This window comes from Crassostrea angulata, chromosome 8 (genome assembly GCF_025612915.1).
Source record: "Crassostrea angulata isolate pt1a10 chromosome 8, ASM2561291v2, whole genome shotgun sequence".
In the NCBI taxonomy this organism is placed as follows: Eukaryota; Metazoa; Mollusca; class Bivalvia; order Ostreida; family Ostreidae; genus Magallana; species Magallana angulata.
This window is the reverse complement of record NC_069118.1, coordinates 45,706,889-45,769,268: the sequence shown is the minus strand read 5'-3', so window position 1 is coordinate 45,769,268 and position 62,380 is coordinate 45,706,889. Positions and strand designations below refer to the sequence as shown.

General features: G+C 32.0%; 3 protein-coding genes and 1 non-coding gene across 5 annotated transcripts; 2 read left to right on the top strand and 2 right to left on the bottom strand.

The window, feature by feature from the left end:
- Positions 1-2,670: 2,670 nt before the first annotated feature.
- On the top strand, positions 2,671-18,301 carry LOC128161448 (G-protein coupled receptor daf-37-like). Its single transcript, XM_052824730.1, has 2 exons — positions 2,671-2,751; positions 16,769-18,301. The coding sequence occupies exon 2, from the start codon at positions 16,821-16,823 to the stop codon at positions 17,931-17,933; it is 1,113 nt and encodes a 370-aa protein (XP_052680690.1). The 5' UTR covers positions 2,671-2,751; positions 16,769-16,820; the 3' UTR covers positions 17,934-18,301.
- A 17,799-nt stretch (positions 18,302-36,100) lies between these two features.
- On the bottom strand, positions 36,101-38,449 carry LOC128159634 (uncharacterized). 2 transcript variants are annotated; one of them, XM_052822783.1, is made up of 2 exons: positions 38,111-38,449; positions 36,101-37,366 (listed from the first exon to the last, which is right to left on the bottom strand). In XM_052822783.1, exon 2 carries the CDS (start codon positions 37,363-37,365, stop codon positions 36,313-36,315), a length of 1,053 nt encoding a protein of 350 aa, XP_052678743.1. In that variant the 5' UTR covers position 37,366; positions 38,111-38,449; the 3' UTR covers positions 36,101-36,312. The 2 variants fall into 2 exon arrangements, with proteins under 2 accessions (XP_052678743.1, XP_052678742.1); XM_052822782.1 differs by having other exon boundaries at positions 36,101-37,453; positions 38,111-38,440.
- Positions 38,450-53,264: 14,815 nt separating this feature from the next.
- Trnae-uuc (transfer RNA glutamic acid (anticodon UUC)) lies at positions 53,265-53,336 on the bottom strand. Its single transcript has one exon. It is a non-coding gene; the product is annotated as a tRNA-Glu (tRNA).
- Positions 53,337-56,835: 3,499 nt separating this feature from the next.
- LOC128159715 (small conductance calcium-activated potassium channel protein 2-like) lies at positions 56,836-59,012 on the top strand. The gene has a single exon (XM_052822900.1). The coding sequence runs from the start codon at positions 56,836-56,838 to the stop codon at positions 58,105-58,107; it is 1,272 nt and encodes a 423-aa protein (XP_052678860.1). The 3' UTR covers positions 58,108-59,012.
- Positions 59,013-62,380: the final 3,368 nt, after the last annotated feature.

Below are 62,380 nucleotides of genomic sequence, written 5' to 3'. Positions count from 1 at the left end.
AACAACTTTTTTTCTTATTTATACTTATTGTGAACCTCTATTGGATTACTTATTCTTATCTTCATATAAATCAGGATTTATCTAAAAGCGTGTGCAAGAAAAAAATTAAACACTCGCTGTGGCATTTAACTCGACATTTAGATATGTTCCGGTTGTTCTATCCATTAACAACCTATGTTACATGTAACTCATTATATCCATGTGAGCTTCAAATGAAAGATACCACATATTTTGAGACATATGTTTCATATTTGGATATTTTATTAGGAAAAGGCGTTACTGGTGGTAATTAAATAACAAAAGTATATGATAAAAGTTATGATTTTAAATTTTCAGTAGTCATTTTCTTACTAACAAAGCAATATACAATCACCTGTGTATTGGGTATTTGTCTCTCAGCTTAATCGTTATGCAAGAACATGCTTTCGTAAAAACGATTTTTTAAACGAAGCAAGCTACTGAAAACAAGTTGTTGGAACAGGAATATTAAGAATATTAATTAAAATCATCTTTACGCAAGTTTTATGTAAGGACGATGTTTCTTTCGGTGGCAGTAATTTTGACGTAGTAGAATGTATTGGGTTAAGTCCTCATCCATTGTAATTGTACCTACAAAATAGCTCTATCAGACTTACATCTTCTTGGTCTACAGAAAAAATCAAATATATTGTGGTTTCATCAATTTTCGTTGAATACCAATTTCCGTGGATTTCGTTTTGATAAGTTTATCCACGAAATCAGATGTTAATTGAAGTGTAATTTGTATAACCATTTTGCATTCATTTGATAGGATCATTGGCCACGAATTTACGTATCCTTGAAACTGTGATTTTTACTTTTTTTTTAAGAAAATAGATGCCCTTGAATATGAATGAAACTACAGTATAGAGGATTTATTTGCTGTGTGATTTTATATTTGCTTTGTCCAACGAGTTAAAATGCTGTATATATTTGCGAGATTTGCTGAACGAATGTAACCATTTTAACGAGTTGGATAAATCAAATTATAAAATCACACAATTATAGATGTTTTATTTATCTCATTCGATTTCATTTATATTATAAAGCTTTTGAGACAGGCCCTTAAATGAAACAAATTGAATTTTTAGCATAATCGATTATACAACGTTGTGCTGTGCAGTATTCGTGACCTTGCGCCATTTTGGAGGAAATATAGCTGTTTAAATGTAAAGTTTCACTGAAATAGCACATTAACTTATTTTTCAATTATCGAAATACTTTATCTCAGAGTATAAACTCTTAATTTAATGGAAATACTGAAGACTGGAATAGCCAAGTGTGTTGACATCTTAAAGTTGCGATACTCGTTAGTTTGAATGGACGCGAATGAGGAAGAATTGTTGATGTTTTATAAAACACTAACGATTCGAAGTTTAAAATATTGAGTGAGGATGCTTACTGCTTACTTGATAGCTAACGTGTTTAATTTTCAGTTTTATAAACTTCACAGTTATGTTATTTTATTCATATTTGTAATTAACACCTTCGACAAAATCCTTTTCAATTCAATTTTTGGTGGTAGAAATAGTACAAATGGAATACACAGGAACATCCTAGAAATAAATCACTGAAGCGAGCGCCTGTATCAAAAATAGTTCGGAACGGAAGTATTTGATGAAGCATCACCCGTTTGATAAAGCTAATATTTATCACACGGGTTGTATACACCACACGTATAAGATAAATTGTAATTTAAAAAAAGAAAAACTAAAAAAAAAAACACTAACAAATACAACGAATCAAGAAAATACACACGTACATTTAAAAGAATGATAATCAATCCAAGTTTTAATATGAGGCAACCACGACTGACAATTCGTTGAATTTGGGACATTTTACAAGATTTTTTTAGATTACAAGATGCAATATAACTATTTCTCAAGCAATTTCATACCTGGAATCTTTGTCTTATAGTTGTAAATAAAGTTGTAATTTATTGTTACCAAATGATGCAAACGCTTATTTCCATAGGTTTATCATGGTAATTTACTGTCCCCTTCACTAGGTCAAAGCAATCTTCAGTTTTGGGTATTAGATTTTTTCCTCAAAAATTAGAGAATAGATGCTTATCAAAACTGCTGCTTCATTCATTTTGATACGGATTGATGCGCTGATCAGTTGATAGTAATGACATAAATTCAAATCTGTTTTTTGTACCATATAGATTGCAAATTTTAAACGTTTGATTCAGTTAATGCATTAACAGTGCCGAATGCTTCAGGAAAAGTTCGAGAGATACGCAAAATATTTTGTCGAGATTACACTAAAAATGATTTTGTTTTTATTATGACATTCAGAAGAAAAGAATTGTAAGCATGCGTATACAGTTATTTCAAGTAATGTGAAAGAGATACATGTAGCAAGTACGACAAATGCGCCTTTGAATTGACCTGTTCTTGTATCATAGTAAAATTTAAAACATTATTACATTGTAGCTCAGCCTTCAAAACTTCTCATGATGATTAAAAACTGTAATTTAGTTAAGCCAGCCGTCTGCTACATGTAATTAACTATGAAATTAATGGTCTGTAACATGATAGGTTAAGCGCGGAAATCATCGTAACGGATCCAGCAAGCTCGTATATCGATTGAGGAAATATCTCTCTGCTGAGTGGATAAAAGTAATACTAACGCTACTGTTTTTGTCACAGCGCAAACGCTCGACGCTTAAAGGTGCAAAAGTATAAATAGTGAACTGTTTGTTAAGTATCGGAGTACTATACCGAGATAGTAAGTATTTTGCTTATCTTAACGCATGCACTGTTCAAACTTTCAATTTCATGTGTATATTATTCTATACATTTTACATGTATGTATGGTATCATATTGCTTTTTTAAAACGAAATTATGGTAGCGAATATTGTTTTGTTTTTTAATTGTAAGATACGAAAGATAATTTTCATGGGACAAATTCATGACGGATATAAGAAATATACAATGCTAATCTGGTGAATAACTTTTCTGGTATTATAATATTTTTGAAGAATTCTTTTAAAAATTGTGTTGATGATTTGTTAATATTGTTAATTACCACAAATATTATTATCATTTTTAAACGAAATGGTTTCCTTGGTTTGTATACTATACAATGAGTCATGTACGTGTCAAATAAAAAAAGGAAGCAATACATGATAGATGGTTGGGAATAAACATATATTGATAAACCATTTGTCTTGAGGCACTCTAAGTTAAAGTTCACTTATTAGGTCTATGCTATGAAAATTACAACGTTATAGGCCAATACAAGTTCATTCGTGAAAATATTTAGATCGGAGGTAAAAAAAAAAATAACACAAGGAATAACAAACTAAATAATTTCATATTTACAGAGGACTGTCAAATTAAAATAATATGACTTAAAAATCAGATACAAAGATTTTACAGTTATTCTTTATATTTCTTTCTTTAAAAAATCGATATTTTACATTAATAAAAACACTGTACTTACGCAATTCAATGAATATGTATATGAAATATGCCCAGTATATGCTTCCTTTTCTTCTCTTGTCAACTGGTACATTGTATGTGATATGAAGTACTTTAAACATTTATCCCGTATGACCATCAAAACATGTTGATTGCATTTTACGATAGTTGTTTCTATATGAATTCTCTTTTACAGGGTTTGTCTAACACTATAAGGAAATAACATAATTCAAAATTCTTTATACAGCTCTTACGCCAACTGGTTTTTTTTTTTAGCTTAATCATTTCATACATATTGTTCCGCTCAAATGACTGCAAATTTCTACCTAGTTGCTCGTAATATATTACTGATGCGTGCAGGAGTCTTTTTTAAAATGGAAAGTGTTAATGCCTACTCACTGGACGAATCGTTGTGTAATTAACATAAGACTGACTATAAGAACCAGTTTAATAGAATAAACATAAACCCGATTGTCCCAGCTAGCAGTCCCTCAACCGTTGTTCTTTCTTGTTTTCTTTGAAGCATGTGATTAAAACGTGTTTTATGTCAGATATGTTTAGGAGCAGACCCATTGTTTTTTGGGTTTTTTTTTTTGCTATCGACTCGAAACTTTGTCCAGAGTGAATAAATCTCCGAATTGTGTAATTGTTTACGTATTGACCGTCCCAACGTACTAAACGCCAACAAATATATTCAATTAATCAAAAAACGAGGAACATGCGAAATTTCTTGCATAATCCAACACTAAGCTGTAGATTATTGATATATGTGAAAATAAAACTAAGGAAGGACAATTTATTTATTTTGAATTCATTTAAGTATATATTTTGTCCAGATAAAGATTACATGTTGAAAACAATGCTACAATTGAATTTTGATAGGTGCGAAAATTAATATTTTGAAATTGCATCTCGATATATTTTGTCTCATTTCATTTAACTATTTACGAGTTCGATTTGAGTTTGATTCACGGATCAAAATTAGTTCGTTACCTGCAGCTGTCGTCATTTTATAGTTTTATTTTCCTAGAGTGTTATAAGTTCTCGACAAGTAGGACGTTCTTATGAGTAGCTACATGTGTTAAAACAATTTGTGATAGAAATTAATTAGCTTAATCACTCAGGGGCCAAAATTGTGTAAAATGCTATCAAACAAAGGAACTAACACTCTTCTGCTGAAAATTGAATGTTAGATCTATATTAATGTATATAAGCAGTGACAAAATAAAAGGTTAATCAAAATTTGACATTTATTGTACTTTAGATATGGGTCTCTTCCACATATTAAGGATTGATAAAGCTGTAAAAGATACGCCTTTTTTCCTTTCATTGTTTTTTTATTTATAACACCTACTAACGCTACACACCTTCTTCATCAGGCTAAAGACATTTTCATACTATATGTACCTGTCAATCAAGTAATTTAATCTTCCGAACATTTGACTTAAGAAGAAATATTTGTGAAAAAAATCTTGTTTGATGAATCGTCACATAAGCTCAAAATATGTGTTAGATTGTGTGGTAAAAGCATCAGCTTTAAAAAAAGATTATTTTTTTGGACTTATTATCGCCTATTTGGTATGTGTAGAATAAGGTGTCAAAAAAACAAAAAAAAATCCAATCAGATTTAAAAATACAATATGAAATCGTATGTCTTAGAGGAGCATTACCTTTCAAAACTAAATTCTTGTAGAGAAATACTTTAAATTCATCCTTTGGAAAACATTAATCCTGTAGAAAATTTTTTAAATCCTTTGAGAATTCTAAAATATCCTGTAGAAATATTATTTCTCCTGAATATTTTTTTCATATTCCGATGGAATATCAATATTTGAGGTAAATAACCCACCTCTCAGGTAAGATAAATCAAACACAAAGGTGGTAATATTCATTCCAGTTTATTGATTGTCATTTTGGTATGTATAGATTTTTACAAAATCGAGAACAGTATTTATTACTTATAGAGGTCACATTTGTACATACGATAGTTCCTGTAAGCTCTCAGAGGAATTCCTTTACATATACAGGCATCTGACTGCAATCGTTGAAAGGACTTGATGTCGATTCTAGACTATTTTAATCTCCTTAACATAAGACAGGGTAAATTATTTGGATTTTTAAACAAAATAAATATACATCATTATATCTAAAAAAGAAAAAAAAAAGGTAGATTGATTTGTAATATATTAATTATTAGGCCGTTTTACACGTAATTTGAGCAAAGGGTTAGCAGGAAAATTAATTCCTATTATTTTGTTTTGTTAAGTTTGATGTAATTTGTCTCAATCGAAATATTCAGCAAATAATATGATTGCAGCATATCTTAGTCGCATCGTCAACTGATATAAGAATAAAAACAAATGGTTTAACAAGAGATAAATTCGTAATTTAAAATCGTTTTAAAAAGAACATAAAAGTGAGTCTCATACAGTGTAAGTGATTCTCTTTTGAAAACAAGTCCTTATCATCAGGCTTTCCTAAATAAGTGATAAGCAAAGCACATTTTGATAATCTACTTGATAAAACCAATTTATATGGTTAGTCATTGATTGAGATTCCAATCTGCAAATGTTAATTTACGACACAATTCAACGATCATAAAGTAAAAACAAATGACATTTGAATAAATGCATTTGATAATACATGTACCAGTTATTTGGATTAACCATGGATAAAGATCTCCATATCTGCAAATATAGATTTACAGCATAGTTTTTGCTTTTTATTATATTATAAATATTGATCTATTCACCATTAAGAGAAATGCCTAAGGCTTTTTTACAAATCAAATTATGGTACATATTCGACATTTATCAGATATCGGGTGTAGAGAACTGTTCTATAAATTGCTTTCACTTTCGTATTCATCCATTTTTTAAATATTGGGATGACAGTGCAGGATTTCCTAAGAATAACCAATCGATTTTTATGATTCAAAAATTTCGATAAATCTCTTTATCGTCAAACAATTATCAGATTAAACCCAAATGTAGGTTAATGCTTCATCCATTATTTTTTTTAATTCCTGCCAATTAAAGATAGGAAATGTGCGTGATCGGGATATAGGCTGTTCCCGAAGACAGTTATTGTGTACCTTCTAAACGCTTGAATAGCAGGTTTATATTTAAAGCTTTATCCAATCTATACTGCATGGCTAATAGTTTGTGATTTTGGTATATCAAAAGTCTGCTTTCCTAAGCGCTTCCGCCTCGTCCTTCGGCCTCGTTTTATCGCGGATGAAGCATTGCTGTTTCAGTGTGAATAAGACTTCGATTGACTGAGTTTTCATAATCGTGTGTCATAATTTTACTGTAGTGTTGTCAGACCTTGATGCAAGGCTTGCTAAAAGATTGTGATGAAAAATACATTGACTCCGCCAGTCCTCTTATTGCATAAATAGCTGAAATAAACTGGGAACACTGTGTCGAATAAGAATATGTATGCCTTGGCTCTTTTGCACCAATTCGTTGTGGTGTTTTTAACAAAATCATGTATAATTGTAATATTGAAGACTACTGGCTATGTCATGTGTTTATCCATCTGAGGAAGTTGAATTCTTATATAAATTATCATTTAAATGATATTTTTTACACTCGTAAAAATAAAACTTTTCAGAATAAAAATCCTTTTCTATATGTTCATAAATTCAAATAAGATTTGATTAAAATCCTATTAAACTTTTCAACCTGGTAAGGAAAAAAAGAGAAAAAATATCTGTCCGAACTCAATACCTGCGGGAATCAATATTATTCTAATGATGTAAATTTTTTAATTTCTTGATGTTCGGTAGGGACCATTATATTTTTCTCCCCTATATTTTTTAATGCTTGGGATTTAAAATATTTAGGTCAATAAATAGATAGTTTAAGAGAACATGGTCACGATTCTTGGCAAGTTTTACTTTCCTGTTTTTCATTTCTAATGATCAAGTGAAATTTGGGTGGCCGTCGATGAGTTTTAAGCGAGATACAGGGCTCACATTTCTTCGTCATGTAAACAAGGCTCGTGCCCTGGTTTTTTTTTTTTTTTTTTTTTTTTTTTTTACATAGGTTCAATATACCAGTAAAAATCCTTTTCAAGATGATTTGTCAAAAATCGCATTCATTTTAAGCATAAATAAACAGTTCCTAACGATTAACACATTCATTTCAGGTCTAAAACTGAAATTTTCACTTCAACATTTAAAATGTAATCAAAAGCTTTGTTTACATAGCGAGGAATTGTAAGTTCTGTAACTCGCTTATAACTCAACAAATGTCACTCAAATTTTGATTGCCTACTAAAAATGCGTTAAAATCGAAAAAAATAATAATTGTTGACCAAAATCGTGACCATGCCCCTTTAAAGCTGACTGAACGGTCTGCCAAGACGACTAAATGAAGAACTAGGCCATACCTTACCATTTAGTTGACTGAATTGCATGGCTTTATCATGTGTAGCTCACTTGTAAGGTGAGGTTTACCTAATCACTTCTTAGTCATTAGTCTGTATTCTGACCCAGCTTTTTTAAACTGTAAAGACGGGTACAATTTTACAACATTAAGATTCCACTGCCACACAGGTATTTATATATCACTCTCTTTATGTGTGTAATTCTTTTTTTATTTTCTTATTTTTTTCTTTTTTGTATTTTATTTTTTTTTCATTTTGTTTGTTTTTGTAAAACGAATAATTAGTAATGAAACAAGATAGGGAAAGTGTTGGAACTCATTACTTCGAAGACAAAGTCAAATATTTACATCGTTGCAACAACCTGTGCAGTGAAAGTATTTCAAAGTGATTATATGTGACAAGTATGTAAATAAGCAAATTATTTTACTAAGGTGCTAAAATTTCCAATTAAGAGTCAAACTATCATAAGTTACTTAATAAAAACTGTCTCTGGTTATTAACTTTTGTATATAAGTAATAAAATCTGCAGTCATAATCTTTAAAGATAATATGCAGATTTCGGCATTAATACTTTTAAAAGGAAGTGTTCAAGTAGGATGGGCATATTTTCAAATGGTTTGTTATACGTGAATTAATACATGTATCTTATGTTATAATAAACAGTCTAAAACAGGCATTACGTTTATTTTATTCAAAGCATCCCCTGGATTTATTACCTTTGGTAACAGATTCAAATTTACGCGCGGTTACTGTGATTAAGTATGAAAACAGCAGTCTGGGGAAAAATATTGCGAGTAAATATTGATTGGTATTAAAACAAGATATATAGCCTTGAACTATACATGCCCCTGGAGGCAGATTGGTCGATATTTTCATAAATTTACAAGTCACCATTATGTGCGAAGCTTTTCAGATTATATGTACATTAATTTGTACTGTTTAATCCTTTTCAGAAATATAATTATCATGACATAAATACGTCTTAAAAAGAACTATTTACGGCATGCGTGCACGAGACACCGCACTAATCTTCGATTTTATTCTATTTGCAATTTTATGGTTATTTTAATGTCACTCGGGGGTTTCTGGTGCTATTTTTGCCCACACTTGTTGCTGCTGTGTTTGTAAATAGACTATTAAAATGATGCGTTAAATAAGGACATGTACTCTCATAAATACTAAAATTACAACCACCCTGTTCTGTATAAAAATAAAAGAAATGTTGCAATGTAATACTATACAGGAATGAAACTGAATCTTGCATAATGATACTTTAGAGCCACGAAAGGCACTTCTAAAAGTTAAAAATATATTTAATGGGTTATTTTTTTTTTTACGTCTAAGCCTTGTTAGTTGTAAGCATTGTCAGACATCGTTGCAAATGTGCATATACTTACGTATGTCAAAACAACTCGAACAGCTGTCGTTTTACACAATCTTTTAGATTTGTGGGTTTATATTTTAGTAAATTGTTTACAACTATTGTTTACGGTTATCTGTCATATCTTACATGTAGTTATAAGAAATTGATAAAGTCTCAAGCTATTTTGAATGAAGAGATAACATTATTTCTCGAATCTTTATAAAATAGTGACTGTGGTGTGAGACCATTATAAGATAAAACTACATTATCCACCCACGTGCCACAGGTCAGCATGTCTGGATGTAGTTTCGGTGTTGACTTTGTCTCTATCAGTATTTGAAATACGACCATTGTGCAATAGTTTGGATGATATTGAAACGTCTAATTTTTATATAAAATTGATAAAATGTAAATTAACGACGAAATTTTCCTCACAGGAATAACCAGGTTCATTCTTTTTTTTTCATTAATCAACGAATTATCTGGGGATTTTGTACAGTTATTGTAAAGAAAATTGAGATCATTTTTTTTAACAAATCAAGACGTTAGACAGTTTAAAGCCAGTTAAAACTGGTAAGAACAAGCCAGGATGGCATGACCTTAAAAGAGAACATAGTTAACCTTTGCAGTTTATACTAAATGAACTTACCTTTAAAATATATTTAAGTGTGCAGTATGTGAAAATTACTTTTGTGCATGTGTATTATTTGTGTTCAAATATAAAGGTATCATCAATGAGAGTTTCCTTTTTTTTAATGATCTCCGGACGACAAAACTTTCATTTTTTTTTCAAATTCCAAGGTTTAAATTAATAGAAGGAAAACTTAGCAAACATTCATTTGATAGTTAAAATAAGCCTCTGTTACAATGTTTATTTGATAGCCAATCTTTGATAACAAAGAATAAGATGTAATGACACTCCAGCGGAACCTTTTATAGGATTAAAAAAATATATAATAATTGTAGATTTTATCATTGCCTGTGCCTTAATAAAACTGTCACATTCCAATTAGTGTCGGCAGTTCAGATCGTGTTATTATTGTAATGATAGACGCATTATCGGTGATATTTAAGACGACGTAACAACAGTTTTGGTTCCTGATTGTTACACAGTGGGTTTTTTTCACGTTACTTTTTCTTTAATAACCACTGGTTAAAAACCCGTTGAAAATGAAGCTTTTACGTAGTGACATTTTTGTGTTTGCAAATAATTTGCTGGTGAAGGGGAGGGGGTGGGGGTCTAAAGCTTTTTTCACATTATCAGACATTACAAATAAAAAAAAAAAGGGAAACCAAAAAATCTAACATATGTGATCCTATACTATGTCAAAGTCCAATTAACTCTTTAAAATAAAAGAATAGATGTTGCTTCACATTTATAAACATTAAAAATATCATTGATGCCTTTTGTAAGAATACTAATTTCAAAATTGATTAAAAATGTATATGTGTTTCCATTGAACCTAAATAACATAAACAACTAAGTTATTACGGTGTCGGTGGCTGGGTGGTCGTGGTTTCTATCTCCCGTATAAGAAAAAAATATGTTGGAAAAGCTTATATATTTAAAGCTAGAATAGATCTGATGTGCAATCTGTTGACGATCTATTTGCTTTATAAATGGTGCAATGACACTTTGTAATACAATCAAAGAAAAAGCGTGACAGGGAATCAAGGAAGAAACATGCATTCCTTTTTAAGGAAAGATTGGCATGTTATACATGTATCATTGGCTACTAATGTAATGCGTTAGCATAAAGTTAAATGCAATAAACATAATAAATAAGATAAATCACACCGTTTTGCTGATTTACAAAATAACAAGGAATGAAAAAGCTTACTTTAGTAGGCAAATTGTTATTTCCGATTAATATGCAAATTCTTATGCGTTGGTAAAGAAAAGCGTGATCTGAATCATTATGTATGTAACTGAATGTTTTACTCTTAAGGCAAACGCATTCTAATAACGTTTTAGGTAATCTACATGTAATTAAAGACTTACTTGAGGCTGTCATTTCATCGTAAATAACTTAGTGCAAGGAGGTAGTGCGTGTGCAATTAGTAAAATTTGCTTGATGCCTCAAATGGACACAACTGTGATCGGCCGAAGCGTACACAAAATACAAAATATCAATATTGTCCTTCAGTTGTATATCGTTGACTCCCCGTTAATTTTGAACAAATGAAAGCTAAAGGTCATTTTAGTCAAGGATATACAGAGGGTAAAATGTATTTTAATCAGACTCAGTCGAAACTGTATAAGGCGCCTAATTTTTGTCAGGGATAAGCTCAAGGTCAATAGCAAGCTAACTGTCCCTAAAGACAGAAACCCTTTCCCGAAGTGAAGCCATAAAATATCAGCTGCTGTGATAGAGAACTTGCTAGTGTTTATGTTTGGTTACTCCGAAGTATAATAAACCTTTGGGCGGCAGGGGGTTGTCGTCTGGTCAACAGGTTTACATTGATCTATCGTAGTTAAAATTCTACTTCGCAATCTCGATTTTAACTAACACCAAACAAACAAAAAATACCCAAAAAAGAAAAAAAAAATTGCAAAATGCGCATGGGATATCGAATGATAATATGGATATTTACCATAATATGAAAGCGCACAAAATTGTTTATTGTTTGGAAAGAAGAGATTGATTTCATTTTAGATTGCATGGGACACTGAAATGTGAGCTTAAAAAAATGAAAAGCCAAAGTTTAAATATTCAATGAATGCAACGACACTTAAAAATCATAAGGACATCACAGAAAACTTCATGATTTACTACGCCAGGGCGAAAGTGCTGTAGAGAAAATAGGTTTTTTTTAAATGAAACATACACGATTTTTAAAAAATTAAGATTCATTTTTAGATTACAAATTCACAATGTTTCCTTTTTTTCGACCGTAGGCTACATTCATTGCCAAGATTCCGCAAACTGATTTATTTTTAAAGATTAATAAGGTTTTTGGTTTATCTTTTACATCGTTCAAAACACGTCTTTGTTGCATTACCAAACCAAAATGAGGCCTTAATTGTTAATGTATTCTAGTTTTCAGTGAATGATATCCTAAATGTGTATTTTAAATGCCAATTCAGCTTTCCAGATAACTAAACTTTAAATTTGTTCATAGTGAGTACAATGATACTATATTCTCTTAAAGATATTTTTTTTAAAAAATTGTCTGACTAGGTGTGATTTATGGAGGTATAGATATACCACCACTTTCTAGATGATTGTGTCGAATAGTCAGATACTTATGTCAACGTTGACTTATTTTTTTTACAAAAATAATAACACATCGAATTTTGAACTTGTCATGTTATTAATTTAGTAATAGTATTGAGTATATTTGGATATAAGAAAAAATTTTGAACACAATTGCCCAATCGATTGAATTGTGCCCTGGAAAACATGTGATAGTTATATAGTATTGACAAAGCGGATTTTTATTGAATTTAGTTTTATAAAAGAAAACACGGCATTTCTGAAATAAAGTATCATCAGTAATCATTGTATGAAAAATGTTGATTCAATCTTAATGCATCCCTTTTATATAAGTTAATCATTATTGATCAATACATGAGCAAAGTTGAATACGTTTTCGCCTTGGGATCAATATTAGAAATCAAATTTTATCTGTGCAAAATAAAATCTCTTGATTGACTGCATTGTTGTGCAGTTCACTTTCAAAACAAGACAGGTGCGGGTCACATGGCTCACCAGTGTAAGTGAAACATTGATACCAGCAAGAATAGAAACGAGGCACTCCTCGCAAAGTTATTTTTAAATCTCGTTTTATGTTTTTAACAGTTGCAAACTATATGAAACTGTAAATAAAAGTTCGTCGTTTTGAACTTTTTATGCACGTGTTCTTGAAATTTGATAGAAATGGTGAAACTGCCAAATTGAGAGTTTTCCACTTTAAATCGTAATGGAAACACATTAACTTGTCCTCATATTGATGTACGTTGTCTTTCTTAAGTAAAATATTGCTGCTCCCAGACAAGAAAAAAAGTTTCATTAGATCACCCCGGTTTGGAATAGTTGAGTCTCGCCGATAAATAAAATCTTAGACCTACATGTATACTCTAAATCTATGGTCTGATTCCTATGATATATTCCATCGTTCAGTCTTTTCAAAGAAAACAATATTGTCTTTATTAGTTGTAAGGAGGTCAATCCTCACTGTGTCGTGATTAGAGTGTTTTACCTTGAATCAGTGACTGTCACGTTTATAGTTTCTCTTAACTGTATTTATATCAGATTGTTGCGGTCCTTCTCAGGTCAGATATGTTTCAGCTGAATTTTAAACCTATATCGGATCGTGGTAAGCTTTTCTGTTGCTTTGAATTTGGTTTTTTAACAGCGTTCATTCGATTAATAAATCACTGGCATCTTTGTTTAATTACCGTTCCAGATTGTAGTCAGTTTGTTATCTACATGTATTTTTCTATGTGCCCTTGCATACATCACTGTACATGTACGTATTATAGAGTCTATTTAGTTATTTGAATTTGCGGCTAGTTAACGGTATGGAGTCAAGAATGATCATTTCGGTTTTTTTTTTTTTTTTTTTTTTTTGTTTTTTTTTTTTTTTTTAATTCGTTTTTTGTATTTTTTTTTAACTGCTGTTGACTTTATATCAAACTATAGTCCGTTTGATGCAATAACTCACAATTGTTCACAGTAATTTAGTTGTTACATTTCGATGTTACATTTCAATGTTACATTTCGTTGTTACATTTCGATGTTACATTTTGTTGTCAATTTCGTTGTAACATTTCAATGTTACATTTCGGTCGATTATGTCTCTCCATTTACTGCCAAACAAATGTATACATGTTTATTTTTGCCCCGTGTAATGTACGCCCTTCTACACTGCAAACAGTTTTGCTCCATCTAGAAAACGCCCAGACGCAGTTGTATTTTAAAAGATATTATTTGTGATATTGGGATTTGTCCAGTCATAAATTCGCCCGCTGACATCGAGGGCATGATAAAAGATGCGAATATTTCTCTGTATACAGTATTGTATTTTCATCGATATCTTTAATGTTGCCTCGCCGATATCCCTGATTTACTATGCTTTTGGTTCTTATTCCAGCTCTAGTAACTGTATGAAAATAATGTTATCAATCCCAACAATTTTGTCGCTACCCTTTGGTGTTGTTTTCACTGTTTCCTCTCTCCCACCTTCTGTTTATATACTACGTATATGTCAGTTTCTTATCATTATTATTATAACCATTTAAAAGTGCAATGATTCCTCTTATTCATGCAATCGTTGTTTATTAAATAGTGATTGTCCAGGAAGTGTCAGTTTTTTGTATTACTCTTTTTAATTTTTGTATTGATGTAACTATCTGAAGTATACATGTAACTGTGCAAGTTTGGAAAGGAGTATCTGAAAAAGTCTTGGAATTTCAGAGTTCAGTACTCATGCAACTTGTATCTGATTCATGCAATGTATCAAATGGTCAATTGTTCCAATTTGCAAAAAAAAAAAAAAAAAAAAAAAAAGTGAATGCATTAAAGACCTCGTAACCTGATTGTTGTGTAATAAATCGCCCTCATTGAATCTTCTTTGGGGGGAATTGTCTAGCCAGTCTTGGGTCCTGCTGTTGATTTGATTTGTGTGTCTGACTATCTTTAGGATAATTGCTCCGTAGCATACATAGTAAAAATTATGGATTTGTCAAAGAATGCAATTTGTAAACATTCAGTTTTCTTGTTTTGTTTCTTTTTTTATCTTACACGATGTCCATGTTCATAAAAGCTTCGTAAATCAGTGTGTTCATTAGCGACGTCAATAATGAATAGTTTTTCTCTCGTTTCACATCCGAAAGACGACATGGAGAAATAAGTTGAAAAATATGATACTTTTTATTGCCGATTTCGTATTCATGTCTCTTTTTTGCCTTTTTGATGTGCTATATTATTCCAAAAGGAAATGGATTCAATAGCTGCTAAATGTATACGAATATAAACACTGTTAGTCAATAAAAGCTTTTATAAACTGCGATGTTATTTATTAAACAAATCGAAACTGTATCAAGCCAGATCATATTCTGTTTAATTTGGAAGCTACTGTCAAGTTTTTTCATTTTTTTCTTTTTCTTTTTTTTCTTTTATCATATGCATTAATTCAAAAAAAGAATACAAAAATCTTATAGCGGGTGAAAACTACTTGTCAGTTAAATGAAGTGGAAATTAAAAGTATCAATCATTTTTCTAGCAAATCAAACAGTACGTTACGAATAGAAATATAATAACTTTAATCAATTTCTTTTTCTGAAAAAAAAACTAGTTGCTTGTCTATTGCTCTCAGTCTAAAATAAACTCGAATAATCGACTTCTTGTTGTCCTTCGAATCACTTTTTTTCGAACAGGACCAAGTACATATCTGCAGCTAAGAAGTTGAAAATTCGTCAATACGTATGTTTAAATTTGCATTATATCATTTAAACGATTAATCTAGAATAAAAATTATATACATTTTGATAAAACACGTCTAGATATTTTTCACTCGATTGTGATGTCATGCAGTGGAGAAAGAAATGATTAAAAGTGTTGAAAAAGAAATAAGCGAAATGCATGTAATTAATCAAATAAAAGAGAAATCCATATTAATATAATAATTCATATATAAAGGACTCATATGCTGTAATTTGTATCCATTGAGTTTTTAAAACATTCAATTTGTTATTTCTGTAGGGCCTAATTAAGATCTCTCAGAAGAAAACATCCAATTAATGTTCATTTTTGGGAGTTGATTTTAATCAACTCTCCTATGCAGTTACTCTGGCAAACCGAAAAAGAAACAGTGTTTGGACCTAAGCACAAATCACCACCGCTGACAAGACTTAGTTCTTGAAAATAATAGAAAAATTAGATGTAATGTATGCTTAAGCATTTTTTTAATGGAAACTTATCTATAAACACTTTGAAAATAGTCAGACTTTATATAATACAACCAAGTTAGATATTTTTGTAGTCTCATGTATTCCTTCGCCAGAGTTAAATATAGTCTCGTTCAACCAAACGCTCGGCTGTCTCCGTAAATCTCCGAGCAGAGAGGCTCCTTGCTTGTTGGAGATTAACAGAGATACAGCCGAACGTTTGGTTGAACGAGACTAGAGTTCGATATCAACAGTGCTTGGATCCATACAATTTTTAGAATTGTTTCGATTACTAAATATACATAGTTTAAAATCCATTTTTAAATATTACACAACATAATTCATACGGGGTTTCTCGAAATTCTTGTCAGAAAAGTCTAAAAATCCAAATCATAAAAAAGCGCGTAATTCAGATATAGATTAGAAACTAATTGCCATGCAAGATAATAAATGATAATCGATTAAATCAACTCCCGTCAGTACTTCAGTACTTTGATTTTATAAAGCCTCTAATTACCTTGAAGGCGTAAATGACTATGTGAGACAATAGTTTATTCCTTTATTCAATCTATTTCTTTCCTCATTTAATGACCAGGATCGTTATTCCTGAATGTTTGATAAAAAAAAAATGGTACTCAAAGTATATTATTTCTTATTCTTTTTTATTTTCGTAGATAAACCGCTGACGTAAAGGGTAATTAATTTGTCGATACATCTGGCAGGAAAATGACCAGCTTTGCTGCATTTCCTGACACAGATGAGGGAGCAAATAGCCACAACATATCAATCCAGTCTGTAAACTTCAGTGAAATGAACTCTTCAATCTTTCCAGACGATACATCAAGAGAACCTTTTTACGAGTTTGTCCATGCACTTTATCTATTTGTGATCCCTCTGATATCTATTCTTGGAATCATCGGCAACGTATTATCCATCAAGGTTTTCCTGTGCTCCACATTCAACAAACAGCCCTCTAGTATCTATCTCGCGGCGCTGTCTGTCTCTGACACGTGGTTTCTGGTTGCTTTGTTGATGGGCTGGCTTGGAAGCTTTGACGGCACCATCCAACAAACCGGGGCCTCGTGCATGGTCTCCATTTATGTGACGTACGTGACGGGCTTCCTGTCCGTGTGGTACGTGGTGCTCATCGTTATTGACCGTTACATTGTCGTCTGTCACCCGCTGCGGGGCCCGCGTCTCTGCTCCCGGAAACGAGTTGCAATCGCCTCGAGTATAATTACGAGCTTCGCGGTTATCTTTTATACCCACTGTTTTCACACGACCGTCATCGTTAAGAGAGCGTCAGGAAATGGTGTTCAATGTGTGGTTCAAAAGGACACCATGTTTGCGCTGGAAATTATCACTTACATTGATTCTGTCATGACGGTTGGTATTCCGTTTCTGGCCATATTTATACTTAACTGCAGTCTGATTCTGGCTGTCAGAAAATTCAACAAGAAACACGTTCGGTTCAGTGACAGAAAACTTTATTCCTATTCACCGCAGTACAGCATTTTGACCAAGGCTCAGATTCGATTAACAATTATGCTGGTGGTGGTTTCGTCTGTGTTTCTATTGCTTAACCTTCCAAGTCATGCTATCAGGTTGTACATTATGATGAAGGGATTCGCAATGCAGCGCCAACATCGTCTTATCTTATTCCTTTTACAACAAATTTTCCAGATCCTCTATTACGCAAATTTTGCTATTAACTTTATCTTGTATATGGTATCAAGTAACTTATTCCGTAAATGTCTTAAAGAGACGCCAAAATGCTGGGTTCTTCAGAAATTGAGGTTGAAAAAGACTTTATTAGATAGAAGAAACAAATACGGTTAAAGAATCAGAAACCAAGTACAAAATGGCTTTTAACTCATCAAAATAAAGAAACAACACGACACCAAAATCTAATAGTGAAAAATCCAACAATATATGAGATTTGTAGCTTATTGACTATTGCACGAATTGGCGGCAAGCTAAAACATACATGTTAAGTAATTTATTGCGATAGACGTGGTTTCAATGCATAAACAAATATATCAAATGTTATCGCTGTCAAAGGAAATGAAAAATCTAAATCACAGGGATTAACCCTATTGGGATTTCTCTTAAACAACCCATTTATTTTGTAACGATAGCATCAGACCTAGATCAATCGACCTAGAATGCATCTCGCCTACGCCACTTACATTTATACTACAGACAGTTATACAACAGTTCATTTTTTTTTCCAAAGCCAAAATACATAAATATTTTATATTAGTGTGAGAGATCTGTGATGTTTTTAATTACATCATACTAATTTCATTTTTAATAATCATTAACATCCTTGTTTGTTCAAATGACCCCTATTTGCACTTTTAAATTTAAACCTAACAGTCGTGAGAGTTTTAAAATCATGGTTACAAACAATATTCATTAATCAGGTGGTACACATCAGCTTTAACAGTTGGTTCTGAACTTGTTTATATTAAGGTGGCTCAATGGTTGACAAATTATTCATCAGATCTGTCTAAAATTTTAAGATATGATTTGTTTAGCTATAAGCTCATCATTTAGTAAAGAAACAACTCTCCTTCTATTTCGTCATTTAAATTCATGTATTTTCCTATATCTTTATATAGAGCTCTTTTTTCTAGGGAGATCAATACAGTCTTAAAAATGGCTACGACCATTGAGCCCTCTTAATGAGCTCGATTAAAAAAATGTGTATGAAAAGTTCATAATGTCCCTTAATGCGACAATACACTTGATTAAAATATAACCAGTGTATAAGGGATTATTGCTATCAGTTGTCAGAATGTCGTCTTACTGTTTTATAAATTCATTTCCCAAATGAATGATTTATGCTGCGATTACAGGAACTGTATCCCCCCAGAACAGATAACTGCATAGCAAAATAGCGCTATGCTTCTAAATCTAATCATCAGGAAAGTATATTGATCACGGTTGTTATCAATGTAAGAACGTTTTATTAAAACTGGGTAAAATTCTCTTTTCAATCTGTATGCTGTGGTATTATAAAAAACACCAACGTCGGCCATATCTCGAGGGAAAAAACGGGTCTAGTGTGACACAAAACTAATGCATAAAATATCATTTTAAGTACACATGCCTTTCCTAGTCGTTTAGATATTGAGAGTCAACGAAACAAATTTGTCAATGACATCGATTTAATTTTGTGTTGTGTTTTGATTGTTCAACCATCGTCTGTGATTTAGATAATAAATTTAAAACAAAATATAATTATACAAATTTTGAGTTCGTTTTAACTTTGATGAAAGCCAAAGAAGTCTCTCTCTCTCTCTCTCTCTCTCTCTCTCTCTCTCTCTCTCTCTCTCTCTCTCTCTCTTGTGCAAGTAGGAAATTTATATCACTTTGTCACAGAGCCAAACTTTTACCCAACTTTTTTTTCTCCCCAGTTAATTTGTTCCTTCAAAAATCAGCAAACTCGTTGATGCAACCAATTATTGAAATTTGTTTCATACTCTGTATACTCTATATACATGTATATAGAGTATGCATGTATATAGAGTATACAGAGTATACTCTATATACATGTATTTGTCTTATACATTTCTGTAGAAGTAACGATTGTTAACAAGTAATCACATACCATTTTTCTTGAGATTAAGTTTTCTTCGATGTCCCTAGAAAGACAGATTTGATAAAATTTATTAATGACACTTTCAGTGATTCAGTATACGTTAGGCGAATGGCACCAAGAAGATTTAATATTCTCTGAGGGCATTAAGTAAACCAGTGCATTTTGTGTAAAAAGCTATAGGCTAGTAGTCAAAACTAAAGTCTTGTACAAAATAGATTTCCATTCAGATATAACAGTACAATTATCAACAATTATCAACGGCGTATCTCTCTCTCTCTCTCTCTCTCTCTCTCTCTCTCTCTCTCTCAGTAAAAAAAAACAACCGGAATTTCTTGATTAGTCCGTCGGTTGGTGGTGAAATTTTAAGATTATCCAATTTCTTCTTTGAAACGATTTTGCCAACCTATAAAAAATCTTATGCCTTCCTACTGTTTTAGAAAAGACATAAACTGCTCATTTTCAATTAATACCCAGTGTTTTAATTCAGTTACAGTTTCAAACAAAGTTCCAAGAATTATTTAATATTCTTCGTATTTTTATAAATTTTGAAAGTGGCGTTTCATTTTTTAAGACATAAAATTTACGACCTAGTTGTAAGTTATTCTGTAAAACGCTAATAGATGTATAATGTCAAGTAGAAAAGAGCACAAATTGAGAAATCTTTGATTCTAAAACCACGTATAGGTTTGCGCGGTTAAAACTCTATAAACTGATGAAAAACTTTTATTCAAACCATTTTAACAGGACCTTGGACTTTCGGTAGGATGTACATGTAACTATCTCTTTCGTGTGTCCAGTCGAAACAAGTTAAAAATGACGCTGTTTTTTTAAGTGAAATAAGCACAGATTGCAAAGTCTAAGCTCAAAAGTCAGAAAAACCTTGTTTGTGTCAGATAGCCATGGCTGAATGTCGTACAATGAAATAGACATACGTCAAATTGCTGTATGTGTGACGGCTATTCAAAATCCAAGCTTCTGTTAGAATGATTCTATCTAATACTTGAAATATAACATACACTAAAAGAAAGCGCCACGACTATTCAAAGTCCAAGCTTCTATTAGAATGATTCCATCTAATACTTGAAATATAACGCACACTAAAAGAAAATGTACAGAATCAACAGCGATGTGTATATACTCATACTGTCTTTCCAACACATATTTCTTCTTCTTCTGGTTTCACCCTGACATATTTCATTTTCAATTCTTACGACGGTAAAGTGAAAACTGAAAAAAAAATTAATAATACATGTATGTTCAATAATAATATATTCAGAATGTACAGATTTGGTAATAAAAAAAAACTGGCTAGCAATTACTAGATCTTTTCTCGTTATTACGACATCATTTCTCGTCAATACGATATATTTTATCTATCTATATCTATACGAGATATTCTTAAGATTTATCTTTCTAAAAAAAAGTTTTAAATTGATTATTTGTTGAGCATCTTTCCTCTTGAAATTATACATTTGTTAAAAATGTTTAACATTGTTTGTCGTCATTGATATATATGTATTTTAGAAAAAATAACCGCTAAAAAAGAAAAAAACAAAAACAAAATAAATTAAAAAACCAAAAAGAAACAAAATTCACAAATGAAGCATAATACATAACCGGATACCAAGTTTTTTGTTTTACATGTTATTATTGTGAATAGATAAAGAAATAAAACTAAATTCTTTATTTATAAGTTGAATCTATAAAACAAATGATTGATTCCATGTAACTGTTGTACACCCACGCCGTTCTATATCAGGGATACACAAACAACAACACGTCATAAAAAAAAACAGAGAACAAACTTCCTGAATTCATGAAAAAAAGCAGAACACTCTAGCCCACTTTCCTACATTCTTTTTTTTTATCTAATGGCGATCATACTAAAGTTATAATAGGCTGTCTTAGAACTACTGGAGTGGGCTCTCTTATTTACCTGTAATTATCCTACCAACGTGTATAAACTTCAAATGCAAAGTCGTTAAAAAAGTTAAAATAGTAAACACTAGCTAAGGTTTCATAGGTTGGCATCAAACTAAATGTAACAGCGTTTATCGTTGCTTATAGCATACCGCAGAGATAATAAAAAAAAAAGGTTTGTTATTGTAAAGAGAGATCAGATGCAGGGAAGTCGATGAAGATATGTAACAGATATTAGTCCTAAAAAGCCAGCTGCTGCAAATTACTTTTTTCATGTTAAAAAGTTCTACTATGCTTTTATATCCATTTCTTAAGGTATGGCCTCATTATGAAAATGTTTGATATTTACGTTTTTAATAATGTTTCATAAGTTGTTTACGAATTCCTATCTAGCTATAGAGTACAGTACAAAAAATGCTGTGTACCATCAGCAAACTAGTTGTCGATAGGCTCTATCCACTGTCCTTAACATACATATACATGCACATTAATTAACCTTATGATAGAGATGTAGACATGTTTAGATTAATAACAACACATGCAATTATTCTTTTCTTAAACTCGTAACCATTCTATTCGGACGTGTAATAATTCTATTCTGATTATATTTCAATCATTCTTTTCTAAGTTTTGTAATCATTCTTTTCTGATTACCTTTAATCAATCTATTCTAAAACATGTTATTACCTACTATGATAACCTGTACATGTAATAATTCTTTTTTAATAATCTGGACAACATTGACCGTGGCAAATTACTTTGTGGGATGCAAATGAACCCACAAATTTTGGGCAAACCAATGTAATCAACAAATGCATTAATTTTTTATACAACACACAACATATACGTTCGAATGTCCACACCAAGTAAACCGCGGGTGGTTACTTAATATTTAAATGTAAGTTATATGCACAAAACAATGTGAATCCACATCAAGCAACTATATAACAAACAAAATGGTTTAACCTTTACCCCCTTCACAGTTCATTGATGACAACGTCATAATAATACAAAGCTTTCGTAGGCCTAAGTTGTTTTGGTTGTACGCAAGTGCAACATCAGTGCATATGTCACGACATTTCTGGAAATGAACCCAATGATAAGTCTTCCACCGTTATAATCTGCAAAATCTAAAAAATTAGTTTAGGGAAAGGGCTAAATTAGGCTGTGCTTGCTCTCCAATCCGATTCAATATATTATATTGAATAAAATATTATTTAAATAAATAAATTCTAAACAAATTGGAAAGGGTTGGGCAGTATATCTAAGACGGATACACAAATTCGATTTTATATGCATAAAATAGATGGTTATATTTCTTATGAAGAAACATTAGAAGTTCCTACTTTGTTAACGAACTGAAAGTGTGTCCCAATTTTAACCAAGAATCATTTGTGTAAGTTCAAGGTCTTTATCAAAAATGCATAAATCCTGTGTAGACCGTATATTGTAATGGAAAATGATTAGAAGATATTTATTACAAAGATTACCTTTGACCTGAAAATATGTCCTTACCTTGAGCTTTGATAATTTGTACAATTTCAATGTCATTTTAAGAAAAATAGATTACCTATTACTTTCCAGTAAAACAATACCTGAGTTAATATAGTTTTTAAAAGAAAGGCGGTAGGAGTATCATTTTTCTTCTGGTGAACATATTAAAATATAATTGCCAAATAATATGTTTTATGTCATCATTGTATCGATAATTCTTTTTTTTTTTTTTTTTTTTTTTTTTTTAAGAAATTCTAATATATGTTCGGGTTTTTTTTTGGTTATTTTTAGCTTATTCGTCCACCTTGTCATTAGCCAATGAAATTTGAGTATTTTGATCACGTGTTTATCACGTTTCTTTTTACTCAAGTGTGAGAAGGACGTGTTTTCGTAACCTAAGCTATTGCTCGCTTTGCAAATTTAATTTTTGGGATTTGATTTTGATCAACTCCCCTATGCAGTTACTAGGACAAACCGTAAGTGAAACAGTGTTTGGACCTCAGCACAAATCATCGCTGCTGACAAGACTTAGTTCTTGAAAAAAAATTGATAAATGCGATGTAATGTCTGCTTTAGCATTGTTTTTCAAGGAAACTTATTTATAAATAATTTGTAAATAGTCAGATTTTAAATTCTTGTAGTCGTATGTATTCCTACGCCATAGTTCAATATAGTCTCGTTCAACTCGACGCTCGGATGTCTCCGTAAATCTCCGACAAGCAGAGAGAATGGCAGAGAGTCTCTCTTGCTTGTTGTAGATTTACAGTGTCCGCCGAGCGTTTGGTTGAACGAGACTGAAGTTCAATATTGCTTGGATCCATACAATTTTCGAGAAATATTTCTATTACTTATACATAGTTTGATTGAATTAATTTTATCTCTAATTATTATCTTACATGATGCTTATGGGGTTTCTCGACATTCTTGTCGAAAAAGTCCAAAAATTCATATTATAAAAAATATGCGTAATTCAAATACAAATTAGAAACTACATGTACTTGTCATGCAAAATAACATATCATTGATATTAAAATAAATAACCATCGACAAAATCAACTCCCGTCAGTTTTTCAGTACTTTGATTGTATATGCCACCTTTAATGCTTACATGTTTATATTAAGGGAGATCAACCTGCCATTGTTGTTTACTATTTTTTGTATATATTTTACCTGATGATCTTAATGTTTGTTTAGGTGTTTATAACAAATAAGGGAGATCCCACAGTACCCGTTACATAAATCATTTTAATAAGTTTAAGTATTTACTTCGTCAGGGATCTCCCTGTTTATGATGTTGTTCATTCGCACAAGTTTTTTGATTCGTCATTAATAATTGACATTATTTCGTCAATGACTTTTTAGTTGTTTTTTTAAGGTAAAAAATTAACAAGCTGCAGTTCATAGATGGAACAAAAGACTTGAGTTTATCAATAGAATAGGCTTTATTGGTAATTGTTAAGATCAATGCATGGGCATAAATTATATTTCATAATTTATGTAATTTAATCAGAAGATACCTGTATTTAAAATCTGTATCTATATGTGTGTGAATGTTTGTCCAGAGCAGAATGTGTTAAGCAATATTTATATATACACGATACACGTAACTATCTTATAATCTTTAGTAAAATATACGTCTCATTTTTAGTTAAATCAGAAAGGCTAGTGAAAAGATGCTTGATGAAATTGTTAACATGTGTTGACTAAAAAAAGGAGCCATTAGGGTGAAATCAATTAATACTAGGAAATACCACTGTATTGTGTCTCACCAATTAGTTGTTATGTAAATAGAAAAAGATAGCACATGTTTACAAATTAGATCAGAAAGGCTAGTGCAACGAAGTTTGATAACTTTACTGACAGGTATTAATCAAAAAAGTTATTATTTTTATGCAATCTGTAGCAATATAAAATACCATTATATTGTGTTTCATTAATTTGTTAGTATTAATCTCGCTTGAGTATCCGCACATAAAGTCATGCATTTTGACACCCACGTGGTTGGTGTTGACCATGGGTCCCTTGTTTCAAAGTGTGGTGCGAGGGTTTTTTTATACTGAACAAAAAATGATCACTTGCACAGTATCGTATCAACAAACACTGCCATTGTTATAGACTTAATTGTATACAGCGTTGTTTAAATTAAGTTTACTTAATAAAACCAATATCCAAAAACTATCCCATAATCTACAAGTGCACAAAATAGATATCTAGATCAGAATTAGATACTTAAATGGCTTTTGGCAATTTTCCGAAATTTGCATGTCACATAAATCATGGGATTCAACTAATCTGCTACATCATAAACAATGGTATGCCCATATCAAAGATAGTTATTAGCTTATAAAAACAACCAGCGAAAGCAATATATTCTTGAATACGGGTTTTCAAAGCAGTTTTTTTTAAAACTGACATATGTAAAATTTCTAAAATTGATTTCCTTTATTAGTTAGAATTCAAAATGATCTCACACTTATATCTGAAAAGAGGTTTTTTTTTTGTTTTTTTGTTTTGTTTTTTTTTTGTTTTTGTTTTTGTTTTTTTTGTTTTTGTTTTTTTTTTTTTTTGATTTGCTTTTTTTACCTTTAAATAACCATACAAACGTAACGGTTGTGGTATGTGATATACATTGTTGATTGAAAAATCTTTTTTCTAGGTGCACCTTATAGATGACATGTGGTAGTAACGAACAGTATTCATAATCAAAAGTTTAAATTCAAAACAGGCCAAGTACAATCACGGACCTCTAAATGATAAGAGGTAGGATCAACAAACGATCTCAGAAATCCATAAAAGACCCAATGGAAGATTGTTTTTGCTGACAAAGTCGTCATATTGGCCATAACATTTACCAAAAAAAAAATGACTTTAATCGAGACTGTTCATGGTCCTGTTTTTACCAACTTTGTCAGTAGTTTGCCTCGCCTTAGAAACTGTTCATACGTAGAGCATGTCCCATCGTATTGGATTTACAAAGAGTCAAAAACTCCATATACATGTGATGAAGGATTTTAAGTCCACACGTTTATCGAACGTTTTGTTATTAGGTTACTATCAATGTCACGTGTGGATTTAAGTATGATTTTTTTATCAACGTCAAATGTTTTTTTAAGGAATGAATTCAATATTTATTTATTTTTTATGCGATATACATGTAAAATTGTTTTGGCACTTAAGCTTAAAAAACCGCGAGGCAGTTTATAAAAAATCGTAAACTTCTGGTTGTAATTTAAATTTTTGCCATTAATTGCAGATTAAAAAAAAGTAACCTTAAAAATTACATCAAATCGGACAAAATTTAAACGTAACGCCTGGCGGATTAAAACGCTTCTGTCGTAAGTCTTATTTTGTAGGCAACATTCTTTATATGATATTATTTTAGCTAGGAGACAGAATGCGCATTGCAATCAGAATTAAAAACTATTAGACCATAGAACGGTAAATCGACTGCGAAACGTCGTTAACTTTATTAAAAAGTCCAACAGAATCTAAAAATCGAACTGGAAAAGAAAAAGAAGGGTTCGAATATACATGTGTACCTTTACCCTTATTGATGCGATAGCTTACTAAGATAAATATGTAATTCATTTTCAGTTTAATGCATTCAGATCAAAACAGATTAAATTATGTTGCAGTGTTTATTATTGTGTTTGTTCAGTCGCTGAACTGCATATGGGAATAGGGTTTTTTTCATCTCTTAGTCATGACCCCGAATTATATAACATAATACTATCGATCTTCTTTCTTCTGAACAAAGCAGGATATTGAGTTGGACTACATCAGAAAACGAATGAGGGATTTTTGCATTAGCATTTGAAAAAGAAATTAAATAAATGAAACAAAATACATCATCGCTACTGCTTACGTGTGGCAAAGGAGATGAACAGTTCGATAAAAGAGATAAACATTGACAAGTTTCTATTTAATGACAAACATAAATTGAAAATTAAAAATAAAGAAATCATTTTCATTAAATTTGTATAATTATTTACTAGTCTATTCTGATCTACTTATTCTTAAATGACAAGCATAATTAGTTTTTGTGCTCACGAAGCTAACTGTTAACTGAAATCATTGGGAGAGCTATTTTGTCTCTCCTTGGAAAAATAAAGTTATAACACAGACAACTCTAATGCTCTCTGGAATATTTAAGATTATTGTTATTCTATTTATTGACGACTGAGGACTCTAAAATCATTAATTTTATAGGTTTCAGTTCGTCACCACTACTTTTATGTCTAATTTTATGAGTCACTCTGACCCTTAAAACGTAATTAAAAAATGCCTTATCTGCACATTAAGAACATTCAAGTCGAATAATCATGTAAAGCAAGCTAATGGATTATCTGCTAAGCTCATACCATGTAAAGTAAAACATATTCTTGAGTCAGAAGTTTTCGCGGAAACTCTTCATCTAAAGTTGTTACATATTGTATGTACATATACAAAGACATGTATGAGTTTGGATAGGAGTGATACATTTTTGTTAACTGTAAGCGTCTGCTTGCTTCTAATCGACATCAGTTCAATCAGTTTACAATGGATACAATGAACATTCATTGATCATTTGAAGGATATTGAATGACAAATAACTAATAGGATTGAACTTTCCAATAAAGTTATCTATGGTACTTGTTGACAAATGTATTTTGAGTATGTCAATGGTCAATTATCAGAAAACTATTTTGACGCAACCTGTTCAGAGGTAATTTGTTTGATGTTTGACAGAGAAAGGTCTCACTATGAAAGAACAGTAATTTCATGACTGCCTATGATATTCACAATATTTGATAGTAAAATCCTAAAAACAAAAATTAAAAACAAAACAACAAAATTGATATTAAAACGAACTTATCAAATCAAAATATTGTAGACTCAACCACTAAGAGGGCCCAGTTGTCTTCGCCATTTTCAGACTATTTGATCTCCTTTTAAATGAAAATCATTTTATAAGGTCGAATTATAGTTTAAAGCTTAACAATGCATATACCATTTAACAATACACATCTAAAGAATTGAATTAGAACAAATATGTATATTATATTATTGGTAGTTAAAGTAAAATAAATGTTTTGCCTGGCACAGGAGAATATAATTATTTAACTTTAATAAGGTATACATCATTATATACAAAAAAGAAACAATCAAAAACACTTGACATTTGACATTTTGAACTCATATAGTATACTTTAACATTTTACATTCATTAGTAAAACTTGTACATTGATTCTGATGAGCAGTACATTGATTTTATTGCCTGCTCATTTTTTTTGCATCAGACTAAGTACTAACATTTATATTTCTTAGTTTGTCAGTGTCCTTCGTATTAAAAGAGCCCATGCCACTTTACAGGTGCTTTATATATATATATATATATATATATATATATATATATATATATATATATATATATATATATATATATATATATGTTAAGTTAATACCTGAATTAAAAGATTTCATGTAGCTTACTCATCGTACTAATTTCCAATAAATGTGTTTCTTTCAATCTGAGACCAAACAATGTTTTCCTAATGTACTGATTGATCTCTTATTATACCTTGTTTTATACTGAAAATTATTAAGCCTGTGTGGGGCCTTTGAACAGGTTTGACTAGTTCACGTGCCTCACGTGGTCGAACACGTTCTGAAGACGTTCCTCATGTATCATCATGCAGTATCTTTAATGATGTGTTGATTTGGCATGCATATAAAATAATGCAATAATAATAAATCTGGATAGAACAACTACCAAAAATCTTTGACAAATTGAAATAACAATAACATTGCAACAGGTATAATTTTATTATGAAGACCTGAGCTCTGTACATATAGTTTTTCGCTCGTTTTGATCATACTGTACCAGGTGTCTCGTGTGTATACTTAAATGCAGTAATTTGAAACGCCATAGTTGGCAAACAAATTATAATAATACTTGATCACGTCATTCGTGATGACAACATTTTCCCTGGAATTTTAAGCTTTGTCAATGAACATTGATTAGATTAAAACTGAACGATTTGAGTTGAAACCGTTTTGGTTCCATTGTTTTAATTTTCGTTTAAATGTATACATCTTCAATTTGTTTAATTATTAATGAATACACCTTCAATTTGTTTCATTAATAATTTCATTTAATATACTTCAATTTGTTTCATTATTCATTTCATTAATGTACATGTATACAATACTTAACTATTTCACATATCTAGTGTATGGCCAAAATATGAACGTTTAATAGTTCTCAAGTTATGATTACGCGGGATATATGACGTGAGCTTTTTGAGTTCGTTAAGATACTTCTAACGTTTTATTTCCTTTATGACCCTACATGCTGGCTGACCATAGGCAATGATTTGATAAGGCAGTGTGAGAATAAGAAAAGTTTTATTACAGCTCAAATCGTAAACATGCTTCAAACTTAAAATTGAAATAAAGACGCCTTACAATAATATTTATTACAATGATGATAGCATCAATGTGCTAGGTGATTTTACTTTTAAAAATGTGCCAGACTAACATAGTTAATCTCAATGTAAATATTCGATTTATTCAGTATTTCAAGAGTGATACATGTTAATTAGAACAAAGTCGAATTGTTACTTTAATATACTGATCAAAAATATTTTAACCCCATCAGAATCATAAATATCATTTTTTTAAATAATCTTTTCAAATTGTTGAAGTTCTTTTTCTTTTATCAGCTATCGAGTAAAACACGCAATATATACAATGTTCAAGACAGATAAAACATCTTTAGATTATACATTACCTTATACAAAAAAAAGGTTGCACAAAATCATGCGTGTTCGATTTAAACTCTTCTTTGTTTAATACGTCAATAAGGAGTGCCATGAAATTTACAGAAGTAAAACGAACGCAATCATTTATGGGTTTGTCATGCTTCAATATTTAACTCTTTTTGAAGAGATTGATTATTCATTTTAAAACATGGCGATGATACTTTTAATAGACATGTTCAACTCGAAAAAAAATTTGGTCTCTAAAAAGCAAGGCTTTGGTATAATCAAACTTCGAGACAATGAAACTGTGACAAAAAGGATCTCTCAATATCAGTCTTATTCTGAAAATGGAACATGTAGTGGAATAGTGAAATGAGATAAAAAAAAAAAAAAAAAAAGAATGAACTTTCCTTCATTTGTATGGCCTCATAGCAAGATTATAGATGTCTTTTAAAGGGACTTCATCATAAATGTTCAAAAACAAACACTCTCATACACCTCTGTTGTTAACTTTTACTTCATTTATAATTTTTTTGATTGGAGATAACCTATGGCTGAAGGGCAATGGTTGGTGCACTTTTAATGAAAATCTATATATGATAAGATATTTTTAATGATATTCCTTCTGAAATTAATTACAGGTATGCACATTTGCCCAAAAATTCAAACTGTTAATAAAATTGCTCTGTTACGGTATGTCTTCATTCGTTTTATCATGATACAAGAAATCAAATTTAAATGCATTACTTTTTTTCGCACAGATGATGATTGTCATTCAATTTGTTTCCTAAAATTCTTGAATCAAGTTCTTTCCTGTGTATATTTTAAATGCATAAATCAAAGTTTTTTACTTTGATTAACATATTTTTAAAATTAACTTGACTGTTCTATTGTTGCAAATCCTCTCATACTGGTAGTTATTTTGACCGAAATTTTTAAGTTTTAAATGAGTGGAAATATATTTGGTTTTTTTTTTTTTTTAAGTAACTGCATTTGAAATGATGGGTTTTTTTTTTTTTTGGGGGGGGGGGGGGGGTTTGTTTTGTGTTTTTTTTTTTTTTTTGTTTTTTTTTTTTGTTTTTGTTTTTTTTTTTTTGTTTTTTTTTTGGGGGGGGGGGGTTTGTTTGTTTTTGTTTTTTGTTTTTGTCTTTGTTTTTTTTTTGTTTTTTGGGTTTTTTTTATATGTGTAATTAAAGAAACTTGTACCAGGTATGTATACAGAAACATATGTACATGTATGTATATGCATTAATATAATAGGAAGGACAAATCGTGCACATCATGTCATGGGATATTTTGTAAATATATTTAAAGTTCATTGTCATAAAGGCACACTAATCGTATAGTGTAGAAACGTTGAGTGTTACTTTGACTTTGTACATATAGAGAATAACTGCCCATTAGAGTTCGTTTTTATTTAGTATCATTTACTCTTGTATATCAACGTATTCATGTTTCAATTGTGATGTTTCTAAAATCCCAATCAAATTTCCACATTGTCTGAATCGGAGACGGAATTCTTCAATTGAAAGAATTGTTAAATAGTCCTTATTCGCCCATCGGATTCCATTACGCGACTTTTGATTTTGTCGGCTAAATCTGCTACGGGTTGTAGAGGAGAAGTGTGAATCGTAAACACTTGGCTAGCGAGTGTTTGATTCTTAGTTCTCTGATTGGCTGAAATTTAACATTCTTTGAAAAATAAAAGTTATATTCACCTCCACTTTGTCTACGAGGTAAATGTAACATTTGATTTTTTCAACATTGGACTAAAAAGATCAAGAATTTCCAGAATTCTCTAATTGGTTATGATCACGATCCCTGTCGCCCAATGAAATATCGCGTGTCTTAATGTGTTCGGCTATGACTTTAAACTAAATAAAGATGAGGTTCACTCAGTTTGACATGTCTGTATGTGCATGCATCACACAATATTAATTCATTGCTGGTTCTGTTTAATTAATATCATCGTATTGATCTCAAAAAACGGCGATCATTGCATGATTTTGAACTAAAATATAACGTACACCCGTTTGTAAGATTACGTGTTGTTTACTTTATTCATTTGATCATTATTAATTCTTGCAAACAAAAGATAAACTCAATCTGGTTTTAAAATCCACTCAGTTTGCTGAGAATGAAAAATGTCTGCTCTAGGGATAGCTTATTATAATAAACACTAAGCACATTTTTTAATGTTAACCCTAATAGATAGAATAATTTTAAAATTAGGAAATAAAATGTGAAATTGTCAACATTTCGTGACTGAGCTGTCTTCTCTTCAATAGCACAGATAAAATAACTAAAAACAATACCAATTAAAATAAACTACCCATGACGTTTTCTTGATTGATTTATGTTAGTCTTTAGTGATATTTTTAAAAGAAAACACACCAAAATTGCAACCAGAGGTCAAAATCAATACATCGTTCTTAACTACTTGAAAGTTAAGTGGAAATCATTCGCCCTGACAGCAAGACAAAATTAATAAATTTGTTTACTTCATATAGAAAAAAACGTAATACTGAGATAATACCTGTAGAAGAACTTTGGTTCAGTTTTTTCTTCCTTCGTTTAAATCGTTACTAGTATACCCTTCTCTAAATATCCCTTTTACTTGTGTTCTTCACAGGCACACTACAGATTCACCTCTGAGTCAGTTGATTTTTTTTTTACTTTGTCCTCAGTCTTTCACCGGGTTTCGTTTTTATTTGTATGTAAAACGGTTCAGGAAAAAAAACTTCTTAAAAACTATTCTGGAGTTGTCTTCCTTTATGTAATAGTATTTATGACGGTTGAATTGTCTTCATTGGAATGTTTGTTGTATGTGGGCTTTGCTTATCCCTTTAGGCTAAAAAAAGTGGTTTCAATGATTTGGGTGATATATGTGCGTATTTCTTTATGGAACATATTATATAAGTAATTAAATAAGAGGACTTAATTTTGCATGGCGTGTAAGTTGTAACAACTTGAAATATGTACAACAAATTTAAATCGATTAGTCATAATGATTGGCAGTTATATATTCGATTACCTTCGAGTTTTATAAAGTTTTATAAAGAAAATATTTTTTATAATGAAAATATGGTGCCTCAAAAATGCTGATATTCCGAATTACTAAAGATTAATTCTTAAAGCCCCTTTCACAAGCACGAGCACTTTACGACAATGTGCGATCGGAATTTTTAGATTCGCACGAGCTCTCTCATATGTTGCACGAGCTTTCGCATTCGTTGGTTGCGGTTTAGTGCTCGCATCAAGTCTCCACAAAATAGTGGACATGCGACCAAATGCGATTCAAATAGTTGCAGTGCAACGCACGAACATTAGTACGAACGTTTTACAACGTTTGTGTACTCGAACGAGTGATGCAAGAAGGTCGTAACATGAAACGCTGCTGTGTATGCGTGCGTTCTGCGACCATGAGACTTGCTCAACATGTCTCATGTAATCTTGCAACGTTTTACTATCATTGCACGACCTCTCAGCCTCAATATGCAATGCTTTGCCAATAGTATATATACCCTGTATAAGCATCTGTTTCTGACCACAATTGACAAATATACATTTCTTGCATCATGATGAGGGAAATATGAAGATATATTTCTCCAAGAAAAATCGTATTTCTTGAGGGCTTCGCCTGAGGGAAATTTGTTTTTCTGGGGGAGTAAATCTTCATATTCCCTTCTTCATATTCATATATTTTACAAAGGAATATATAGAGTAAATCTTTAAAAATCTTCTTTTCGTGAACCATTTGGCCAAGAAAGCTGTAACTTATGTGAAAGCATCCTCAGCTAGTGTAGATTCAAAGTTGTGAAAATCATAACTCCCGGGGGTAGGATGGGGCCACACTGGGGGCTCGAATTTTTACATATGAGTTTATAGTGAACAGTCTGTTAAAATCTTCCTCTCAGAAACTAATCAACCAGGAAAGCTAATACTTGTGTGGAAGCATAGTCACGTTTTGTAGATTCACGTTTGTTCAAATCATAATCCCCGGGGCTAGGATGGGGTCACAACAGGGGGGGGGGGCAAAATTTTTAAGTATGAATATATAAGGAAAAGTCTTAAAATCTTCCAAAAAAAAAAAAAAAAACATTTGCCTAAAAAGCTGTAACTTAGGTAAAAGCCACTTCAGATACTGTGGATTCAAATTCGTTAAAATCAAAATTTTGAGGCGTAGGGTGAGCCACATTTGGGATCTAGTTGTACAAAGGAAAACATTTTAATTATTCACAAAAACTTAAATGTTATCATGTATGATTTTACTTATACAGTGTATGCAAGCATTTTGAAATATTGCTGGTTCTTTAAAATTGTTTAGACTTTAGCCCCTGGACGATTCTTGGGCCTCACAAGGGTTCAGAGTGTGATTTAGGTTTATATCCCGTTTATAAACAATTGTTTAGGATCTTTTTCAGAACTGCAATGCTCAACATGTGATACCATGTATGACTATAAATTATCTGGGACTGGATCATAAACACAAGAATATCCAAGGGGTGGGGGAATGGACTTTTATTTATACAGGTTTTACATTAAAATGACAATAACAAACTGTGAACCATCTCAAAAATCCATAAAACGAAATACAAATTCAAAGCAGAGCAACACGGACCTCCAAAGAGATAGAGGTAGGATCAGGTGCCTAGGAGGAGTGAGCATCCTCTGCTGACCGGTCACACCTGCCGTGTGCTCTTTGTCGTAATCGGGGGAGGGGGGGGGGGGGGAATCGGAAAAGTCCGTAGACAATTAGGTGATTAATTATGGTCTAACCATTAGCATGAAAAACGTCAGTCAGCATGCGACCCAGTGGAAGATTGTATTTGCTGACAAGGTCGTTGTATCGACCATAGAACTTACGAAATGATGACTTCAAGCGAGGCTGTTGATAGTCCTGTTTTATCAACTTGTTTGTCATTACACGTTACATGTAATATAGTTCATTGTCCACATATTTTTTATTATGACTACATTAAGCTGATTTTATCATGCCTATTGTTGCTCACGTGAGCGATATGGCCCATGAGCCTCATGTTTGATATTGCAAACCTCAGCTGAAAATTTTATTCCCCTCGTTATTGATTCTGGTTTCTAATTGCCTGACGAGGAGGCCAATGGTGGCCTACATTAATTTCATTGGAAATGAGTATGAAAATGACAGGGAAAAAACTTCAGGAAAAGAAAAAAAAATGAAACGCTTCAGCCACCGTGTTTTTCTATACATGTATATGAGCTGACGCGTCTTTAATATACATGCATGCTGGTACTTTGTATTTGATATATTCCTTATTTGTGACTATTAATTATTTTGTAGATAAGTTCATGTATCGGATAAAAAAAAACTCTGGTCAGAGAAAAAGAAATGACGTTGACGTTGAAGATTTTTTTTTTCTGAAGGGTGAATGTTTTCAAGATTAACTTTTGTACTATTTCCACTTTATACACGCTCTAAGCAAGCTTCAACTATAAACGTTGTTTGCCTAATTTATGATACTTCCTAGCTGATTTGTGAATTTTATTTCGCAAAAAAGGTATATTTAAGATTTTACTTTTTACTTTTTGAATTATATATAGTAAATGCATCTATCTCCCTAATGATAAATCACATTAATATAAATCTAGTGGAAAAAGAGAAATTATTGATAATAATATCAGGAGAAGTTACTCTCAATTTAAGAGATTATTGCTTGAAGTATTAAACGTTTTGTTTTACATGTATCAAAGACTTACTCAGTTTTAATTGGCAGCTTAACATTTTGCATCGATATCTTGATTAGTCAATAAATCCAAAAAAAAATATTGAATAATTGAAAGTAACTTGCAAATCAGAAAAAAAGAATTCATCTGACAATAAACGATTTTTAAGTTATTATTTTTTTTACGCACGAACTGACAGATTTGTATTCAAATCAAATATACTGCGAAATTAGCATAACTTAAAGACAATGGTGATTTTTAATATCAACATGTAGTTGGTAAAATTTTACTCGTACATAGAGATGTTTGCTTTGTGTAAATAATTGGGGAAATAGCTCGGTATGATACCACTCGGCTTTTTACTGGTTACTTATGGAAAAGAGAAACATTTTTATAGATAAGTTTTAAATTCTCTGAATGTGTAAGCTTTACCATTAGGAACATATCATACAGATGCTCATATAAAATCAGCTATCAATGGCAATGTTCATCAATATTTTTAATAAAATGAATCGGTGAACAAAAAAAAAGGAATCAAATTGAACGTTTGAGCATTTGATTTTATTTTTTAATGTTTGGATCTCGAGCTCAAGCACGCATATTGAATAATTCAATGGGCATGCCTTCTCATAAGAATCGCGTTGATGTGTTTAGGCTTATAACTATTTCAACAAACATTGTTCAGCTGAAAATCAATCGTAATACAAACAGGATTTACTCAATGGTTGTGGTTATCTGAAATTTTTCGGATTTACTGCTCATCGCACTGCTCAAAGGATTCAGCCAACTCGAGAAAGCGGAGAATTTGGTTGTACTTTTCGTTTTCCTCAACTTGTTTGCGATCTTTACTGTCAGTTTTGAGGGTCCTTTTAATGTCACGGAAGTCTCGAAGAATGGCTGACGTCGACTTGTGTCTGTCAATAAATTCCGGTAACTGCGATTTTTTAATTAAATGGTCTTGCTCCCTGCGGTTAAGCTTCCTCGGAACAGTGTCTATATCACGAATGACATTTCTGGTTTCCCTGTCAATAAACTTTTTCATTGAATATGATGTTTTACAATTTCCTGGGAACATCTTTTGAAATTCCTCCTTCAAGTTTGGCTGGTATCTTTTGTGACGTATTCTTTCTCTCCTTTCTTCTTCCTTCTGGTCTTTCTGGGGTTGTTCCCACAGCGCAACACGCTTTATCGTCGGCAGAAAACTTACAGATAACTTTGATTTCGTGTCGTCATTATCGTGATTCGAAAGGCCTACCTTCCGCATTCCATTGTAAACGCTATCATCGACGTATCCTCCGGAAGTAAAATCGTCTTGTATACGAACATTTTCTATAGGTCGAGTTATATCGGGTAAGCTTTGATGTACTCTACCTGCGCGACTAGGCTGTCTGACTTCTCCTAACACATGTTCTACCATAGTTTTGCTTCGATCTAATTTTGGAGGAATGATTTCTTCTTTTGTTTTCTTCGTTGTTAAGGACTTACTAGAGGAGTCAGATCGTTTTTGATGCCGTAAACGTTTTTGTTCCCTTTTCTTAATGGATTCCTCTTTTTTGAAAGGATCATATCTTTCAAATCGGTGCTGTTTGTAGACACACCCAGTCGCTATGTATTCTAACACAAGGTCCTTCAGTTTGTGAATTTCCCTACCTTTATTCATACGCGTATAATATTCCTCACACTCAATTTGCTGAAGTTCGCGCGACAGTTTCCATCTTTCTAAGTCATTCTGGGTGGAGGTAAAAGACGCGGCTAGACTGCTCATACCGTTTGACTGTAGAACAAGACTGCCTGATTTTTTCATTCTACCAAAATGAATTTCATCGACATGAAAACGCAATGAATACTTCAGTTAAAAGACTGTCCCATTCCTTTCTATGGCATTGTCTAATCTGAATAAAATACAAATAACACAAATAAAAGCTGAAGCGCGTTTTGCTTTATTGAAATGATTTTTAAATAGTTCTAAAATAACTTGGAGCGACGGGATAATTATGTTTTAACAAGAGAAGCGAAATGCCTATATCATATGGAATTATCTTATTACTTGGTTGAAATTACAGGTTACATGTAATTGTAAAATTATAACATGATTTTAAAATATAAGTAGTAAACACAAAACCATGGCATAAAATATGTCTTTAGCTTGACTTGTTTGAATCTTAAATTCATATATCTATTTTTTTTTAAAGATGTTTATTACAAGTACAATACATTGTTTATACATGTACCTCATGAGTGGATCTAGAGGGAGAGGGTGGGTCCGGACCCCCCCCCCTCCCCTTTTTTCCCTGGCAAATTCAAATTTATTAATTTCACATAGAAAATTGCCTCGGACCCCCATCCCCCCCCCCCCCCCAACCTAGGACGTACACAATTCTACACATGTTCGTTATATTTACATATCAATAATAAATTTTAAATGAATGCGTTATACATATATTAAGAATTAGTTCAATTCAGTTACATTCGTTCAAAAACATTCACTGTTTGAACATATATATCACTATTTTTCAAAATAAACGTAAGTTCTATTATCTAATACTTACATTCTACAGTTTGGGATACTTCAAATAGTTTGGAGCTTTTTCTTTCACTGTCATAATTCAGTGAATTGTTTCTCTACAATGGGTCGCTGGCACAATTGGGCCTATGAATATCCCCTCTTTACCATAACCAATAACGATTTCCGTGACCCGTCGTTTGTACAATTTTCGTTTTACAAACAATTAACAAAAATGATTCAATACTCAACAAAGGCCCCCATTTAAATGCTTTGATGGATTTTTCACCAACGGGCCACAGCCATATGTCAACAGTTTCGTAATTATATTTAAAACGATTAAAAGATCTCAAAACATCCACTTCGATGGCGACCTTGTAAAAAGAAAGTATTGATTTGATTGTCGGTATAGCACAATACAGGCAATGGATTTTAAATTTTTTGAAAAAAAGACGATCGATTTATCATAACTGGAATAGAATTCAAACCTCCCTCTTCTATTTCGCCCTATTCATTGTTTTTATACAAACAAAATTCCCGCTTATTCATAATGAATTAGGCGAACACGTTATATATACATATGCATGTATTTGACACTTAGTTCTGAACTGTTTTGATTTGAGATAAGCTTCAATATAATTTCTTACCCTTATTATACTTGTTCCGATAATGGCTCGTGAAACATCGATCATATTTGTACAACAGACTATCAAATCATGCCGAGGTCAAATCAATTAACACAAATTTCTCTTTAAAAGATTTAAAATGTATGAAGTTGGAGTGGAATTTCATTTAAAAACCAACTGAAACTTGAACTATGTAAAACGCCGTGTTTTTTATTTTTGCTCTTTTGAATGCACATGCCATATCAATATGTTACAATGAAGTTTTAAAATTCATAGAATATAAAACTATCTACAATAACAATTTCCCCAACTTAATCATACACAAACAGAAAAAATTTCTGTGGTAAAATAACAAAGAATTACCGCTCTTGCTTTATGGCATAAACAAAAACTCTTTTTGTCTGCTAGATTCGTTTTTCATCCTTTTACATGTATACGTGTACGTAGTATAATTATATTTATTAAACATATTCACCGCAGATACATACTAGATAATCCATTCTCATTCACCGGATAAGCACTTAAAAAAAAAAAACTGAGTCTGTTTGTGCCCTTTCGACAGTGTTTAAACTTTTGGTCGGATTGAATGATTTCTATAGAATTGCGGGGAAAAAATAAAACCAAAAGTACCTATAAAATACAGTTTGGGGAATCCTTTTTCAGAGTTGCGAAAAAATAAAACTAAAAATGTCAGAGCTGGATTTCAACTAAAAAACAAAAAATTAATGCTCATTTTGTCTGAGTATGATACCTTTCCGTTCCGCCGATCGCAGGAAGTTGGCTGTATGTTATTTTTTCATGCATTATGCATTAAGTATTATTATCCTTTCGGAAATTAGACGAATTTAGCACTAGCATACATGTATTTGCAACAGGTTTTTCTTGATTTGATAAAGCATCGTCGTCTTTCTTTTATTTAATCATTATGAATATAATGAACATGCTGATAATTTTAAACAATTTCAAAAACACTTTATTATCATTTGTCTTTCAGAGGTAAAGATGGAAAAATTCAATCAAAATGTTTATATGTTTTTCTATTTAGAAATACAGATCAGTGAATTACATGTACATGCAATTGACATACCATTACCATTAAAAACAATTTCTAAATAATTATAGATAATAAAAAATGCACCCATTTTTCCTCTACATGATCCAAAAAAAGATCAAGTAAATCTAATTTAATGAGCGGGTGCAAGTTACAAGCATTTGTACAACTTTTACCCAATCTTGCCATATGTGATTAAATCATGCGTACATAAACGTAAATTGTGTTTTGTAAACATCGCGACACACACAACAGCGTTGTATTTAGCAACAAGGGGCGTGCATTACAAAATCAAGCTTTCTATTGAGAGGGTTGTTCTAAAATTCGCTCTTTGAAGATACATGTAACCTTTCCATTGGATGTATCTGGCACCCGGTCAATGAAATTGTTACTACAAAACAAATCAGTGCCTCTGGTATTATCGGCAGAGCTGTTATAAATACAAACACCTGTCACTAGTTGGTTGCATACAACTCGTCTGTCGTATCAATAGAATTTTATTTAAAATGCAAAGCCATTTAAACTATTAATTGAAAATTTCCTATAGAAATCCTGTTTTACGCTAAGCATGGTCATAATCATACGTCAAAAATCGATTAAGGCAAACTTGTATGTTCAATTAGTCAATCAAATCTAAAACTTAGACACAAAAACTCATTCTCTCGTCCTCCCCCCCCCCCCCCCCCCCCTCTCTCTATATATCTCTTTCTCACAAACATACATTCAAATTCATGTATTTTAACACATTTGGTGTTTTTATGATAGGTATATGATATGCATCATATTAAAATTTGAGAAAAATCGGTGACTATGTGTGCCGAACCTCCTATACAAGTGTTGAAATGCTTACAGAGAATGGCTCTAACATAGGAGAAGTGGATAAAGAAGTACATTTTCATGCTATATATAAATCTGAAATGTCATAACTACACTGTAACTAAATAAATGTCTTCTATTGTATAGACAAGCCAAGTGTGTCAGTAGCAGTATCAGAGATTTCGTCTCCACATGAGTTCTTCGTCAGTGCGCTCCAGGTCTCCAAAATAACACGCAAAGCATCTCATTTTACAACGAAGCATGATATGATCTTCTTCCTCCGCAAACATAAATTAAATGTCAATCCATTTTAATATCAACGGACTTAGAGCTGAGATTTGTGCTAAATTGACAGTATTTAAGTTGACAAACAACTAAGTTCACCAAAGGTATGGTATATACAAGTATTTATGATCGTTCGTCGTTAATCAAAAGTGAGAAAAAAAGGTTGTGCATGCCCTGCTATTATACTCTGCTTTTAAAGAATGTATATATTGTGTAAGACTTTAATAAAAGTATTGACCCTGTCAACGTTGAACAAACAGTTAACATCAAAAGCATTCTACTATAGATATATATCATGGAAATAATAAATGCTATAGTACCGGTATAGCGTTAGCTTCCACTAACTTAATATTTGATATCCATGCATTGAAGTAGTCCGAGTATCAGACTACGTCACAGTCCGGATTTTACAATATTAATGTGACTTTTATATGGAACGCCACAGCTGCCTTATGTTAGATGATTTTATTATATGCTGTGGGTCTATTATTATATGCTGTGGTTCTATAATTATATGCTGTGGGTCTATAATTATATGCTGTGGGTCTATTATTATATGCTGTGGGTCTATTATTATATGCTGTGGTTCTATAATTATATGCTGTGGGTCTATTATTATATGCTGTGGTTTTATAATTATATGCTGTGGTTCTATAATTATATGCTGTGGTTCTATTATTATATGCTGTGGTTCTATAATTATATGCTGTGGGTCTATTATTATATGCTGTGGATCTATTATTATATGCTGTGGGTTCAATTATATGCTGTGGGTTCATAATTATATGCTGTGGGTCTATTATTATATGTTGTGGGTCTATTATTATATGCTGTGGGTTCATAATTATATGCTGTGTTTTCATTATTATATGCTGTGTTTTCATTATTATATGCTGTGGTTTCATTATTATATGCTGTGGTTTCATTATTATATGCTGTGGGTTCATAATTATATGCTGTGGTTTCATTATTATATGCTGTGGGTTCATTATTATATGCTGTGGGTTCATAATTATATGCTGTGGGTTCATTATTATATGCTGTGGGTTCATAATTATATGCTGTGGGTTCATAATTACATATGCTGTCGTTTATTCGGAACTAGCTATTCGAATTCGGATTTCTCGTTTTGGAGTTTACATTTACAAGCACTTTCAGCTGACACCAAGGACAATGGTCGTGTGACCTTGACTGAGACCCATATGCTAAAAATTGCTTTTCAGAACTTTGTTGTCGCCGGGCGCATAGTGTTTCACAAACACATCTTGTTTCAATTTATCAATATTATACTTTCAGACAAAGCAGAAAATGTGTTTGTGTTTTAAATCTTTTATACAATAAAAAATGATTAAAATACTGAGTATGCAAAATTGATTTCTTGTTTTATTTACTATTATCAACTATAATAATTTAAGCTTTACTATTAATCGTTGATGTTTTAAAAGATTCTTTAAAGGGAGTGTGCTATTAAAAATCAAGTACAAGCTTGAGAATCTATACTGTCATTTGAGAGTACGTTACTGAAAGTCAAAGTAGCTCAAAAAATTCTATGTCTCGGCATCTCTCTTAGCGCAGCCGTACGTGTTTGCTCACGAATTCTATCAGGACACATTTTTATGCGTCCGAATCGTAAATTGTTTTTGTCCTGTTTGTCTGTCTGTTGTCAACTTTAACCTTCGCCATAACTTTTGAACCATAGGAGAAAGAGACTTCGTATTTAGTATGCATACTTCACTAATTAGGTGCTTTTAAATGACACATAGGATAATGAGTTTGTGACCTTAACTGTGACCTATATGCTAAAAAATTGCTTTTTCGAAATTTGTTGCCGCCGGGCGCATAGTGTTTCACAAACGCATCTGATTTTAATTTGATAATTTGTTTGCCCCCCAAATGCACCGTTACTGTATTTCTTTTATGGATCCGCCATCATAAATTTATTAAGAGAGTGAGAAAATTCTGATCTTAAATTCATGTCATTTAATGAATTATGAGTAGTTTTTCAAAGGGAAAAAAGCCAAGTTAACCAAAATAAATACAAGATGTGTTTGTGAAAAACTATGTACCCCCAAATCTTCGATGACAGTGGCATAAAATACCGCAAAATTGAATCTGTGTTGGATTTCCGGGCATTGGGCGAGGCTGAATGCACATCTCTACTTCAGTTCCTCAGACAAATAAAAGATAGTGTTTTCAACATTGCGTACATGTATAGAAAAGGTAACGCACTATAAAAATGTGTCCTGATAGAATTCGTGAGCAAACACGTACGGCTGCGCTAAGAGAGATGCCGAGACATAGAATTTTTTGAGCCACTTGGACTTTCAGTAACGTACTCTCAAATGACAGTATAGATTCTCAAGCTTGTACTTGATTTTTAATAGCACACTCCCTTTAAAGAATCTTTTAAAACATCAACGATTAATAGTTAAGCTTAAATTATTATAGTTGATAATAGTAAATAAAACAAGAAATCAATTTTGCATACTCAGTATTTTAATCATTTTTTATTGTATAAAAGATTTAAAACACAAACACATTTTCTGCTTTGTCTGAAAGTATAATATTGATAAATTGAAACAAGATGTGTTTGTGAAACACTATGCGCCCGGCGACAACAAAGTTCTGAAAAGCAATTTTTAGCATATGGGTCTCAGTCAAGGTCACACGACCATTGTCCTTGGTGTCAGCTGAAAGTGCTTGTAAATATAAACTCCAAAACGAGAAATCCGAATTCGAATAGCTAGTTTCGAATAAACGACAGCATATATAATTATGAACCCACAGCATATAATTATGAACCCACAGCATATAATAATGAAACCACAGCATATAATAATGAACCCACAGCATATAATTATGAACCCACAGCATATAATAATGAACCCACAGCATATAATAATGAAACCACAGCATATAATTATGAACCCACAGCATATAATAATGAAACCACAGCATATAATAATGAAACCACAGCATATAATATTGAACCCACAGCATATAATTATGAAACCACAGCATATAATAATGAAACCACAGCATATAATTATGAACCCACAGCATATAATAATAGACCCACAGCATATAATTATGAACCCACAGCATATAATTGAACCCACAGCATATAATAATAGACCCACAGCATATAATTATAGAACCACAGCATATAATAATAGAACCACAGCATATAATTATAGAACCACAGCATATAATTATAAAACCACAGCATATAATAATAGACCCACAGCATATAATTATAGAACCACAGCATATAATAATAGACCCACAGCATATAATAAAAGACCCACAGCATATAATTATAGACCCACAGCATATAATTATAGAACCACAGCATATAATAATAGACCCACAGCATATAATAAAATCATCTAACATAAGGCAGCCATGGCGTTCCATACTTTTACATAGCGTTTTAGATATCCATTATTGGTGTTGTTTTTCGTACATGTAGCTCTTCTAGCCAATGTCAATAATAAGCAATCAGAACAATGTTGTGTATCTTGTATTAGAGATAAATCTAATAATCAAAGTTATGAAACTTTTAATGTTAACAGAAAAATGAAGAACGGCATTTCTCATGCAGGATAAATATGCACCGATTAATTAAGTTCTCAGGTATACTTCATTATACAACTAAATTGAGACTTACCTGTATAGTTGTTAGCTAGAAACTTGGAGCTCACTTAAGGAGAATGAAATCAGAATATAAATTACCAATATTTGAATATTAATTTGGTGTATAATATAATCAATCATTAATAAGTAAATTCATATCATATTTATCACCCTTTCTCATTCGTACGATTAAAAAATACACAATAACCATTACAAGGAAATCTTGATATAAGATGTAAACGATTGGATCATTGTAAATTACTAGCAAAACACTAGGCGAGCGGATCAAACATCTAATTTTAATTAGATTGATAGCGGGCAAGACGGGGACCTTGTGTTGATAAGCTAGAGATGTCCCAATCTTGATGAATGACACGTGGACGGGGATGACTCGAGTCATGACTGTTCACCCTGTTTTCCGCTGTTTGCTCCCTGTTATATATGCATGTACATGTACATGCTAGCCTTGAGTTCCGGTAAGCCCCCCCCCCCTTTTTTTTGTTTAGGGGTGGAGGGGGTCCAAAGAGATTCTTGGGATACACCAATCATTCGCAAATGGGACGCCAATTTCCCAACATATACACCGATATAAATATTATAATAATATTTATGTTTCCCTTTGTTTTTGAAATTGTGTTGAGGCGATTTTACTGCCTACACAGCCACATTTTTGCTTTCAACTAAAGGTCTTCTTAGATATATATAGAGTAATTAATTTTTATTCAAGCATCGTTGAAATCAAAATATCATTACTGTATTTTAAAAAACAATAAGCAAATAAAAATAAATAATCAAGACAGCAATAAAATATTATTATCATAAATCGAAAAATAATGTTTGTGACATAAAAGAAATTTTGAGTGTTGATCGTTGTGAGTTTCTGTGATTAAAAATCTTATATTGCTTCGTTTCTGTTTATGAAGTCTTTCAAGTAAGTGAGTGAGTCCTCCGTAGGCGATTTCAATCCATTCCATATGTTAACGTCACTTGCACTTTTACCATATTATTCAATTACTGACGTACGACTTTTTATATCTATAACTTTAGATCAAAATTCAGATTGTCGAGGTGTCTTAAATATACGACATAATGACTGATTCTAGTGCTACATGTACTACCCACGCAATAAGATCAGTGTAACTGACACTCACAGAAAACAAGAGACGCATGCAGATACAAGACTTTGAAGTTTCTTCCATGCTTTATCTTAAAAAACCCCAAATTGAATCATTTCAATCGTCTTGCGTAAGCAATATTGGTTACATGGTTTGTAGTTGACCTAATATGGTTTTTACGTGGTCAGTGAATTCCCTATGCACCCCTCCCCCACGTACCAATAAGGTGTTTGGGGGCAGGGCCGGTTTTTTTTTTTCTAAGCTTAAAATTAAATTTTGAAAAATTGCTACAACCCCCACTTCAGCGATGGTTGAAAAATAAACAAAATTAGCTTAAGATTGCGATTTAGAATCGTTAAGATTATTGGTTAACATTTTTTTTTTTTTGGGGGGGGGGTATTTTGCCTCACAATATTTCGGATAAGTTTGGCCCCTCAATTTTGAAAAAGATGCTCTGTGCAAGCTAAGAAGTATGACAGATATCGATAAAAACTATTATTATATTATACATGTAGTTGTTTCAGGTTTCATCGGCAAGAGAAATAATCAACCGTGCTTGAATCTACATTGGAGTATTCTTAACGGAACGAAGTGAAACATGACAGTGTATTACATATCTAGTAGAATTGTGCGATGGGATACTCTTTTTACATTCCTTTGACGTATTAGTCTACTACCCATGCAATCAGGTGGGCTGTAGTTTTTATGTTATCGCAGTTTGTCGGTCGTTTTGACAACTGCTCCCACTTCGTTTTCCAGACATTTTTTCGTTGTGGTTAATTTTGGCGAATCTATTTCTGAATCAGACTTCCGGGATGTATTATTGATGCCCTACAGTTAAAGTGTACTTTTACGTTTAATCAATAGACACATACGTAGTTAGATTTTAAATGTGGCTCTTTTTACAATCTGGTTACATACAATATAAGAGGTCCGTTAGATGAAGATTAACAAGAAAAAAACGTGGCTTTTTCGTGTAGATCCTACGATGCTATCCCGCCCAAATTAGCAATAACCACCAACCAACTTGGACTTGCGTTAATTTTTATTTTCTGGTTTCAATTATTGTTACTTTTATTTCTTGAACATCTCTCTTTTTCATCATCGTATTCATTGATATAATGTTACGTCCGTGCGTCTATTAAACCAGATTGATCCAAATAAACTAAAAATATAATAATGATCCCAAAGATTATGATAAGATTAAGATTAATATCATCATAATTAAAACGATATGGTTTTGTATTGATAATCAGGTTTGTCTTTTATTTTATTTTAAATATAAACCGAAACTTCTCTAGATCTATTTGATATTACCTACCTCTTACATTGTAGTTCACGATTGTTATAACTGCTACAAAGCCACAACTTAATAAAAATACGAGGGTCAATCAAAAATACAAAGACAATGTGACTGTGTATAATAAAAAGAGTCTTAACTAGCAGATTAATTTATGCATTGCATTGATAGTTATCAACGAAAATACACTTATATCTAGCAATACTATTTTTACAGGTACAAAATAGCAGTTAAATATAATATATTAACTAGATAATACCCCGCACAAGCACGGGAAATAACGGTTTACATATTAATTAAATGCTGAAACACATTTTTTTTCTTTATTTTTTGGAAGTTGATTTCAATCAACTCCTCTTTGCAGTATCTCGGGCAAAGCGGAAGTAAAACAACGTTTGGACCAAAACACAATCAACACCGCCGACAAAACGTAGTACTTGAAAATAATCGATAAATTAGATGTACATTGTATTGTATTCAGAATTATTGTTTGTCAAGGAAATCTATTTATAAATACCTTAAAAATAGTCATGGTACGAACAATTTAGATATTTTTGTAGTCGTATGTATTTCTATGCCAGAATTTTATTACTGCGATGACGTTTGGAATCAAGCACAGACTATCCAATCTAAAGATAGAATCAGTACTGAGGTAGACTAGACTTTATTACATTATTATATTTGTTTGCTAAAAATTGCTTTGACGCACCTTTCAAGATATATTCGATTACTGTCAGATATAAGACATCGAAGAGTTTGATGGTGTTAATTCTATATTTGAATATTACACAGCGTGGTTCATATATAAATAATGGTTTTCCATTTTTGTCGGACAAACCCGAAAATTCATATTTAATAAGAAAAAAAATGTGCTAATTCTTTTATATAGAGTTAAGAAACTACTTGCAGTGCAAAATAACAATCATATCAGTGATATCAAAATAAATAATAATCAGTAAAATCTACTCCGGCAGTACTAAGGTTAATCAGTCCAAAACTAGCACAATTTTGTATGCGCCGTAAATTGCAGTTTTTATTACTATGGGAGGCACTGTAGCTCCCAGGTCGTCAATCCGAATTTTTTCAGACAGGGAGCTACAGACCTGCAGCTAGATATTAAGGGAGCGGATGGAAATAAAATCTGAACTGAAATCCACCTCGATACAACGTCTCCGTTTTATGCTTACATAAGTTATTCATATAGACGTAGAGGTACTAACACGATTCTTAATAAAATATAAAAAATGTTGACTATATATATATATATATATATATATATATATATATATATATATATATATATATATATATATATATATATATATATATATATAAAGCTATCTTTCAGTGGTTTAAAATTGCAATGATATCTAAAAACGCGAGTGCATGCAGATTCTAAGACAAAGTTCATTATCCGAAGAGTTTGTCCGATGCATGTTAAACTCGTCCTACTTTTTCAGCCTAAAATCCACCTTTACACCTGGAAATAGAACTGGAATCTTGCCGACTCTCTCAAATGTTTACTTTAACTGTCTAATAAATCTGGTGCAAAAAATCAATCAGAAAAAGTTCATAATATAAATCCTCGTGTATCCACCAATGAGTTATAACGTCAAAGAAAATAAAATTTAATTTCACGCGTGTCATGTTGTGACATACATGTATACAAGTTCTGTAAAGATAAATAGGTATAGCCAATGAAAAATGACGTTTGCAACTAGAATTTTATGATATGGTTCTGAATATTCATAATATATTCGGAAGATTTCTGAAAGTTTCCTTTGATTAACAAAAACTACTAAGTGTTCCGAATAGGTGTGTTACAGTATCCTTTTATCGAACCGATGTAATTTCAAAGAATCGGAATAGCCTGATTACGGCGATTTCTAGGAAATCAGCCAAATACTCTTATATGATGAAAGATAAGTAGCAGTCCCTGAAACGCTTTACTTTTCCACTCGAACGGTGAACGCACTCTGAGTGAACGGAAAGCACACTCTGAGCAAAAGTGAGTGCACGCTTAACGGAATTTGGTGAACGCTTATTAAAGGTGAACGGTAAGCGAACGCAGAGCGCAAACGGAGCGCAAAGTGAACGGTGAACGATATGTTAACGTTATCATAATGTGGCATATTTGAATTTTTCGATACATGCAGCTCAGAAGGCTTTTGCATTGGCATAATTATCCGGCATGACGTAATTTTTAGCATAACATAAATATAGCATGAGTCGAGTTGAATGTAGTGAATTTTGTCCAGTCTTAAATAAATCTTAAATAATGGCAAGAAAATTCTAGTTGTCCCGCTTTGTCATTGATTCAATCCATAATCTGAGGCCTCGTCCATTGTACTTTACTATACAATTTGATTTTCAAGGTATTTTAAAGAGAGAGGAGTTTGATAAAGGAGTGTTTAAAGCAAGACACATATTGGAAGATATTTTATTAGTCAAGGCTAGATTTGTGAAGAAAATTAATACGTTAAATACATTAAAAAATTTGTCACCACTTTTCTGAATTCTGAATCTTGAAAAATCAATCAAGAGAGAGGACTTCGCTAAAAGGCTTTGGAATAACTGTTGAAGATTTGAAAAGTGAATCAGTAACTTGTTTTAAATGTACCAAATTACCTAGTTTCAGATTTGTTTAAAGTTGTTAAAACCAAGAAATAATTGAAAATCAAGGACCTATTTACGTGTAAATGTTTGACATCAGAAACTTTGCGATAAATCACCAAACAGAAATTGTGTCATATCAGGGTGTAAAAGGGTATAAACAATCAAAATAAGAACCAATGTCTGGGAAAAGATGCAAGAAAGAAACTTCTGTGTTAGCTTGAATAAACAACGAAAATATACTGATACATTCTAACAAAAAATGTTTAAGCTAAGAGAAAGCAGGTCTGGAAAGAATAGTTCGAAAGTGAAGAAAAAAATAAGTGAATAAAAAGATTTAAACTGAAATCTTTCAATAAAGCAAGAGAAAAGAGTAACAACTCTGAAGGGATTGATAAATCAATAACGGGAAAATTGTAAGCGTCTTGAAATTCAAAGTGATGCCTATACTAAAATTTTTGAAGACGAAGAAAGAGCTGTAGATTAATTATCTGAGCAGAAAAACAAGTTGGAAGAAAAATGCAAAAAAAAAATAAATAATAATAATAAACCGGAAGAAAGTGTTAACCACTTAGAGCAGATAAAATAACAAGATATAGACAATTCCGTCCACCTCTTTGATAACGTTTAAAGGAATTAAACATGAGAAACCCACTTATGTGTATTAAAAAACTTCGCAAGTGTTGGTGTTTATCAGGTGTTGTTTGAAAAGTTGTCTATGAAGATTCAAAATTGGTTGGAAAATCAGTTGATTGTTTTGATCGTTCTTCCCCCCCCCCCCCCCCACGGTATACTGAAGATACAAATTCAGTCCAAAAAAGTGATATGAAATTGTATACAAATGCAACTTCAAACTTCATATTGTGTATTTGACGTCACAGATACTGCAAAGAACCCAATTATGACCACACACACAGACAAAGCATGACTTCAAAAAACGCAAAACAACCTTGATGCTTTCCACGAAATACTGGAGGACATGTAATGTGTTGGTTCATTAAGAGGAAAATGCTAATAAAAACAAGGAAGGAAACACATTTCTTAATGATACATGTATCAAAAATACAATTACAGATAGAGCTTCCACGGAAGAAAATTAAGGTATATCACTACTCATGTTTTGAATTCATTGCGCAGATGTTCATTATATTTTAAATGAATATAATTTTATTTATTTAAACCTCACAAACAGATCATCATTTCATAATTACACAACATTCGAAAAGAAAATCCATTTGAATTCAAGACAGGAACAAGTTTTGGGGGGAACTATTTTCTCGTGCGGAAGGTTTTTTAGTCGAAAATGACAGAAACAAGCAATTTTATGAATTTTCAATATACTTTTCTTTTTATTATACTTTATTCATTATTCTCATTTTTAACATTTAATAGGTTTGTGACATGTTTTATAGGTTCTCTATGACTTGTACTAAACTAAATTTTGAGAGAATGATAGACGTTTAGCATAAAATCATGCAAATATATAGAAAATGTCTGAATTTTTTTAAGCCAAATTTTGCAATAATTTTACCTTTGAAGCCATGTATCTAAAATTTGAAATCACTGACCCCCATGTTTTATTGTGTCAAAATTATACTGAATACATATGTAGGCAAACTGGATTAATCTTCTAGAATTCTTGATATTCAAAATGTTTTTATTTCAAATCAAATTGTAACTATTATAAAAATTGTCAATTTTAAGTGCAAAAAGGTCATACAAACATTTATGCAGCTTCATGCAATATTTTTTTCGTAATCCCTCTGTTCAGTGTGACCATTGTACATAATTAAAAACAACATTTTAAGAAAAGAATTTGCTTAATCAAAAATTCTGACAACAAATCCTAATCAGGCTGAAATCGCATTTTAGGTGCAAAACGGTCAAATTTAATTGACCATAACTCAGAGGGATGAACACTGACCTCCCATTATCTTAGTATTATTTAAGTGTGTTTTGTCTACAGATTTCAATAGAATATTTCTCAAGAAATTCTTGATACAAGAACATTGAGGAATGGGATACCTTAAATGAGCTTCATGAAAAAAACATATCAAACATTCTTCCCAGTGTAATTGGGAGCAAGGCAGACATGACAGCTTTGTCATAAAATCTTTACGTTATAGTGTTAAAAGTAAGACACAATATTTTGAAATATTTTAGATTTAAAAATAGTAATACAGTTAATTACATAATGTTTCAATCATATTTTGTTTTTCTTAACATGCGCAAGAATTTCGTTCAAAAACTTAACCCAAAGTTCTTTTTTTCCTTACAATGTATTTTTTGGGGGTTTTAATACCGAGGAATCGGAAGAGTACTGTCTTTTGTTTATATCTTTTAAACATCATTGGTACTTGAAGATTACTAATTAGATTTTATTTTTTCTCAATCAAGCTTCGCTAATTGATAATCAACGAAAATTCCGTTAGAAAATCCGGAATTCATTTGGATTTTTTGGATTTTACAATCTTGCGCATGTGCATTACATTCACGCTAAAATATGATAGGCTCTTTAGTTTATGTTTCCACAATATCACATTTGTATGGATAAACTCAGAAACGATATCACAAATACGTGTAAATTTTCATTGAAAATTTGTCTTTTTTTCTGTTCATCAAAGGAAATACGGGAGATAACGCTAACTTAGTGCAATTAATATGAAAAAATTCCGAAAGTTCCGAATATCAACATGGTGTGTAAATTCGAAGCGAGTGAAAACGTTGGTGAAAAAGTGTTGAATTCTTCCAGTCCCTGATTCTTAAATTCATTAATATGAATTAAATTTTTGGGTATTTACAGCCTCAAAATAGTTTATTATAAATGATTTGACTGTTATTTTCAACGCATCTTCATTAATTTTCTCCAAAATCGTTTCCGAGTGATTCTGCAATTTTTTGCTACATTACGGGTATATGGGAGGCATTTTAATTGTGGTGAAGCCCTGTGCCGAGACACAGTTAGATTATTCTAACTACGCAGAGTGTAGTGAAATTAATAGCATTATCTTTGGCTTAAAGCTTGGTTATGTAAATGTCAGCAATACGGTGTGTCAACGTATCTACATGTATTTCGCAAATGTCCTATATCATATGCAATGTCAACCCGTGCACGCACGGGTCAAAGTCTATTCATATGTAATGACCGTACAAAGTCGACGGAAAGCGATATAAAACCTATCATTGTTCTACAGTGAACACACTTGACAAACGTCTACCTCGATAGAACCCATGTAATTATTTGAAATAATTCATTCCATACGTGGGTTCAACGTGTCACGCAGATAATAGCTTTCGCTTGCTATGGGAAACACCTTGAAATTTTGATATATTTTTCATTTCTTAAGTATCAGCCTAGTATTGTACAAACTTCCTATTTTCATAAGATAGTTTTAAATGTATAATGCGTCTTTTGTTACGCTGATAGTAAACAAAGGCTCTGAAATGAATGCCTGTCCTCGATAACGATACAAAATCAGAAATTTTGGCTAAACCCCTCTTTGTTGTAAAGCTTCTTGCTTTTTATATACACTGAATTCAGCGCTTAAAATTGTTGATTCTTATGGTTTAAATATCTTTAGACGATGTGAGATACAAAACAAAATATGCTTGATTTGAATCTTCATTCTTTCACTTTACCGGGGCCCAACAGTGCAAGTAAGTAAGTAAGTAAGAGATTGGATATGGATATAAGGTAAGTTCTCGTGTGCAGATGCTTGCAAATAGTCACAAGTTAAATTTTTTTTTTAAAATATAGGTTCCGATGCCGGGAATCGAACCCGGGCCGCCTGGGTGAAAACCAGGAATCCTAACCACTAGACCACATCGGAAGACAACAAAACATATGAAATATTTAAATTTATTACTATGTTGATGTCCTGTGTAAAATAAAAGTTAAAAAAATATTTAATATTTTTTGATAAACAACTTTGAAATGGTCTTTTATCATCAGATTTTCATATACGAAAAATAACAGACTTTTTTTATAAGTACTTCCAACATCAGAAAAAAATAATCAATATTTCCCCCCGGACTAAGACGTTAAATAAAACGCGTTGATCATACAATAATATAAATCATTATGTAGGGAGAGGGCTAAAATGGGCTGTGCCTGCTGCCTAACCCGATTCAATATGCAGGTATTATTTTGAATAAAATATTGTTTTAATTAAATTAATACCATTATGCAAATGTATAATAGTTGTTACAGTGTCCATGCTGAGAGTTAGCATTAACGAGAGCTAGAGGCAAGTTTTTACATTTCCTTATGATATTTCTTATAATGCCTATGGAGGAAAAAAAAATCCAAGGCAAGCAATAAATAATTTGTCTAAATTGATTTTTTCCCTACTTTATTCATTAGCTGAAATTTCAGCCATTATGTCAAATTAGAAGTCCACAATAGACATTGAGAAATCAATGAAAACAAATCAAGTTCAATTGTACATGTATCAGTGTTATCCATCTTGATTTACCTTACCCTGCCATCACTTTTACGCGTTTTAAATTATCGTTTTATGCCAACGTCTGTTACTCCTCAGTAATTAGTATTGAATAACGCTTTAGATAGGAGACGAGAGACATCAAATTATAAATTATCATTTATTGTGTATTGTTCCGCTGTTGTACAAAAATCTTTCCCCCCATGAAATTGATGATTTACATGCAATTTATTCCCTTCTCTCCGGAAACATTTTTTTTTCCTTTGAGGGTGGGGGGGGGGGGGGGTTAGAGCGGTTTGTGATCAGTTCCGTATATGTTGGTTTAAAAGCAGGGCTACTCCAGTCTTTCCCAGTATTCTACATCCGATATACGTTTCCTCGTTTATATTTTCATTTAATTTTTATATAATAAAAAATACGCCTATTAAGATCAAGAACACTTCCTCGTGTCAGATCTCATAACTTTTTATCGTTTTTGTTTCATGCGGTAAAAGACTGTCCAACTTGTACATGAAGCAGCTCTTTCGCTGTTTCATCCCCTTTCCTTTTGTGTCTCAATCTACGTTGCTCAGTTAGAATTTGACATCGGTTTAGACAGATAAAATCAAAATGATTAAGAGCATCACGCAAGATGAAATGTATAGAATGATATTATTGATAACAAATAGTTTCAAATAATTACGTTATAATTTATCAAACCATGCCAGGAACATCATCGTACAGGTAGATATAATATATTAACAACTTTTTATGATAATATTAACATTATATGACTGTACATATACATGCATGTAATAGAAATTGAATCCTTTCATATATTTATTTAAATTGATAAAAAAAATGATACATGTATTCATTAATTAATTTCAATGAACTTAAGTCAGGCATTTATCGTGGGAGTATGTTCTCTAAATTTATTGTTTTGTTTTTGACTGTTTCAAATAGTCTTCCAGCAAATGCATAAAGCGATACTTTCATCTCCAAATCTTTTACCTATCGAGTGAGTAAGGTCCCGTAAAAGGACACACAATTTCTTTATACGATGTTTATTGCCTTTCTACATAGGGTACCTCAGGTGTGAAATTCTTTCTTTTGTGTAGCGTGTGAAACACCTCTGAACAACCTTGAAAATCGTGTCAACAAAACTGATAGTTTTTTAAAGTGTTATTAACTTTCTAAAGAAAAATGCAGCACATGTAATAAAAATATATACATGTACTTGAACAAATCTAAATGCTCCAAAAGGAACCATTTTTAACAAGACTTTGGACTTTTCGGTAGAGGATAACTATTAATTTCTTGTATCAAACAGTTGAAGATGTCGCTGGTTTCGTATGAAATATGCAATTGCGTAGTCATAGCTCAAAAGTCAGACAGATCTTGCCATTTCAAAGAGCCATGGCTGAGTTGCTGGCAACGAGATAGACAAGGCCTACGTCACATTGCTGTTTGACACAACTACCCAAAATCCCAATCTTCTTCAAATGGCATAATATGAATCAGATGTATTGACGGTATTGTTATCAATAACTATAATAAAACAATACTGTATACAAAGTTATTTTCGCCCCGTGTAATTTTCGCCCTTCTACACTTTCGCATCGTCTTGAATTCGCCCAATTACAGTTGTGTTTAAAAAAAAGATATTATAAGACATTGGAATTAGCCCAGTCATAAAGTCGCCCACGAGGGCAACGAGGGCGAAAAGGGCGAAAATTAAACGGAGGCAAATATTTTCCCGTATACAGTATTTATTCATTCAAATTTTAATATATTGACAAATGTACAAGAACAAGTAATGGTATTGTATACATATAATTATGTAGCATTAAAAAGTTTAATATAAACTGGCAATTAATACATTGTGTAAAATATTAATTTAAGGCAGTAATTACTTACGGATCTGAAATGATTTTACACGTTGAGTTGAATAATAAAAGATTCTTTGTTCAATCATTAAAGATTTATCAGAAATACATCAAATTAATCACTGTTAAACTAATTTATAATTGTTACTTAACTATGTGTACATGACTCAGTGTCTCAACAGTTTTCCAGTTAGATCAGGAAACTCAAAAAACACAGAAAGGAACTAGTTAAAACTGATATATCACGTATGTTTACATATTTGTAAGTAACAAACAATTTCTCATTGTTTACTGTTTTCTGAAATGATGACCTTTTGACAGCTTGCTGATAAAGCAGTTTTGTACAATTTTCAGAAATAGATTTCACATGTGCGATGAATCACCGCACAAACTATTATGTGCGTTTACTTTTATACACCTATTTGTTATTCGTTTAAAAATTATTCTATTTAGTTAAAAAATATTTAAAATGCTTAACTTTTTATAGTTTTTATTTTTTTTTCTTCAAAAATTTGGATCTTATATGCAAGGTAAACAAACTGGAGAGTTCATTAGGGCTCTTTCCGTCGCGCTTCGATTGCTTATTTATTTCTTTATAGCCATGTTATATGCGACAAATTGACAGGTTTTACTACCTCTTGTCATTTCGATTATCACCTGTGGTAAACAACGCCAATTATGGGACATGAGACTTTACCTATCAGACCAAAAAATACGAACGAAAAGATTAAGGTCGAGGGGCACCAGTGGGTTAAAGGTTATGAAAATCTTCGTGGATCAAATATTCATTAGGCTTTTCCCCCCAAAAACAGTGTAGAATAATTTTGTGAAATAAATTGGAGGTATTCTTATTACTATTTCTTACTTACTTGAAGACAAATTTCAAGATTTACTATGTAGTAAGCTCAATACCTTAAAAATAGCCCCCATACAGGGACTACATATAAAGGATGGCAAACGTGAAAAAGGCATAATTGTGTATTAGAAAACGCAAGGTAAGGACATTTAAGACACTGAGAATGGAACTTAAGGATAGAAACAAATTGCGGAGTAAATCCATTCCGGCCACAGTGACGGCGGCTTCCCGGGCTCCCGTCCTCCTTGCTTTAAAAGAAAATGCAATCAGAAAAAGGCGGATTTGTGTGTATTTAAAATGTATTTTTGCTGCAATTGGAATGATATTTATGGTGCTAGAAGGAGAACTCTTCATATCGAAAACTATAGAAAAAAATACTCTACAGTCGGATGCCTTGAAAATGTTGATCACGATATCCACTGCGATTTTAATCGTCTTCATAATTGTGCAGTATGGATATCAGCGGAAGATCGAGAGGTTTTCCGGTCGGTCAAGGAGATTGCGGTGCTGTGGAGGAATTATCATAGAGATTTTCGTCTGTATCATCCATCCATATCCGGGAAGTGGGAAAATCCCGAAACCGTTACAAACAATGTCGAAAGAAAGTGCAGATTTAACACGTGATTTCGTTTATCTGGACGCTTATTTGTCTCTCTTTATGGTCTTCCGATTCTACTTGGTTGGACAATTTCTCTCCGAATGGCTCGCCTCAAAGCTTTATTCCAACAGGACGTTGGCGAAACATCTAGCGTATCTGACCAAAGTGAGGCTGAATTCGTCTTTCATGATTAAATATCTTCTCTATCTCTACCCCTTCCAGTTCGTGATAACGATCCTCTGCCTCGTTCTGGTCGTCAACTCCTTCGCGATGCAGACATGCGAGTCCTACACGTTTCCGGGGTCGGAGATGAGTTCCTTCCTTAACTCCCTTTGGTTGGTCATGATCACCTTTCTCACAATTGGGTACGGTGATTTCTACCCCGTCAGCTTCTGTGGAAGATGTGTGTCCGCTGCCACTGGGTTTCTTGGGATTGGCATAACAGGTTTTGTCTTCTCCGTGTTTGTGCACCATTTTGAAATGAATCGCAACGAGAAGTATCTCCTGAAGTTCTCGAAGGAGGAGAAACGAAAACATAAGAGAAGAGTAGCGGCAGCCAATGTTATTAAATGTTACTATCGGGCCGCCAGATGCAAGGAGGAAAAGGCGAAGTACCTGATCTGGAAAGAGAAGTTCTGGAGGGCAGCCAGTGAGATGCGAAGATCGGCCAAGAAATATGGAAGCTCCTCCGATATTGATTTAATTGACATTCAACAAATGATTCAAAGCGTAGAAAAGAGACAAAACGAAATTCTATCCATTCTCTCCGAGTTAGGCAAAAGTGTGAAGTCCGACCAAAATGCAAATACAGCTGAGGTTATAGACATTGCCTTGTGATGTTTTGTATAATTACTGATTTATAGCAGAGGCAAAGGAAGATATTTATAACGACAGGTTATTTATTTTATACCCTGTACATGAATACACATGTACAACCGTTGATCGTTTTTGCTGTTGAAAAAATACCACACAAAGTAATAAGTACATGTAATTATGAAATCAGAATTCACTGCATTGATAGTACCAGAGCACAAAATGTATAAAGTTTCATTATATTGTTTTGATGTTAATTTTCCATATTTAATTATACAGTCATGTGCATGTACAATCGATTTGACGGGTTTTTATCGTTTATATATTTACACTAATAATTAGTTTTTTTGATGTGCATATTTTATTGCAACTATATAACTCGCATTTGCATCATTTGCATCATTTTAGTAACTATTTTAATTTTTCTTTTAGTTATTTATATGCATTTATTTTTAGAGGAGGGGTATTATAATTGTTTATTTTTTGTTTGTTTAAATCTAAAGCTACTTACAGATCCATCAACCCACACAATAAGAAAACTGTTAAACTGATCGATAAATAGTATAGGACTAACGCGCGATAGGATAGAATTAACGCACGATAGGATAGGATTAATGCACGATACCATAGGATGAACGCACGATACGATAGAATTGATACACGATAGGATAGGATAGGAATATTTTTTTTCTTTTTAGTTTCACTGCTTAGATAAACTGAAATTCAATTTATGAAAATCATCTGCTTAATTTAGAGAATCTTTATTTATTCTGAACTTAAAACTACGTTAGCAAATTAAAGTACACTTTTGCTAAGAACTCAGAAGTTAAAAGGATTTCTTGGGGGGGGGGGGTCTTAATTTATTCACTAAAGTGTGTTTTAAAATTTAGGGAAAATATACGTCGGGAGTTTAGATCTCATGGACCCCCCCTTTTTTTTTGGGGGGGGGATTCGACCTATACACCAGTTTGAAAATGTAATAATACATATACATTTAAACAAGCATTAAGAACACACAATGATGTCACTATTATTAATTTCTGCCAGGTCAGAACCAATCAACTGCAAGGTGAGCGGGTTAATACACAAACTCACCACTCCCAACTTTGTATCAACCATAGAGAACGTGTCTCGTTCTCTAAATAATACATATAGAATGACTCTGGCAAACCAGGGTGTCGCCTATAGCTAGATTTTGCAATGGAACTACATGTAAGAATCCTCATTGATGTACTGTAAAACGGATAGCAAAATTGTTTGGAATCATGCATTTGCATATAAGTTTTATGTATTTGTATTTCAATTTCAATTTCATTTAATCAAAATTAAATCATTTATGAAAAAAAGTAACATTGTCTAATGCATGTACATGATTGAATCCTTTCCTTTCTGTAATACGAGACTATGTGGTTTCTGAAAACTGGACAAAACCTAGTTAATGCTTGCATCATTTAAAAGAATAAATAAATGTAATCACTCCATTGTATACTTATGCATTAGATCATTACCTATCTATTAGTTTGTAAAATATATACATGATTGTATATTATAAACTTTTAATGTCTTCATGAGTAATTATTTTTAATGTATAATATGTATGTTATTTTCATGCTCTATTACATGTATACTTCCATGTTTTATTTGGATTTTATTTTCTTACTTTAAAATACCCGTATTAGCTTCCAGGGCTGATTTATGTACATGTACGGATCCCACAGGGCTAAAAAGATCCTATTCACATCCCATTCGGAACTCCTTGGATTTTTTAAACGATTCAGATCAAAATCATGCAATCGCAACTTCTCGGGCCTTTCCGGCAAGCTCGGAAAAACACCTCGAATGTACATGTATTAACATCACCGGATGTTAGAATTTTATACAAAATGGAATCGCTTCCCATGAAAATAAGTAACGGCTATACAGTCTTGTATGTCGCTTCTGTGTTATATTTTAGTGTATATCGTTTACTTTAATGAAGTATAGCTCACATCTCGAACAGATCGTAAAATGTGTTGTATTTATATCAAGTTTTATGAAAAAAAAGGGGGGGGGGGGGGTCATGGACGCCTAGGTAATACATTCGAGGTGTTTTTCCGAGCTTACCGGAAAGGCCTAACTGCAAAATCATGCACTCGCGGAACTCCTCGGATTTTTTCCGCTTGATATTATAAACACGTCATGTTTTGAATATTATGGTGGCATATCTCTGCCCCTTGTATGCAAGTTATTTTTCCATCAAATATGTCGACATGCAAGATAAATATGTTGACATGCAAGATAATTATGTCAACATGCAACATAACTATGTTGACATGCAAGAAAATTGCAATTAGATAAGAATTATACAAAATCTCAAGAATTCTCAAATATCACCCACTTGTGACATTCAAGATGCTAGATGCTACCTTTTTATGTCGACATGCAACTTATTTATGTTAACATGCAAGATAAATATGCTGACATGCAACTTATTTATGTCAACATGCAACTTATTTATGTCAACATGCAACTTACTTATGTTGACATGTGAGATGAATATGTTGACATGCAACTTAGTTATGTTAACATGCGAGATAAATATGTTGACATGCAACTTATAAGTTGTATGTCAACATAACTTAGTCGCATGTTAACATAACTAAGTTGCATGTCGACATAAATAAGTTGCATGTCGACATAAAGAAGTTGCATGTTAACATAAAAAAGTTGCATGTCGACATAAATAAGTTGCATGTCGACATAAAGAAGTTGCATGTTAACATAAATAAGTTGCATGTTGACATCAATAGGTAGCGTATCTAGCATCTTCAATGTCACATGTTGGCGATATTTGAGATTTTTTATAAATCTTATTTGATTGCAATTTTCTTGCATGTCAACATAGTTATGTTGCATGTTGACATAACTATCTTGCATGTCAACATATTTATCTTGCATGTCCACATAATTAATAGAAAAATAACTTGCACACAAGGGGCAGAGATATGCCACCATAGAATATCAATCTAGATACAAGGTCACATAACTGTTAAAAAAACTAAACTATATTTGAGATAAATATAAAACTTTAACGTTGATTGAATTATGTAGTGAAATGATAAAGCTATTGTATTCTTCTAAATTTTAATACCGATATTATTCTGATAAAAAGATGTTTGAAATAATGATAAATGTGATCAATATCATTGAGAAGTACTTCTTTTTCCTTTGTTCAGTTCCTGATTTGACTTGACTCTTATTACTTTAAAGGATAAATTAAATATGAGTTCATATTTCTGTTAAACAATGATATTAAGGTGTACATGTATTTCGTATGTTATTACATGTACTACATGTAAGCATGTAATAAATATAATAATACACTCTTTACATATTCCGCCCTTTATCATACCCTTTGTCATCTAGCTAGCTATATAGCTAATTTTTGTGTCTCGTGCATGCGCAGATGCATTCTCCGTATCACTTACCGCTTCGGTGTACTTTCAAAGATATATATATAATCATATACAATTATATATGCCAAGTTTAATGACTGTTTTTAAAGATAGAAATGTTTAATGTGAATATTTGTTTATCAAGTTATAAGCCCTTTGTATCTTATACATGTACAGTTAAATCTAAACGCATGTAATAAACGAAGTATCTAATACTATGCATTTAATAATGCAGTCCGTACCGGAATGTAAAATTAATGCCCAAGCTCGAAATATTATTGATATCAATTTGCAGTATCTGTATACATGTATTTGAATTTATTTATCAGTATATAGAATAAAAAAAATCAACAATCCGCATATGCATGCTTGTAGCGGTCTAACGCAATCGGAGACAAACAAATTAGACCCAAGTGGAAAAATATTAATGTTTTAATTTTAAAACCTCTCATCAGATGTAAAAATAGTAATTTATATACTTCAGTATTCACTGATATTAGAAATAAAGGAACACTTTACTTTGTCACCGCTAATTAAATATATCCAGTATTTAATCTTGTAAACAAACCTGCTGTTCATGTACATGTATGCCTCTTACTTGATGCTGTTTCGATTCCTTTTTCCGCATGCGCAGATCTACACACACTGATATCAATGTACAATGTGTATTCTTTTACGCAGTTCATTACCCTTCCAAACTTTTGGTATGTTATCCAATGTAGCAGAAACGAATTAAATACGGCTTATATAACATTTTCTGCAAGTTGGTTTAAAAAGTTTGCTATCTCATTAAAAATAATATAAAAAAAAGATCGCATTTACATACTAGCGAATTGATATCAATATTGTTTCAATTTTCTTGA

Bases quoted from the DNA above. Each gene is read 5' to 3' on its own strand.
- LOC128161448 (XM_052824730.1), top strand. From the start codon at position 16,821: ATGACCAGCTTTGCTGCATTTCCTGACACAGATGAGGGAGCAAATAGC.
- LOC128159634 (XM_052822783.1), bottom strand. From the start codon at position 37,365: ATGAAAAAATCAGGCAGTCTTGTTCTACAGTCAAACGGTATGAGCAGT.
- LOC128159715 (XM_052822900.1), top strand. From the start codon at position 56,836: ATGGAACTTAAGGATAGAAACAAATTGCGGAGTAAATCCATTCCGGCC.